At 47.1% G+C, this 72,089-nt stretch overlaps 1 protein-coding gene across 1 annotated transcript; it reads left to right on the forward strand.

The window, feature by feature from the left end:
• Window positions 1–25,426: 25,426 nt before the first annotated feature.
• Window positions 25,427–48,795, forward strand: Gpr26 (G protein-coupled receptor 26). Its single transcript, XM_075972537.1, has 3 exons — window positions 25,427–26,583; window positions 34,998–35,111; window positions 45,138–48,795. Exons 1-3 carry the CDS (start codon window positions 25,916–25,918, stop codon window positions 45,373–45,375), a joined length of 1,020 nt encoding a protein of 339 aa, XP_075828652.1. The 5' UTR covers window positions 25,427–25,915; the 3' UTR covers window positions 45,376–48,795.
• The last annotated feature ends 23,294 nt before the right edge of the window (window positions 48,796–72,089 follow it).

Here is a 72,089-nt window from a genome sequence, read left to right on the forward strand (position 1 = left end):
GTGGGGATCCCCACGAGCAGGAAGATGAGGGTCTCTAGAGATAAAACAGAAGAGCAGCATCACTGTAACATCTGTCCTCTTGGGTCAGTGACCAGAGTGGCAGCAGTCCAAGGCTGCCCAGGCAGCCGGCGGGCAGGCATCCTGGAAAAAGTTCTTTTGCGTTTGATGTCAGTTTGTGGTGGCCTTGGGACATAGCCATGGTTCTCACAGTCTCCTGTGGTGGCTCTCGTCAGATCCACAGGTATGAGATGCTCTCTCCATACTCTCCTAGCTTTGATGATTTTGTGCTGTTGTTTCTTGATGTTTAGAGAGAGACATGGTATCATGTATCCAAGATAGGCTTATAACTTAATATGTAGCCAAGGGTGACCTTAAACTTCTGATATTTCTACATCCATCTCCTAATTGCTAGAGATATACAAACCACCACATTAGATTTATATAGGATGGGGGAACTGAACCATTAGTTGTTAGTGACTTCATCTTAAATTTGATCACTTTCACGTTTATAATAAGGAAGTCAGATAATATCAAGTGTTTAGAAGAATATGGAGAAGGGTGGGAGGAGGGGGGGAAACGGGAGGCTGGGAGGAGGTGGAAACTTGTTTTCTTTTTCTTCCTTTTCTCAATAAAAAAATAAATAAATAAAAAGAAAAAAAAGAAGAATATGGAGAAGTTATGACCCTGACACCTGGCTGGTAGGAATGCAAAATGGTATAGTCGTCCTGGAATAGTTTGGGATTTCCCAGAACAAGAGATGTCATATGTATCTTAATGGACACAGAATTCCACCCTTAAATACAGAATCAAGAGAACTAAAAACATGTCCATAGCCATGGGTGTTCACAGCTGTCCTATTCATGACAGCCCAAACAGAAAAGTTTATGATAGCCCAAAGAGAAAAGTCTGTGATAGCCCAAACAGAAAAGTCTGTGATAGCCCAAACAGAAAAGTCCGTGATAGCCCAAACAGAAAAGTCTGTGATAGCCCAAACAGAAAAGTCCGCAATAGCCCAAACAGAAAAGTCCGTGATAGCCCAAAGAGAAAAGTCCGTGGTAGCCCAAACAGAAAGGTCCATCAGCTGCTCAGTGTGGGGACAACACACTTCTTATTCTGATAGTGGAATTGTAGTTGATAATCAAAAGGAAAGAATCCTTTTGAATCTGTTGATATCTACTACATAGCAGATGGGCACTGAAGGCATTATGTTGAAAGAAAAAAACAACTCACAAAGACAATACTGTCTGATTCCATATCTACAAAATGACCAGAACAGGCAAGTCATAAAACTCAGAAATCAGAGACAGCCTGGGTTCAGGGGAACTTGAGGGGGCAGTGATGCATGGTTATGGCCATAGGACTTCAAATGTACTATGGGATATTGAAGTACGTTCTTCAAATGTGCAAACCATGATGTTAATTTTGTCTCAAGAAATCAGTTTTTTTAAAAAAAAAAAAAAGAAAAAAGAAAATCGATGCCCAGAAAGCTTGAAAAAGCCCAGTCATGTATCCTGAAATATCAGATGTGCCAAAGCAACTGTTTGCCAGTCCTGGGCACTCAGAGCAGGCATCACCAATGCTTCTCAGAAAGACTCTGCAAGTGCCATGTTAGCGAGGTGTCCTGTTCCTCGACAGGTGTAAAAGACACCTTATGGCATTGCCAGTGTTGGACAATCACTTACACATCAATCAAACAAGGGCCTGTTCAGACTGTGGCTGGAACCGGGTATGGGACATTTGCATGGTTTGTTTATTATTGTAGTTACCAGCCATTGTGCATGGAGCTATGATCACAGAAAGTGTGTGGTTCACTGTCAAGTCTTCTCACTCCAGAGCTGAAATGAGCACAGACCTAGACCCTTCTCAGAACACCTGGGATGCCCCGCTTTGTTCCTATGCACAAAACTTTCTACATAGTATGCATTGACATTGTTAGCATTCTAGGGAAGAAACGAACTGTTCAAGAGTCACCCTAAAAGTGTGTTTGTCTGTGTTTATCTTGCACATAAACATGTATAATTATCGTAGAACAGTATCAGGCTTGAACTGGGAAATATGAATCAAGAGCCACAAAGCCAGAACATTGGCAAGCTAAATGCAGAAAGTGAATATCTGTTAGGTGGGTCTGGGAGTTGGCCCAACGCAATGAAGTAAGCGTTTGGACCTCAGTGGATGAGGAGGAGGCACCACAGGCGGGATGGGACCAGGCAGAAGGATTCGTAGAAGAATAAATGTTTAAATGTTAAAGTGTCTCAGACCCGTCATCTTCCAGGGACTCTCCCTTGACAGGCCCTGGAGGCAGCTCTGGGTCCTTTTGCTTTTCTGCACAAGGAATTTCAGACATCTTCAAGTAGAGAGAACCAGGGTCCAAAAGAGCCTTTAAACAAGCAGTTCTCTGTCAAGCCTCCATCGCCCCAAATATTTGCATTACAGCTCATAACCATATCAAAATTGCAATTATGAAGTAGCAATGAGAATAATTGTATGGCTGGGGTCACCACAATGTGAGGAACTGTATAAAAGGGTCATAGCATTAGGAAGGTTGAGAGCCACTGCTTTAAATCATGCTGCCCAGAGCTCCGACTGAACTCTTCTGTTGTAGCCTGTGGGTTACTGTTTTTCTCATCTTCTTCTGTTCCTTGGGGTGGACAGAAAAGAAATCAACACAATTAGCTGAACTCTGGGCCCGTGACAATTTCTCATTACAATTACAAATGGTGGTTTCTCATTACCGGATAGTAATGAGAAATCATACCCTCACATAGTCTCCAACATTTCTTAAGCTGGGGGTTGAGGAGGATACAGACACCTGCATCCCAGTAGGATCATCTGCCAGTACACAGGTCCCTCTTGGCGCAGCATGGACTGCGCTTCTTGACACAGAGTGGAGATGTCCCCTGAAGTAGACCTGAGCAAACCCTCCATGGTATTCTGCATATCTTAGGGAATGCACGCTGCTTTCAAAGGTGGCATTGACTGTGAACACCAAGGCACGGGAAGCTGGTTAGGGTGAGTTTTAACTAAGGTAAGGGGGCTGAAGCCTGAGAGTCTCCCATGCTGGCAAGTGGCATTCAGTGCTCCAGTCCCTGGCTCAGAGTTCAGCTCATTGTAGGTTCAGCACAGTGTGCTGGTGAGTCTGAGCCCTGGGGAGACCCTGGTGTTGAATGAATACCCATTTCAGAAGTCTCCAGCAGTGACAAGTTCCCAGGATTCTGGTGGTGGGAGGCTGTACTCACCAACCTACAAACACGTGATGGGTGCTGACTGGATGCTCAGGAAGGAGCAGCCCTGCACACGACTCTTGGCCACACCTGTCACTCAGTAGTCATATGACCTCAGATGATTCACTCAGCCTGGTTTTTCTTCCATAACACAGAGATAACAGTGCCAGCTTATAGCATGGTGGCAGTAATAAGATCTTGAGTGTCAGCAAATGGCCACTCCCTCTCCTCTCTTCCCCCCACAGGTGCACCCTCCTCATCTTACGATGATCAGGTGCAAGTTATCGTTGGGATATGGCATGGCATTTTGTTCATATCACCTCACCCAGTCCTTGCCTATGTTGGAGGCAAGTCCTTTGTCCCATCCATCCCACTCATAAGGAAGTTGACCTGGGGAGGCCAGGCATCTTGACACAAGCAACAGACACTACTGGGTCTCACAGCATAGCCCACTGACCCTTTCACTGCCCCGCCCTCTTCTGCCCGGCACCATGCCCCTCACCACCCATTAGTCCTGCGGCTCTAATACTGAAAGCCTCCCAGAATTAGGTGCACCTCATATATTATGTGCCGCACAGAGATGACAACTGTGTGCTTGTTAGAAAAGAAGCAAAGGGCAGGTGAGTCACAGCGTGGAATAGGAAAAGCAGCTGTCTTCCATGCTCACGTGTCCTCTCACGCCATCTGACTCAGAAGGTTCTGGGGCAGCCTTCTAGCGCTTTTGCTAAACATCTGCATTACATACACATACACATGTGTGTTTTAATATGGACACTGTCTTGTACACATGCATAGCATTCTGGAAACTGGTCTCAATGGTGTATCTTAAGGGACTCCTTTTTTAAATCCTGAGTAAAGATTAAGTTCTAATTTTGCCAGTTTCCCAGCAATGGAGGTGGAGGCTGTTTCCATTCTGTGCATCTGGAACAGTGTCACAAGACTGTTTTCTAGACATGCGACATGCATTTTTTTTTTGTCATCCTGTGTGAGGGTTTCTGCGCAACACTCCATTTATAGCTGAAGAAAATGAGACAAGGTAAGGTGTATAGACAATTGTTTTCAAAAGTCTCTTAATGACTTAGTTTGGACCAGAATGAGTATCTGGAATCTTCCACTAAGGCTCAGTTCTTTGGAGCACAAAGGAGAGAATTCTAGGATTTTTGCAGAGGGGCAGTTCTCATGCTTACATGGAACTGTGAACTCATACCCTTCCTCCTGAGGTAGGCTATATTCCATGTGTGATTAGGGTGAGCTCCTGGGACCTGCCTCTGCCTCCGCCTCACAGCCTGCTTATAGTCCCACTCTCTTCTGTGTAAAGCCTCTTAGCTCTGCCTGGGAGCCTTTTCGGCCTGCCCTCGCTCTGCCATGGTGCTCTCTGAGAATCCTCAGATGCTTGGAGGTAGCCAAAGTACACTCTCCAGGTTCCCATCCCCACCTCCACTTTCCCCCACTTTCTCCACCCCACTCCACCCCAACCCCCACCCTGACTCCTGCACAGCCATTGTGCTGAACGAGGAAATAGACATTGTGATGGTCAGAGGAAGAGTAGCCTCTGTAACTTTGTCCTGAGAGGATCAACTCCTTGCCCCCACATCACCGGTTGCTTCATCCTGCCTGCTGCTGCTGGACGGGTCTGCCAACATCAGCCCAGATGGAGCCATCAGAGGACCTGCTGCCTGAGCGCTCGGTGGCTCAGCAACCTCCGCATAGGGGGTTAGATAGGATTCCTCTGTAATTTATTCCTGCCCCTGGGTTATTATTATCCCCATTGTACAACGGAACAATAGAAATTGGAGTTGGAGGGATGAGCAACGCGCCCACAGACCCAGAGCTTCAGCCTGCCTGCTCCGCTTCTGGGCTTGGGTCCTCCCTGCCTTCTGGGTACTGCTGCTGTGTCTTTCTGGGAACATACATGATACGGCTGAAGCCACCAGCAGAATGTAGGTTCCTCTTTGTGGCTTTTCCTTGTCCTCTGCAGTGTTCTCGGGGAGCTTCTCCCTTACAGCTGAGCCCATGAGAACCTGCTCACACAGTCCCCAGGAAGAGACCCATTGACCTCATAGAATGGTCTGTGCAAATAAAGCAGATTGAACACTCTGGGACTGGGATATTTTTGCTTTGGAGGCAGGTGGCTGAGGCAGAGTCACCCCTAAAATAGAGGGATGTGTAAAACGCCTGCTTCTCTTTGCAGGAAACGGGAGAGCGGCTCACCTCTCAGGCCCCAGCCTCCAGACATAACTAGGTCTTTTCTGGGAACTCAGTGTGAGAGATTCATCCCCGTGAGGGTCTTAAATGTCAAGTCAGGAGAGGGGCTATACTTCAGCATCCCACCAATGTAGGAAGGAACCACGAGCCCAGAGTCAGGGCAGCACAGCCATGGAGTGGGGGGACTCCCAGACCCCAAACCGAAGAACAAAATCCTAGAGGAGTTTAGAGAAGATATGCTAATCACAGCTCAGAATTGTCATTACTGAAAACCTGGCGGGCAGGGGATATTAGTCACAGAAGATAGATAATTCCAGCTGGTGAGTTTGTCTATCGAGGGACTGTCTTGGCTTCCTCAACAAATCTGTGACACTTGACTGAGACTCTGCTGTGCTCAAAGGGGCCTGGAAATGACATGCTCCAGGGGTTATTGCAGAGTGCACTGCTTTGGACAAAGTAGCTACAAAGAACATTATGTGGCCAATTGGGGCAACCGGAGAACAGCCTGGGAGTTCGGTGCCTAGAATGTTCCAACATGACGGGAAAGTGGAGACTGTTGGCTGAAGAAAAGTACCAGATTATAAAACATTATGTACAGAGTGATCTCATTTGGGTGAAGTGAAAATGGAATGAGACATACTAAGGTGTTAAAAGTGGAAATCTCTGGAAGGCAGGGATGGCAGAATCTTCCTTTTTACCATTGCCTGCCCGTGTCTTCCATTTTCTCCCAATTTATATGCAGAACTCCAGGAACAACGCGAGACTGTTTAAAAATTAAAAACCCCATCCGTTTGGGCCATGTCAGTAAGTGAGCGTGGCAGAACAAGGTTACCAACCGAAGGCAAGCATTCCCAGGAGCTGAGGAAAAAGCACTCAGGCCGGAAAGGAGGCTGGGGAAGGCAACCCACAAACAAGAGTAGGGAAATGATCTGGTATGTTTGCAAATGCTCAGCCTCATTGGTAAACAAGGAAAGGCAAAGTAGAACAAAGAGCCAAATTCCCACCCCTCTGATTAATACGCATTGAAAAGATGAGAACCTGGGTCTGAACTGAGGTGTGAAGAGGTATCAGTGGGCGTGGCCACTCCCTCCATTGCGGAGATTATCAAACCTTACAAGACTTCCACACACATCAATTCTACTTCTGGTCTTCCTTCCTTCCTTTTTCCTTTCTTCCTCCTTCCTTCCCTTCCCTCCCTCCCTTCCCTCCCTTCCCTTCCCTCCCTCCCTTCCCTCCCTTCCCTCCCTCCCTCCCTCCCTCCCTTCCTTCCTTCCTTTTTTCTTTCTTTCAGCTCAGGGGGCTTCTTCAAGACAGGGTTTCTTTGTGTAGCCCAGGCTGGCCTTGAACTCACAGAGGTCTGCCTGCTTCTGCCTCTTGAGTGCTAGCATTAAAGGCATGCACCACCACTGCTTGGCTCTGGGCTTCTTTCTCAAAGAAAAGGACAACTCAGAATGAAGCAAAAAGCAGCGAGGGCTGAGTCCATGGCTCAGCACGGGACCCTTGCCTGGCGTTTACAGACAAGACCCTGGTTTGATCACCAGCATTGAGAAGAGAATTTCCCTAGCAGGTGGAAAATGTGAGGTGCATTACATTTTTTACAATTCTGAAAAGCTGTAAGTCTTTAGATCCAGCCCCTGGAGGATTAACAGTCCTTAGACTGATTATCCCAAAGAGGTTAAAAGACTATAGGCTGGTCTTGTTCGAACAGTGAGAAGTATGCTCAACAGTGTGAGCCCAACTGGGGAGAACACATGGGCAGAAAGAAGTATGAAGAAAAGAGAAAAAAGAACCCCAGGGCTGTCTACAGCATCCTGCTGGGGTGCAGGATGACAAGTAGATCTGACCTTCTCTGCTTCCATGTATCCAGATGTTGATGGGAATCTACCCAGGGTTTTGGAAAGTGGTCCAGCTTGCAGGAGTGCAGGAAGATGAGTGAAACCAGGGGCAAATGGCAGTCACTGTGTGCTGGTCAATTCTCACACACACCTGGGAGCTGGTCAGGAGGCCTCATCCCCAGAAAAAGAAAGCCCAGAAGCAAAGGGAAGTGAGGCCAGTTCAGGAGCAAGACCCAGGCTAGAAGGTGTGACCATAGCAGAGGCCTGATGCCACAGTCAGTCTTCATTGCCGACTTGTCAGGAGTTGGAATAACCTAGGGTGTCTGTGAGAGCATTTCCAGAGAGATTTAACTGAGAAGAGAGATACTGTCATGATTATGGGCAGCATGCTTTCAGGGGGCTGGATCTCAGAAGAAATAAAAGGGAAAAGGAGAACTTAATGGACTTAGCACCAGCACCCCACACTTGGCTACCTGGCTGTGGTTATCATGTGACCAGCTGTCACATGCTTCTGCTGCCTCAGAGCTACCCCTGCCAACATGCTTTTCCCGCCAACAGACTGAGCACTCGCACTGTGAGCCCAGACAAGCCTTTCCACGCTTGAGTCACTTTGGTCAGACATTTGTCACAGCATCACTTGGGAAGCAGCCTCGGGGAGGCGGACATAACGCCCAGTTGTCTGACTGTGGCCAGACCCTGACAAAAGCAGGGTCTAGAGAAATGGGTGCTAAGGGGACTCCCCCATCTCAGAAACCTGGGTTTCCATGGAAGCAACCAAGACAGCCCAGAATGCATGATGAGGCTGTGTCACACTGGGGTAGTGCCATCCCCGAGTCTCTTCCTAGTCCTGTCTCCCCAATACTCTCCACCTGTCACCTTTTCCTTGTGTGGCTCTGGGTGAGGGGTTTCAACCCTTGCTGTTTTTACCACTATTAGACACCATGCTTATTCCCCAGGGGTTTCTATGACAAATTCCAGCTGTGGACTTTGAATAATACCAGCGCTTCTGTGTCTTTTAGCTCTGGAAGCTTCCTGTTAAAATTCAAAGCATTGGCAGGGCCGCGCCTCCTCCAAAGGCTCAGAGGCAGATCTTTTCCTTGCTTCTTCCCGGTTTAATGTGGTTGCGGGCAACCCTTGCTGCTCCTTGGCATGTGACAGCATCATTTCTTGTAGCTTCTGTCTTGACACAGCCCGCTGCTTTCTGTGAGTCTCTCTGTCAAAAGGTCCCTCTCCCCATAGAGGTACCAGGCACCGGATTAGTCTCCTCACCCAAGAAAACCCCGTCCTAAGTAATTAATTACATCTGCACAGGCCATTTTCTCAAATACGGCCACATTCTGAGGTTCCAGGGAGACTTGAATTGGAGGAATGGAGGCTTATCAACCCAGCGCAGACGGGACAATAAGCACACTTACATCACATGGTTGCTCTTAGAAAATGTGCTGTTCTATATAACCCACTTAGGACAGATCTCCACATATAGAAAGTGCCATCTAAGTGGTGCCAATGACTTCTCTCCAGCGGAAGCCTGGGCTACCATATGGAATTTTCTCCTCTTTAAAGATGCAGACCAAATAGTCTAGCCGTAGACAGCATTGGCCCAGTTTTACTGTCAGTCACCCAGGCTGCCCAGCTCGTTTTCCTTTTACTGTGGGATGAGAGTGGACAAGGGAAAGCAGACCCCGCCCCCCCGGAAGCATTGCGGTCCTTAAGCCTGCATCTGAATACCCTCCTCTCTATGAGGGATGTATCACAGCATTTGAGGCCACTCTGTCTGCTTCTTAAAAAAAAAAAAGTCTTTATGCATGTGAATATCTGGTGTATGTGTGATCCTCCTGCATGTATGACGTATATATGTGTGATGTGGGCATATGTGTGCCACAGTGTGCACTTGGTGGTTAGGGGCAACCTTGGGCCACAATCCCAGCCTCCACTAGGGTGAAAGTAAAGCTTCTTTGGTATTTGCCATTGCATACACTAGGTTAGCTGGCTGAAGAACTTCTGGGGATTTCTTGCCTCTGCTTCCCATCTCAGCACAGACGCCCTGGGGCTACAGACACACACTCTTGCACTTAGTTTCCCATGGGTTCTGGGGGCTCAGGCTCAGGTCCTCTCACTTTCACAGCAAATGCTTTACCCACTGAGCCCTGGCTTTCCAGAGCCTTCGGAACTGTGAACATTCAAAGACTCACCCTTGGTCTGTTTCCAACTTAATTCTAGACAAAACTAACCTATGATGTGGTTTTCCCTTGAAGAGCTCAGATCCTCTGCGTTTGTCCACCACACACGCATGAAGCATAAAGTTGACCATCGGGAAGATGGGAGCTGCACCTCATCTGTTTTTCCTCTAACAGCTGTTAGAGTATAAAGTGCTGCTGCCCCGTGGCTCAGGCATGGACACCTGACCCCAGCTTGGCAGTCAGGGCCTCCCTGGGATTTGTCCATGTCTAACTAATGGATGAGGGTAAGTCCCTTTTACCAGTGGGTCACAGCCTTGGTCACCCTGTTGTCTACTGGACTAATGAAGCTGGCAAAGAGAAAAACAAGTGGAACACAGCAAGAAGTTGGAATGGTTGCATAAGGAGAGGGCTCTATTCTATCCTGCTCCCAGATATCCTTAGGGATGGAAACTGCTTGTGGGCACAGGTGTTCCTTGACTCAAGGTGATCTATATCTCCCAATCTCCTTCTAAGCAATCTCTTCTTTTGTCTGACCTAGTTAAAAATTGGGTTATAAACACAATACTCTTGCTAAGATAACTGGATCTGTGCCCATGTAGTCTCTGTGTAACCTCTGACCTCCTGGAATAGATCTAGTGGGAAGAAAGGAAGAAATTGAGCAACTAATTCTAACTGTGGTCAATGAGAGAGAGAGAGAGAGAGAGAGAGAGAGAGAGAGAGAAGACTAATATGTTAATATGTACTCTGGTTCCTAGTTGGAAGAAAACAAAGGCACATGTGTATTATTAAACTCAGAAGACAGAGCCCCACACACCCCAGATGAATACTCAGGAATAACCTAACAATTCTCAGAGACAACAGTGGGCAACAGCAGGCTTGTTTCTTAGATATTGGTAGGCAGGTGTTCTCTGTATCTAGATTTCCAGTTGTGAAGATTTTTCTAACCATATTTGATAAGGAAAAGGATTGGATTGGAGAGAAACGTGGGTGGTACCTTAAGATTGGAGAGGGGTCCATGCCTGTGGGGGCACTGCCATGTCGTAATGTGTTGCCCACATAGCTGCCCATTGACCTGACACAGGGTATCCACTCCCACGGGACAGACAGCTTCGGCTGGTGACATTTGTTTGTAGACAGAAGCATCTACGGCCTTACTGGGGGCCTTTTAAAACCTTCCTATGGCTGTTGCTTGCTCATACCCCAACCGGAAGCAAGGTGAGGGGTTGGGGAGATGGCTCATTCAGTGAGGTGCTCACCATAGAAGGATATGAGTCGGATATCCGGAAACCACGTAAGAGGCTTCACATGGAAGTGCATGCTGTGAGAGTGGAGACAGGTAGACTCCAGCCAGCTTAGCCTTAGCCAGGCTGAGGTCTCAGTCAGAGACCCTGCTCACTGCAGGGTGCTGCCCACATTTAAGTCTTTCCCTTTTATCACCATCCCACGTGATAGTTCCCTCTGGACACGCCCTCATGGACACACAAGTGGACTTGACCAGCCCTAACATCTCTTAATCCACTCACGTTGACAGCCAGGACCAACCACCACAATAGTGAACCTACATTTTCCTGGATCAAGTGACTGTTCATGGTGCTATGGAGCAAACTATCAGGAGGTGAAAATGGGCTGAATAGACGGGACCTTAGAACCCAGCGCTCCCATGTGCACCTGAAGCACAAAGCCTGTCTGGCAGTTTGCTTGCCCAGAGCATCACAGCAGAGAACTGTGTTCTTTTCTTGCACAGCCACGGTGAAAATAATGCTTATTGTGGTCTTGAGTATATCTTAAAAGTTCTAGACAGAGAAACCCTGTCTCAAAAATCCAAAAAAGAAAAAAAGTTCTAGACATAGTTCTTCGTGTCCAAGGACTTGTTACTTTATAACATGTTTATAACTTGTTACTTTATAAATGCGATACAACAGTTCCTGCCTGTGACACCCTCGTGCAGAAAGCAGCTGTAGTCCTGGGTCATTCCCCTGGGATCCTGGTGCCACTTGCACTGCCCAAGTTACCCCAGCTGGGCTGCAGGGTTGGGCACTAAAATGCTGCTTCTAGAACACTAGCATGTTCCTCTCTGGACAAACCAGCTTCTCAGTGAGGCTCAGTGTGGCTCAGTGTGGCCCCAGCAGAGGGTCAGACACTGTTCTCCTTTGCTCTCATGGATAGCCTAGCCAATCAGAGCAGGTTTTACACTGTGCTGCACAAATATGTCCCTTCCATGTCTTATGAGACTCCGTCTTTGCTTCTTTCCCCTTTCTGCTCCCATTCAAGTCTCCTGACTCTCGGCCTCTCTGTAATGGCTAATTTCAGCTTTCAGTTCAGCAGGATCTGGAATACCTGGGAAGAGAGTCTCAAGGAAGGATTGTCTAAATTAACGTAGACGGACATTACTGTTAGTTTCCTGGATGCCCAAATGTGGATAATCACACAGAAACTATATTAATTTACAGCACTGTTTGGCCAATAGCTTATGCATATTTCTAGCTAACTCTTACATCTGAATTTAACCCATTTCTATTAATCTGTGAATCACCATGAGATTGTGGCCTACTGGTAAGGTTCTAGCAAGTGGCTGGCATCTTTTCCCTGCGGCAGCTACATGGCATCTCCCTGACTCTGCCTACTTTCTCTCTATATCTCTGCTCGGATTTCTTGCCTGGCTTTACTAAGTCATTGGCCAAAACAGCTTCTTTAATAACCAATGGTAATAAAACCTATTCATAGCATATAGAGAGGAATCCCACAGCAAATGAGGTTGGCCTGTGAGCTTGTCTACAAGGGACTTTCCTAATGGATTAATTATGGGAATCTGCACCACCTAAACGTGTACAGCGCTGTTTTAGATGTGGGTCCTGAAGTGCATATCAAGGAAATAAGCCAAGCACAAACTCTCAAAATTTACACGAAGAGGGAAGATTACCTTCTAACTACTTTCCCCAGGCTAGCACACTCCTGCTATGAAAACTAGGCAAATATTATAAAAGGATAAATATAAACAGGTACACTTTGTGAACACAGATGCAAACGTTTAGGATGTAGCCCAGGCCAAGAGAATCTAACAATACAACAAAGGGCTGGTAAATGAAGACAAGCTGTGGTTTCTTTCTAGGAGGGCACGGCTGGCTCAACTCTCAGTGTAATTCACTGAATTAAGATTGAAAGAAAAACCTCACAATTGTTCCCATGGGCATAGGATTACGACGATGACATCAGCTCTCCTTGGTTGTGCACCCCACCTCTGAAAATAGAAATAAAAGGGAACCTTCTTAGCTTGGTGCATGTTAGGACATCTACAGATTACATCCAGCTAAGACTGTCATCAATGCTGAGAGACTGAATGCTTTCACCTATGATTGGTAATAAATCAGGGCTGCCAAGCATCAATGCTACAAGTCAAAATAAATGGTATAAATAGTGATGTTTCCATGTTCCCCCCCCTCTCTTTCTTTCTTTCTCTCTCTCTCTCTTTGTGTGTGTGTGTGTGTGTGTGTGTGTGTGTGTGTGTGTATCTTGCCTCTCCCTTCCTCTGTCTCTCTCCATGTAGCTCAGTCTAGTCTCAAGCTTGCTATATATCCAAGCAAGACCTGGGTCTCCAGGTCCACCAGCTCCACTTCCCAAGTGCTGGGGTCACAAGCACACATCACCATCCCCAGTAAATTACCCTTTCTTAATGTGATTAAAAAAAATAGACATCTATGCAAAGCTAACAATGGGCATTGTAATGAATAAGGGACGAGACACAACTGTTTCTCTGAAAATGCGAGCCAAGTGAAAGTCATCTGATACGGCACAGGAAGCCCTGGCCAGTGGAACAGACAAGGAAAACAAAACCATTGTTTTGTTTTATAGACAACACGATTATAGATTCACAAAAACCAAGAAAATTCATGAAGCCATCCTAAACTCACTCATATGCTAATTCACCGCGGGCCCAGAACCAGCCCTCCTCCCCCAGCACAAATCAGCTGTATTTGTGTATGCTGGCTGTGAACAAATCAAGAACAAATTTACAAGACAATGGCACAAATGGTAACATTAAAGCATAATATGTGTGGAGACGAAAAAAGAAACACAAGACGGAAAATGACAGAGTGCTGAGGAGAACTCTAGGAAAGCTCCCAGACAGAATTCCCTGTTCAGAGACGGGAGGATTTGAGGTCTTTAAAATGACAAATTTCCTCAAACCAACCTATCGGTACAATGTTACTCAGTATAAACCCCAGCATGTTCCTGGCCCTGCAGCAGCCAGGCTCCAAGTTCATGTCTATGGTTCCTGTTACCACCTAGGCCTATTCAGATGCCCAGGTTCTGGTCAGCCACCTGGGGCCATGTTGGTGACTGAGGGCCATGCTGCTACCATGTCCATGCTGATCCGGGTGATCTGCACTGCTATAGCAGTCATGGTGAGGTCCAGACCTGGGATGCTGCTGAGGACCATGTCTGGGTCCATGGTCCTACCATAGCTGGGGTCTGTGTTAATGTTCAAGGCCCATGATGCCACCAAAGGCCACATGGATGCCATGTATGGGTCTGTGGTCCTATAGCAGCCAGAATTTGATTTGATGTCTGTGGCTTCTGTTACCACTGAGGGCACTGTGTCTCATTGGGATGCCTGGTGTCTGGTCAGCTACCTGAGACCATGTTGGTATCCGTGGGACATGCTACCACCAGGGCCATACTGATCTGGATGACCTGAACTGTCACAGAAGCCATGGTGATGTCCAGGCCCAAGCTGCAGCTAAGGGCTGTGTCTGGGTCCATGATCCTGCTGTAGCTGGGGTCTGTGTTGATGTCCGTGGTCTGTGTTATCACTGGGGGGCCATAGGAACCATGTTATTTGAAACTCAAGATACATGCTGAGCTGCCCCTGCCCTTTGAGGGCCCTAGGATAGCTGGACCTGCTCCTTACTGGACACTTTAGCAAGAGAGCTGGTCCCCACACTCAGGAGAGATGGCCACACCCCTCACCATGGGCATGGGAAAGATGGCCCAAAAGGTATGGGCCTAGGAAAACTGACTCCACCCCTGGCCAGAGGGAAGTGGTCTCACAGGCCTGGAGTGACCAGCTCAACTACCTCCCAGACCTACATCCTGGACCTTAGTTGGCCCACCCTAACATATGTCCCACACATGACTTGCTAGAGTGCATGAAAGGACTGGTCCTGCTGGGCCAGAGTCACAGGATCCCACACTTGGGGCAACAGCAGGCTATCTGAGAGGAGTTTCGCTGAGGTTCCAGTGATGATGGTGGGCCAGAGGCCAGAGGCCTTGAACCAGACCAATGGCTCATTTCAGTGAACATTGAAGGTGGGACCGATGGGACAAAAGGCTATACTGCCTGACACGCTGCAGCTCCCAATGCCACAGGACAAATGAAGAGGTGTTGGAGAGGCGGGAAAGAAGGAGGAGTAAGGTGGTTTTTTGTTTTTTGTTTTTAATTTGTTTTAATTAATTTGGGGACACTGCAGGAGTGAGAGGTGGATATGGAGGGACTGGGAGGTGAGCAGGATTAGGGCACATGATGTGAAATTCCCCAAAAAGCAATAAGGAATTATGATATATAATATACATATATATATTCCAGAATGCTTTTAAATATACATATATATTTTAAAACTTGGTAAGGCTTATAGGAAAAATTGAAAGAAAAAGAATGAAAAAAGAAGAATAAAATAGGAGAAATTTTATAACATTATGTTGTATTTGGAAGTATTAAAAAAGGGGGTATAAAATAGGCTTTTATGACTTACTATGAAGGAAAAATAATCAAAAGAGTGTAGACTGGTGTCAAGACACACCAAGAAACAGAATAAAATAAAGAACAGCAAATGTTAAGTGCTCAGTGGTTTTGACAAAGCCCCCAAAGTAATTTAATGTAGGAAGCAAAATAGGTTCAATCTAAGCTGCTTGATAACGATATCAAATGTAAAAAATACCATGCACAAGGATTAATTTGCTTGAGCCCTTTGCCTTGGTATAAAAGTTAAAGATAGAAACAAGGCTTCTAGAAAGAAAGAAGAAAAAAACATTGCCAGCTTGGATTGATTTTGGGAAATGTTTACAGGAAGCAGAGAACAGTAATCATAAAAACAAGATAGGCTCAGCTTCACGAATATTAACAAGTTTGGTTTCATGAATATTAAAAACTTTGACTTCATAAATAATGCATTTCTCCTCATCATTAATAAAAGGTATGAGGAGATGGCTGAAGAGTGTTTAAGAACACTGCCTGCTCTTACAGAGGACCCAGGTTCAGTTCCCAGCACCCACATGCTAGCTCATAACCATACATAACTCCAGTTCTAGGGGATGTGAAACCCTCTCCTGACCTCTGTGGGCAATAAGCATAGACATGCATACATACACATACATACATACTTACATGCATACATACATACAGGCAAAACACTCATACATGAGAAATAAAATAAGTAAATCTAAAATATTAAAAAAAAAAGAAGTAGAGAGCTGGCAAGATGCCCAGGGGATAAAGGCACTTGCTGCACATGACTGGTAGTCTGAGTTTAATCCCTGGAGTCTATGTAAAGGTAGAAAGAGAGAATTGAGTCTGAAAAAGTGTCCTCTGACCTCTATATGTATGTCTTGGCATGTATACCCTCGCCAATCATGTGCAGGTACACACATGCACACATATGCACAGACACAATAATACTTATTTTAAAATAACTTAAAAAGTAGATGATTGGCAGCTTAGAAGAGTATTTAAGATTTATATATCTAATAAATGATTTGAATGCAAACATATCTTAAAACTTTATAATTCAGTAGAAAAAAGACAATCTGATTTACTATAGGTTACATGGTAAAACTGCATTGACACTTTTGAAACTGGCATTTTTTTTTTAGAAAATAGATTTTTTAAAAACTGTATATCCTAATATAGATTCCCCTCCCCAAACTTCTTCCAGATCCTCCCCACTTCCCCAACTACCCTTTCTTTCTTTTATTAGGATAAAAACAGGCATCTAAAATGATGATGATGATGATGATGATGATATTAAATTATACACAACAAAAACAAACCAGCTAGAATAGGACAAAACAAACAAACAGAAGAAAAAGAGCCAAAGGAGTTCAAGAAACACATGCAGCTACAGAGACACACATATCCATGCACACAGAAATCCCATAAAAACACAAAACCGGAAACCGTAAGATATACACAAGGGATCTGTGAGGTTGGCAGAGAGAACGCCCTGACAAAGCATTATAAGACAAATAACCTCCAAAAATGCCACGGAACTCATTTTGTGCTGGCCGTCTACTGCTGGTCGTGACCTTAAGAGTGGTTTGTGTACCCAGTGGGATTCCACTGAAGAAAGCTAATTTTTTTTCATTTGTGAGCAATTATCGATTGGAGATCGCTTCTGGGTTAGGAACGGGGGTCTGGGTCCATTTCTCTTCTCAGTGCTGGAACCCTATGAGGCCCAGCCCGGTGCAGCCCTGTGCAGCCCTGTGCAGCCCTGTGCAGCCCTGTGCAGCCCTGTGCAGCCCTGTGCATGCTGCCACAGTCTTTGTGAGTTCATATGTGCTGGATCTGCTGTGTTTGGAAGGCCTTGTTTGCCTGATGTCCTCCATCCCCCCGGCTCTTGGTCTCTTTCTTTTTCCTCTTCTGAGGGGAAGGGACGGATGGAGGCAGTGATGGTCCTTTTAGGGCTTAGTGTTCCAAGGTCTCTTACTCTCCACACATCTAGCTGTAAATCTCTGTACGAGTGCCCATCTTACTGCAGAAGGCAGATTCTCTGTTGATGGCTGAGTGAGACTCTTATATGTGAATATAGCAGAAGATTAAGAGTCATCTTATTGCTAATGTTCCTTTAGTAGAATAGTAGAATTTGGTTTTCCCCTAGGTCCACAGCCTGCCTAGTTTTGGGTTCTTGGCCCTCTGAGCAGTATGGACTAGGCCTCAAATCCTTCCAGATATTGGTTGGTGAGTTCTACAAGCTATATGCCACTATTTCACCAGTCCTTCTTGCAGGCAGGTCACCGCTGCAGATATAAGAGTTTGTTGGAATTTACCTTTCTCCTTTGGTAGCATGCAGAGTACCTTCCAGTACCAGGAACGCTAGTCAGTCAGTAGGGGTGAATGCTAGTCAGTAGGTAGGAACCAGATCAACTGTTTAAAATCTACCACAGGAATGTCCAAAAGTGCTTCGACTCAGAATATTTATGAATTAGATCTGTGTTGACTAGTATGTCAGCTTGACACAAGCTACAGTTATCTGAGGGAACCTCACCCGAGAAAAGGCCTCCATTAAGATCCAGCTGCATGGCACTTACTTAATTAGTGATTGATGGGGGATGCACTAGACTGGTGGTCCTGAGTTCTATAAGAAAGCAAGATGAGCAAGTCATGGGGAACAAGCCAGTAGTAGCACCTTACTGTGGCTTCTGCATCAGCTCCTGGCTCTAGGCTCCTTTCCTGTTAGAGTTTCTGTCTTGACTTCTTCCAGTGATGGATTATGATCTGGAAGTGTAAGCCAAATTAAACCTTTCTTCCCCAACTTGCTTTTGGCCATGATACTCCATCACAGCAATAGTAACCCTAAGACAGGATCTAGCACAAATGTCTATCAAAACGATAATGGCTAAAACTCATAGGTATGTTCATACACTAGGTTTATATTAAGCAACAGAAAGAAATGAATTTGCAAAGGATGCAACAGTGTGGATAAACCTAAAATACATTGTGCTATGTAAAAGAAGCTTGATTAGCAGAACTCATGGTGTCTAGTTCTGTTCAAGCAGAAAATTAATTAAAAATGGTTAAAGAAGAGAACAATAAGCATCTGGAGCGGATGGTTGCGGGTTGAGTGTAAAGGGACATAAGGGACCTTTCTGGGGAGATGGAAACACTGTCTCAGCAAATGCATAGATGACATCGATGCCGAGCTTATCAAACTCATCAGATGCTATGCCCAGGACTTCCCATTTCATTATGTAAATGTAAACTTGATGAAGAGAACCTCTTATCATAGTCTGCATACGGGAGATGCTTCTGTTCTAAGAGCCACAGCATATAGTGTAGAGTGACGTGGTGATGTGATGTCTACTGCACCAATAGGCAAAGGGCAGGGAAGAGGACTACGGATAGAGAGAGGAGGCACGTCAGAGGCGTGGGACACTGAACCAATTCTTCCATTCTCATCTGTCTGAACCAGCCCATGAAGACACATTTTGATGGATCCTTCAAGTACCAAAGCATTCATCCGGCTGGGTGAGTAGACCTCAGATGCTAACAGATGGTGCCTGAACTAGTCCATCTGGGGTCAGGGAAGTTCCAATAAGCACAGTGCACTGGGCTTGTTTCTGATTTTCTTTGGTCTTTTTTTCTTCAGATAGGGTTTACCAGGCCTCAAAGATCCTTTCCCAGCTTCTGGAACAGCTGAGACCACAGTCACACACCCCTGCACCAAGCAACACCCCTCTCACTCAGCATGGGCAAATAATTTGTTTTTCCCTTTAAAGTCGCTCTTAGTATTCATGCAAATTAAGAACTATTTTTCCTACTTTCTAAATCTTGCTAAGCCTCCCAGAGAATTGAGTCATTTATAAAAAGACTCATGTCTGCCTTGGTTTCCCTGATTCCAAACCAACTCCACAAGAAGCCAGCACTTTGATGTCATTGGCTGGTTTGACCTCTCCAGCACACACCTCCTTGACCACACAAGCACACACCTTGGCTCTGCCTCCAGCAGTTGCTGGCAGGCTCAGCCCTTGGATGCTTACATTGAGCAGGGCCTAAAATGCATAGACCCTTTGGGTGTGCTGAGGGCCAAGAGCTGAGCTCAGAGATTGTTCCCACTAGCTCACACTTACAGGAAAATGAATTCTCCCCCACATGTCCACCCACACAGCCCTCAAAAGCTAAAGTGGTACATGGGTTTCAGTTGCCACTGCAGCAGAAGGGACTTAATTTCTACCATCTGGGGAAGGAAGGCCTTTGGGTGCCTGTTTCTGGCCCTTTTTCTTCCTCCTTTCTTATCCACGTTCCTTGTGTGGCATTTCCAAGCAACCTAAATTCCCAGGTGAAGTCGCCTTATCCACCCACCTCATTCCTGAGATGGTGGGAAGGTAAAGACTTGCCCAAAGGCATATGATTGATTAGGTTCGGAGACTAGACTAGATTCCTGAGCTCCTTGGCTTCTAGCACAAAGTTTTGTCAACAACACAGTGCTTCCAGGCCAAGATCTCTCTCCATTGACAAGTGTTAGACAGTGGCACCCAGGTTAGGGGCTCCTCCAGTGACTTTCTAAGGATGTGATGTGACTGTTTCCCTTGACTTAGGGTGGGGGAACATCATGGAAAATTTTGGAGTCACCACCAACAAAGGGGATGAGGGCCTTTCGTTCATCTAGTCATTGGAAACATAAACAGCAGGATGCGGGAGCTGTCCGTCTTCCTGGTGCTGATCTCGCAGGCCACCATGCAGATTTCCAAACTTTCAGGCTGCCTAACAATCCCAGTGGCTGTAGGTAACTGGAAACCATGACAGACACAAGGACCTGAAGCCCTCATTCCTGGAAACATAACTCAAGCTCCACTCACTGCCCTTCTCCAGTTCAGAGACAGGACTCAGACATTTTTAGGGGTCTGCACAAACTCGGAGAAGACATTGTCTGTGATGGGTTAGGGGCTTCATAGTCTAAAACCCAGAAAGGCCAATCACACATGCCAGTTCAAGTTCAAGTTACAAATAAAGAGGCTTCCTTTCTACAGGCAGGTGATATGGATTTCCAAATCAGGGTACAATGCACCCCACCGCTTGCTGGCTGTGTGAGCATGTGGGTCCAGCAGAGAAAGCAGCATCTCATCTTGGCCAGACAGACTCTAGTTAGATGGAAATTTCTCCCCTCTCACCATCCGGGGGACAGTTGTGGTCTAGGAACCGGATCCCTGGCCTGGGAAAGACCTTTTCTCTGATCTACCCAGGTTATTTGAGAATCCTTGGGCAGAATGATTCATGTCAAGCCTCACTCCAACACCCAGTCTACATGCAGAGGAGTAAGCCCTGTTCCATGAACCATAAGTGGGGAAGCAAAAGCAGTGTCCTAGGCAGAAGCCCTCTCCCAGACACTAAGTTATCACACTGTTTAGCTGATGCCCAGGCTAAGAACATAGGTGGGAAGAGAGTAGACAAGAGCAGAGTGGAAATGGATGTTAGTGGGAATGACTGGGAGAGACCGGGGGATCAAGTATGGCATCAGAACAGAGCCAGAGCCATCATGTGTTTGGGCCTACGTCTCCCTCACTTTCCCCACTAGCTCTGGTCCTTGGGTATCGTGCCTAGCCTCTCTCAACCTCTGTTACCTTATCTACTTTCAGCAGAAGCATCTCAAAAATACTGCAAAGATTACATGAGATAAGGCAGGCAGAGTGTCTGGATCCTGGCAAGGCTCAGAAAAATGTTGCCTTGCCTTCTGACAAAGCTTTGGATTCTTTTGGGAGATTACCAGGAAAGGCTATCAGACCATGAGATTTCTCTTCCCTCTTTCTGAGCTTATCACTGTCCATAACTGGTTCGTCTGGTCTGGATTCATTGTGAAGACTCGGGAATGGTAAAGGTCCAAGGCCAGAGAATCAATTCTCATCTTTGGCAATGAGCAGGTGAACCTGGTATAGAGATGCATGCTTGCAATTCCAACATTATGGAGGTGGAAGCAGGAGGATCAAGTTGAAGTTCATCCGTAGCTGTATAGCAAGTCTGGGCTAATTGAAATCCTGTCTCAAAAAGTCCTATGTTTATGGTCAATTGAGCCAGAGATTCTGTGACCTGCTGGAATGTCAGAATGTACAATTGGTTCTGTTTACTTAGCATGAGGGCATGCAGTTAGAGAGAGACCACTAGTTTGGCATGTTAGCTGTAATAGAGAGAGTACTAGACAGTCAGCTAGGTCCTGGGCAGCATTCCAGGATCTAGCCCACCACTCTGAGTCATACATTCTGCAAAGAAGGAATGCCTTCTCTAGGGTCTCAGTGTCCTAATCCGGATGATCAAACCATCTGTGGTTGGCCTCTGGTTACAGTGCTACTGTGAGGACTTTCAGCATCAGTTGAGTACAGGTTTTGAAAATGGAATCCTGCTGTTAGGCTCAGTTGGGAGTCTGGCAGGCTGACTGGATACTCCAGGCTACGGAGGTCATCACTCAACAGGCCTTACATTTGGTGCCCGTCATGGGGCTGGTCCATCCATCTGTGTCTCCCATCTTCCTGAAGGTCCACTTTCTGCTGCAGAGGCACAATTCTGAAGGGTTTCTAGCCTCAGGTCCATAGGCATTCCCCCAGATACTTCTTTCTCTATGGAATTTCCAGCATCTTGACCTTCTCTCTTTAACTTGTACAAATCCAGAATCCCCTGGTTCTCCCCCAAATGACCACCAATATTCTTGTATCCATAGCACTTCTACTGCCCCAATTTTCTTGGGGCACTGGTGTCAGTCTGGTTCTTGTTATAGCATTTCATTCCTCTCTACATGCAACTGTGGAAGAGATCACCTCTGTCAGCAGCCTATCAGTGTGTGTGTGTGTGTGTGTGTGTGTGTGTGTGTGTGCGCGCGCGCGCGCGCGCGCGTGCGCGCTCATGCATGCGCGTGCATGTGTGTGATAGAGAGCAGCGCTGTAGAGAAAAGATGTGGATCTCTAACTAATTCACTTGATTCTGTCAACTGATGTGACTGAAAGTGACCTTGAGCAAATTGCCTGTTCTGGGAGTGTTCTTTCACTTCAGGGTAGGCACACTGGAGCATTCTTGCAAGGGTTGACAAAAACGTGTGCATTCCTCTGCCTCTTCGGAGTCCTGTTGCTGAGCATCCCTAGGGGGCACAGTTACAGCATTTTATGAGTCATGTTAATGCTGTCATCAACATTCCACCAGTGCCGACTTCCCTCTGGCTTGAAAGTGCATGCTCTAAAGAACCAGTGTGGTTCCCTGGCAGGCATACTCCAGGCTTTGCAGCCCCTGCGTGAGTGGGCTGGATTCTTAGATTCTCCTGTGGACGGTCAGCAGAGGCTAGTATCAAGTTCCACAAAGAGCTGTGTTCTATGACTATAACCTCATTATCGGTGTGTAAAGCTATGCTAGACCTGAGCTTAGTGAAGACTGCCCCGAATAAAAACCAACAAGGCTGGGACCTGGTCGCTATGGAGATCAGCCCTCCAACAATTCCAGGATATTTTGTTTAAAGAAGCAGATAAAAATGAGCTTTAGTTCCTCAGCAAACTGAGTTAGAATATTCTGAATTTCTATTCTGGCATTTTAACCTTTCAGGGTTGCCTTTAGGAATTCAGAGAGCAAATGATCTTCAGTATGCTGTGTGTGAAAGAGAGGGGGGTGGGTGGGCAGGAGGGAGGGGCAAGGTTGGGAGAAAGGGAGGGAGGGAAAGAGAGAAGGAAAGAGAGAGGAAGAGAGAGAGTTTTTTACTATTGGCCCCAGTGATCTTGTTATCAGCATCATCTTGATGCTGAGAAGTTGAGGTTCTTTTAAGTTATAGACCAAAGGTATCTCATTGAGGTGACTGAGGAGCTCTGGAGCACACAGTTTAAAGACAGCCCATGTAGCCAATTCTGTCACTTAACTCCTCTGTATGTTGTTGCCCTCATCTCTGAGTTAGCAGCAGTAGCTAACTTTCCATTCCATCGTTCTTGCAAGGATCAGATCAAGTGTGGTATTTGGACAGGCTTTGGCAACTCATGTGCTATAAATACATTAGGTAATGTTTAATGTGTTAATGTCTGTGCTCCAACGATCACTGGCAGTCCTGTGAGGCCACAGCATCAGGCCACTGATGGAGGATGTGTCCAGGGCATGGTTAGGCATCAGCTATCTAGCCTGATCATGTCTGATCGTCATTTGTAGAAGTAGTAAACAAGGCAGGATCTCAGGCTCTATGACCTTGAAACCCTGGAAGGAGGTGACCCAGGAACCTGAATCTTTAACCAGCACATAAGGTAATCCTATAGAACACTGTAATGTAAGAGCTAAGGGCCCATTGGTGTGCCTCAGAATATATTGATTTATTCCAGAAGTAATCCTGAACACCTGTCTCCTCCCAGAGGTGGTTTGCCAAGGAAATCTGTGAAGCAGGAAGATACGCAGGTGGACAGCCCACTGTGTTGTCATCAACCAAGCAAGAGGTGAAGACACACAGCCAACCTGAATTCCCTAGGCCACATGAGGAGACCAAGGGCTGAGAAGATTGCCAGTATTCTGCTTGCTCTTCTCTTTCCTGAGAAACGAATCCACCTCCACACAGCATCAACACAGTTCTGAAAACACAGATAAAGAAGCCGAGACTCAGGGAAGCTGGGTGCCTTGCCTTGGGTCCTGTGATGTTAATGAGCGGTGTGCGGGTAAATGCTTAACCACAGGCTTAGATGATGATGATGATGGGGAGGGGGCTGAGTTGTGGCATTTGCTTGATTCTATGGTGTAAATGCCCTTAGCATGTTAGATTTCAACTATCAGCATTCTGCCTCTGAATGGAGCTGTAGAGGAGCCCCCAGGGCACCCTAGGAAGCTGGTAAGAAGTGGCCCCAGCACTCTACTGTGTACAGCTATCATTAACTACAATGGTTGTCAATGAGCATCTTTCAGGGTGCAGAGGAGAGATAACATTGTTTCCCTTGCCTTCCCAGTGCTTTATATGAGCTCCCTCCCCCATACTTAAAGCTATGTGAGGGGAAATAATTAGTGTGATGGGGGAGACAAAATAGCTCCCTTGGGGAAGCTGTCTGTGCTTGGCTTCTGTTAGACTGAGGTCTGGTCATGTGCACTCATTAGTGTCCATATCATCAAGCTCTGAGATACAGAGGAGGTGGTCACTTCAGGAGGTAGCATCTTACAGAAAGGGACGGGACTGAGGAAGCTCCAAAAGTTCTCACCTGGCTGTCCACCAAGCCCTTTTGAAACTGCAGAGTCTGAACTGGTTTATCTAAGGATCGGGGGAGGGTGGGGGAGACTGAGACCCTTTATATCCCGAGTTCCCATGATCTGGATCAAATAATGCCATGCCCTGTCCTCCCATTCTCTGGACAGTTCTCCCACATGCCTAATAAGCATCACTGATTTCTCATCAGCAATAACTTGCTTCTCACCAGACCCAGAATGGAAATCCAACAGCAAGCACTGGACACCACATGTACCCAATACCAGCCACACCAGAGCTGCTTCTGGTAACTATGGACAGATAAAGTGTTCTTTTGACTGAAGGTTTGCCTAAGGGATGTCCCAGTGAGCCTTGAGTGTCCTTCCACCAAGTCTGAGAATGCAACTGAATTACTACAGAGTGATGGGATGAAGCCCTGGGGACTCAATGCCCAGTAGGGCAGCAGCTGCCTGTGGACAGATGCAGGGGAGATCTCAGGAGATATTTGGTCCTAATGCAAGAGAGAGCTGTGAATTACACTCCATTCTAGCAGAAGCCTAACCAAGCTCCCCATTTCCTATTAGATAGCAGCAGCGAGCCCCGAGGCTGGGCAGCTATGGGACAGGTGAGCTGGGTCAAGGTCTGGTCATCTAAGAGGGACCAAGTGGCACTGAGGCATGAGGGTGCCCAGGCATCCTTCTTGTTTCTTAGATTCTTTTGATTCAGCCTGTCTCCTGCACATAGAGGGGAGGATGGAAGGGAAGAGGAGGAGGGGAGCCACAGGGAGCCAGTCACTCTGCAAGGGAGCCTGCAGGGCTCCTTCCTTCCAAGTGTATGTGTGTATGTGGTGAGTGTGTGTGTGTGTGTGTGTGTGTGTGTGTGAGAGAGAGAGAGAGAGAGAGAGAGAGAGAGAGAGAGAGAGAGAGAGAGAGAATCAGTGGGATTTCCTTCGCAGAAGCAGCCAGTTTCCTGAGAGAAAGAAGAGAGAAAGGAGAAAGGGAGGGAGGAGAAACAAGAGGGGAGAAAAAAATTGGAGGTGGGAGAGACAGATGGGGGAGGGGGAGCAGAAAGTGAGAGCACACGAGATTGAGCACAGAGGCAGAGAGAGGGAGACAGAGAGAAAGCCACAAAGCAGGAGGGTGTGCGGAGCAGAGCCAGAGCTTAGAAGGACCCGGTGAGGGCGGGTGCGGGCAGAGGCAAAGCCTGTGACCACAGGCGCCTGCAACCCAGGATTCCAGGGTACCACAGGAGTTCAGCGTCGCACCGGGCGACTGGCCAAGAGGTGGTGCGGGGCTGGGGGTGACGGCTCTCCTAGGTGCTCGCCGGTGGTGAGGTGACCCAGAGTCCGAGTGATTCCGCACCCAGGTGCTCGCCTGGGAGGTGGTGCGGGGCTCCGGGTGACTGCATCCTTAGGTGCTTGTCCAGGGGGTGGAGCGGGGTTCTGGGTTGCTGGACGCCCTTTGGGTAGCCATGGCGACGGGGACCAGGGGTCTCTGGGCCGCCGCGACGCCAAGGGGCTGAGCCGGCAGCGGACTGCGCCATGGCGGCGCAGGGTTGCGGGCCCTGAGCGCCAGCTGCGGGCGCGCACCATGAACTCGTGGGACGCGGGCCTGGCGGGGCTGTTGGTGGGCACTATCGGCGTGTCGCTGCTGTCCAACGGGCTGGTGCTGCTCTGCCTCCTGCACAGCGCTGACATCCGCCGCCAGGCGCCCGCTCTCTTCACCCTCAACCTCACTTGTGGCAACCTGCTGTGCACCGTGGTCAACATGCCACTCACGCTGGCCGGCGTCGTGGCACAGCGGCAACCGGCCGGGGATCGCCTGTGCCGCCTGGCTGCCTTCCTCGACACCTTCCTGGCCGCCAATTCAATGCTCAGCATGGCTGCACTCAGCATCGACCGCTGGGTGGCTGTGGTCTTCCCGCTAAGCTACCGTGCCAAGATGCGCCTCCGCGATGCCGCGTTCATGGTGGCCTACACGTGGCTGCACGCGCTCACCTTCCCGGCCACTGCGCTCGCCCTGTCCTGGCTGGGCTTCCACCAGCTGTATGCCTCGTGTACGTTGTGCAGCCGGCGGCCCGAGGAGCGCCTGCGCTTTGCTATCTTCACCAGCGCCTTCCATGCGCTCAGCTTTCTGCTCTCCTTCATCGTACTCTGCTTCACGTACCTCAAGGTGCTCAAGGTGGCCCGCTTCCACTGCAAGCGCATCGACGTGATCACCATGCAGACACTCGTGCTTTTGGTGGACATCCACCCCAGGTGAGAGGCCTGATTCAGGGACACTGTAGTGAGTTGGGTAGGTCCCAGTACCCAAGGTAGGGCCCTGGGAGAGTCCCCTGTCCACCGCACTGCATTAAGCAAGGCTGGAATGCCAGGTGCTATTTAAAGGGTACCCAGAGCTTCACTTTCTGAAGCACCGGACTGAACTCTCAGCCAGAAATTCCTCCTTATCCTTAGATGTATCCTGAGCAGTGGGCTTTGTTCACTGTGCTAAGCTAGGAAAGGGTTTGGATATGGCCCTGAGAGGGCATATGGTAGGCTTAGACAATGCTTAAGAACTCTTCAGACTGCGGGTGTTACTCCTCTGGATCCTTGTCAGTCTGGGTGCGGTGCTAACTTGATCTCCTCCTCCTGTGTATGTGTCTGAGTTCCCACCAAACAGAATCCATTGCACTTTCTCCCTGTGGTGGGTCCTGAGGGCCTGGGTTGTCTTGCCTCCCTAGGGGGCTCTGTCCTGTGTGTTCTGGACTTGGCGCCTCAAGGTCCCTTCAAGAATTTCTACCTCAGACTCCTGAAACTAAGCCTGTCCACCCACCCCCTTCCTCTTGACCCACTACCTCTCGGGAGAAGATAGAAGGAAGCAAATGAAAGGACTGGCTGGGGACCTCTGTGGTTCTTAATGTCCCTTCAGGAGAAAAGGAGAGAACTGTCAATCAGGCTGTCCTGAGCTCACCTCATCTTTTCCTTTTGAGACTAGGGCATTGAGGGAGGGTGTTTCTGTAGTCTTTGCCGATTTATTTACATTAAAAGCTGCCTTCCTCTCTGATGCCTGGGACTCCGGATAAGAGCTTAGGCATCCACTTGGCACATAAGATATAGCATACAGAGAGCACTGGTAGTGAGATGTTATGGTTCTATGTGTGAGCCCAAGTCCAGGATTCAGGAAACCTTGGGGTAGGTAGGGAAGAGTGCAGACCCTAATGTGTATTTGCCCTAGAGGGCACAGCAAACAAACAGAACGTGTTAGTCTGAGCAAAGGCCCCTTGTGGGACTTCCCTGCCTTGAGCAATAAGAAGCTGCTGAATTTCAGCATGCCTGCACATTGGCAGGGCATGGCTGAGTGTGTCTACTGACGGTCCCCCTCTGAGAGTCATTCTAGAGGACAGGCTCCTTTAGTCTTCCCTACATAGAATCTTCCCCACAGAAACTCAGACAGAATGTGTTTGCATCAGCCCTCCCTGCCCATGTCTGTGCAGCTTAGGAGTCATTCCAGGGGGAGGTCTGCAGCCACACTTGCAGAAACGTTCCTGTTCATCAGCATTCACTTTAGAAAGGGCCATCCCCAGGGCTGGGGCTGGGGCAGCTCCATCCCGAGGATGCATGGAAATGTTAACTCTTGCAGACTTGAGCCAGTCCTAGAAAGCCGGTTCACCGAGCCTCCCAGTGGAGGAAAAGAGAAATGGAAACCCAGCAGGAAAGGAGCCAGTCCTCTTAGAGTGAGGGAAAGCCCAATTTCTGCTCTTAATCCCCCAGAGAGGAGGGTAGAGGCCACTTTGCACTCTAGTGAGGGACAGGGGCTTCCTCTTCTCTTACCTGTCTCCCTGACTTTAGGTCAAAACAACAGACAGTATGTAGGGGGTCTCATAAGCAAAGACAGACACTGGGCTGGAATCCAGGCTTTTGTCAGTTTTGCAGAGAACCTTGACCTCCTCTGAGCTTCGAGCCATTTGGAGGAGGCCCTGCTTCTAGACCCTCCAGGGAGCTTCATCAGGTCACAGAGCTGCTGGCTCCTTTGTGAACACAAACTGCCCATTCCAGGGGTCTCAAGCAGGAGTGTGGGAGGTGAATTCCTCAGAACACGACAGACAGTTTACTTCCCTGACAGCTGATCGGGTGACCGTTACTTTGGTGGCACCGTGGAGAAGTTTTGGTCTTAGCTCTGAAGGCTGTGGTAGAATCCTGCCCCACTTCAGGCTCTGACATCCTTTGGTGCCAAGAACCTATGTGGTTTTAGGGTGTCAGTTCCAGGACAGTCTCCTGGACAGCTAGAGGAGCAAGTGAAGTCTCAGCTCACTGGAAGTCATCCCACCTGTCATCCACCACTTACCCCAGAATTTAGCTAAAGGAGACCTGCTTTGGGCTGCCTGGAGCCCAGGTACCATTTGTTAGGAAGCGACAAGGGGCAGTTTATTCTTCTGCATGCTGAGTAGCAAGCTTCATTCCTTTGCCACAATCACTACCTAAGCAGCAGGAAGTCTCTCTTTTCTAAATCTGAGGCCCAGAATGGCATCTCCTATTTCTGTTGTTTTGTGGTCAATTTACTACATTTAGGAAGCGGGTTTCACCTTGCAGTGTTTGGTCCACACTCAGATCTTCACCTGCCCAGTGTCTGCTATTCAGCTCTCCCAGCCAAAGCTCTCCGCAGGCTCTGGTTAGATCTCTTCTGCTGCTGCCGGGTACAGCCAAGCAGATCAGGCTCCGTGGCCCAGCATCACTGCCCTCTTTCTAGCCCAGATCAAGCTCACCCATGCCAGGGAGATGACCTCCTGGAGCTAAGCTGCTGGTGACAGAGTCTCTCCTAAAAGCTGAGTGAGGACTTCCTCACAGTGTTACCAGGGTCTCTCTCTAAGCCCTTAACATGCTGTGATCCATGACCACAGAGGCTGCCTGAATGTTAGCTCTGCAGGATGTCAGAGGTTGACCAAGGAGGTAGAGCTGCACTGGGCCCTTGACTTTACAGAGACAGAAGTAGATCCCAAAAGGAAGGCATTTGATGAACTCTAGAAAGTAGAATACACCCGGGGCCACGCCCAAGTCTGTCCTTGAGATTTGTAGACGGAGCAACCAGGTAGATGGAGGCTCACAAGCTCTCTGTGTAGATGTTTAGAAGTTCTACTTTAGCTTATAGGTGGGGCCATGGAATACATTCTAATTCCCCTATCTTGGCAGATATACTTCCTAAAACTGGGGCTCAAATTTAGAATCTATAGACTCCGTTGAGGCTAGCCTCATCTGGGCTAGAGAACACTCTAAGTGGTCCACTTGCATTACTTCTCCATCCCTGACTCTACCCAGCAGCACAGGTGCCTCTCTTGGGTCATGCGCACACCTCAAGTCATACAGTCACGTTCCATATGCATGTGATGTTCCTCGGGCCTTAAATTGAGTACATCTACAGTGTAGTCCACCACTGGGTGGGGACCAGGGGTCTGTGTCTAACACTAGCCCTAAACCTAAATCTAGCCATAGCCCTCGCCCTATTCTAACCCTGACCAGAACCCTAGCCCTAACCCTAAACCTAAAATTAGCCTTAATCCTAACCCTAAACCTAGCCCTAACCTTAACCCTAACACTAGCACTAGGTCTAACCCTAACCCTAGCCCAAACTCTCGATCTAGATCTAAACATAATCCAGGCCCTAGCCCTAACACTAACCCTAACCCTAGACCTAACCCTGAATCAAGGCATTTGCACAAGGATTATGTGCCATAGAAAATTAGGTTTTTTTTTTTCCCCTAGAGCAGATTGTGTGAGCTTCAGTTTTAATGTCCAGGACCTAGAGCAGGGATCATGCTTCCTAGATCTGCAAGGGGGACATCAGCATCCTAACTGCAAATTCAGGGCTCTTTCTTACCATCAGCCGTCTTGTCTCATGGCTTAAAAGCCAGAAAACCAATAGGGGCCAGGCTGTGAGGGCTCCAGGTGTGGGCTCTGGAAGGACAATGAACATCTCAGATCATCGAGGACCTAGAGAGCCATCTCAGAGACTTCCGAGGCCATCTCCCCGCTTTCTGTTTAGATCCGTCCAGAGTTGCTGTTACTGGAACCTGCGGAATGCATCTCTTTGACCTCACATGTCAAAAAGCCAGAGAGCCTGTCCACTTTGGTCTCAAACCTTGTGATACCCTCCTCCTCCAACTCCAGGCTAGCACACATGTTCAGACCACAATCGGGGCTCCCCTTGTACCTCATATTCTCTGCACCACAGACTCTGCCCAGGAGTCCAAGGACTCTGGGTGCCTCCACCAGACTAGGGGTGGCAGTGAGAGTAAGGGGAACACTCTAGAGTCAGGTCAGGAGATCTGAGATGAGCCTTGGTTCTGTCCCAAACTGCCAGGATGTTTCTTGGGCATGTCCTAAACCACTCGGGTCCTCATCTGAGAATAGCACAATGACAGCCCATAGGCATACAAGATTTTCAGGATCTCAGGGTTGCAAAGCCATGGGGAGGAAAATGACAACAGGAGGTTTTGTGATCCTATCATTCGGAGAGCCTAGTGAGCTGCCCCGTGAGCCATCTCCCACCTAAGTGATGGGGGTGCTCCTACCACCACTGTACTGTTACCCAGGAAACAGCAGAGCCCACGGAGGAAGGGCAGAGCTGGCTTTAGCCCTTTCCTTTACAATAGCTCAGGGAAGGAGTGGCACACCCCTAGCTGAAAGCGCTGGGCTGGTAGCCAATTCCCATGTGTCTGAAGTCCCACTTGTACCTGACTCCCAGGACAGGCAGGTCCTTCACTCCTGTAAGCCTCAGTTTCCCCATCTGTAAGCTTGGGTAGGCATATGTTGGAGAGTCTACTGTTCCGTCCTAACAGCGTGATAATATTCTATTATCATGATAACCTAATAACATGATTCTGGGGCAGAGTACCCTCTGCAGACACTCTCTGCATTCTACTGGTAAGTCACATTAAAATCTGTGATGTCCCTGTAAGCCCCAAATGGGTTACAGAGTCAAATCAGGACTCAATGTTCAGTTGCATGATGCTAATTCACAGCACCCCTGGCACAGTCCCTAGCCACGGCTGCCTCTTCTGTGGACATAGCATAGCGTAAGAAGGACTTTTGCAGAAAGGAAATTCTGTGGCTTGGAGGTTCAAGGCAGAGGTGGAACACAGTACAGAATTCCCCAGTGAGTGTATATTGAGTTGAGAATAGTTTGGTTAGCGCGCACTAAGTGTTCACAGGGTCAGCCACAGTTCTTGGTATTTTTCATATTTTAACTCAGGCACTCTCGGTGTGACCGTAAAAGGCAGGTCCTCTCATCACCCTTCTTTCTAGAGATGAGGCATCTGATGTACAAAAGCCACCTCAAATTAAGTGTCTGGATTTGAATCTAAAGTTCTAACCTTGGCTCTTCAAACCTAACCACTAGCCAAGAAGCGAAGGCCAAAGAAGACACACAGCTGCAAAGTGTCTTCTGCTTAACCTGTCCTTAAAGGGGCAATGCAGCAGGTCTCTGGGGATCTGTGCAGCCTGGGGGTGTGACAGAGACAGTCCCGTGACAGTCCTAGCCCTTCCTTCCTTCAGTCATGCAAGGGTCTCTCTGCAGACCCCCAATGCCTTTATAGACATTAGGTTCCCCATGCTTTGAAGGAGAGAGAGTCTGCTATGGATAGGGGAGGGGCTGTGGCCCCTCATCAGAACCTTGACTCCTGGGGAGCATAAGGAAGCTCCCCATCTCTCTGCCCTATTGCTCAGTGAGCCACGCCTATCCTCATAATGAACCGTAGGTCTGCTTTTAGGTGTGGTGAAAAGCCTCCTCTAAAAAGTGGGGACTCACACACAGAGGCTTGGTGATTTGCCTGAGGCCACAGTTAGGAGAGCAGGGCCCTTCTAAGGGAATGCACCTAAGAGGGCTTTTACTCTCCAGCACCCGAGGGCTGTAACACTGTCACACACTGAGGAGGACGGGAACGTAGGTGGTCTTATCCCCCTCGCAGAGTTCTTTGTGTGAATTTGGCATGCTTATTTACTGAGTGGCAGAATGGTCCTTTGTTGTCATGGAAGAAAGTTGTGTGATGGTTCAGGGTACTCGGCTAACACCCCAAATCTGCACCCCACCATTCATCCGTGGCAATCCGTGAACACTGGAGCAGACAGAGCTCAGCTGTGAAGAGTAACCCTGAGCCTCCTGCATTTGTGGTCACCGCTGGTCTTCTTTGCCCTGGGTTGAGACTCCCAGATGGAGGGACTTTGAGTTTTAAACCAAGACAGCTAAACTGGCCATGTCCCTGTACCCAGACCTCCAACCACAGGCTGTGCAAGTCACAAGAACCCGTGAACCTTAGCAGAAAATGATACAGAAACACGCATGTGGTCAGAAGGCCTGGGATTTGAGTTGAGCAGGATTCGGTGACCTCGCGCCCCACCCCCACGCCAATCCATGGGACTTTCCCCTGTGACGACACAGGTAGACTGTTTGTGTAGGGGGAGGGGTGAGCTTGGTTCCAGACTCTGGTCTAGATTCAGTTCCTGCCATCATCTGCCAGCCTGACTTGCCAGGGATGGAGAAGGGAACTCAGACATAGGATCCACTTTGGAAACCACCCCACGGAAACCATTGAGGATGGAATACTTTCAATACTAAACAGAGGCAGAGGCATTGCCTGACCAAACGCTGACCACTTCATAGTTACCGCTTAGGAGCCTTGTGAACGCTGTGTGATCCTGAGAAAATATCTTACCTCTCTAGCGTCTCAATTGCTTCTCAAATATGCAGACTGTAACGACATAGTCCTTGGCTCCTAGACACACTGTACCAACTAAACAAAGGCATGTGAAACCTCATCATAGAACCTAGCATGACACGTGGCAGAGACTCAGACCATTATTATTGTTATTTTTTTGTTTGTTTGTTTGTTTTAGTTTTGGTTTTTTGAGACAGGGTTTCTCTGTAGCTTTGGAGCCTGTCCTGGAACTAGCTTTTGTAGACCAGGCTGGCCTTAAATTCACAGAGATCCACCCACCTCTGTCTCCCGAGTCAAGTGCTGGGATTAAAGGCATGCGCCACCACTGCCCGGCAATAGTGTTAATTATTACAAAGTAATTAGTACCGTTCGTTGTGAAGAACACATTTTCAGACAGTGGGGAACTTTGATTCCAAGCCCCAATCTGGTTCCTAATTCTATAAATTTATATAAAGGCAGAAGGTCAAAAGGGGACCTGCAAGGAAGGATTCCAGATTCGTCCGTCCAAAGTGTTCATATGAGAAGAAATCTATTGAGGAGAGACTTAAAGGATTAAAACGGTCACTCTCCTAGATGCAGTGGGTAGCACTTGCTTTTACATCATTCTTGAATCTAGCTTATGAACTTCCTCTCTACCGCTTGCTTTCATGGAGCAGGCCAGCCTGTCTTCAGGAGCAAGTCACTGCAGCCCAAGCCAGGCTCTGCCAAGTTGGCTTGCGGGGCAGCACAGCCTCCAGTCACCCTCTCTGCTCACCTGTGTCCATACTGGATGCTACAAGACAGAGTCAGGAGCCTGGAGCTGGCTGTGTGCACAGCTGCTTTCCTGTGTCCCATGCCTGTGATACTCTGATTTCTCTTGGAGGAAAGGAATCAGTTCCTGCAGGGCTTAGAGCAGAGTGGAGCAGGAGCAGGGTGTGATTAGCGGCATCGGTGGCTCTTGACCCCATCGTCTAAGCTACATCCTCAATGTCAAGAGGACTTGGCTGTGACTTAGCTTCTCCCATCTTAGTCCCAGGAGGAATCATGCCAGGAACCGCACATGACCACAACTAAGCTGGGTCTTCCTATGGCAATGGATGCAATCAAGATAATTTCCCCCAGGTAAACACAGAGGTCCATCTCTCAGGTGGTTCCAGCTTCTGTCAGCTTGACAGCTAGCACTAACCACATAGTAGATGAGCCCCGGAGGCAGGGGGTGTAGCCCTCCAGGACTGTGCAGGGAAGTCAGTGCGTGACATAAGCAGTAACCCCGTGAGTTCTTCTCTGTTTGTATTCATTGTGTTATTCGTTTGCACACTGGATACATTTTTCTGTATCTTTATGTGTGAGCGCTGGTTTTAAATGTCAACTCGCCACCATCTAGAATTACCTGGGAAGAGCATTTTAGTTGAGGAATTATGGGCCTATCTGTGGGGGGATCGTCTTGATGAGTCTTTAACATAAGAGTAGCACCGTTCCCCCTGCGGAGGGTTCTGAACTTGGGGCAGGAGGGAGCTGGCGGTTGCATAAGCGAGCAGGCAGCATGGTTTCATTTGCTTCTCTCTTCTCTGGATTGTAGGTGTGATGTGACTAGTTGCTTGAGTTATTGCCTTCCACCAAATAATAGGCTGTATCATGGGAGTGTGAGCCAGATAAACCCTGTGTCTTCCCTGAGTTGCTTTTGGTCAGGGTGTTTTATTGAAGAAACAAAGGAAAACAGAGCTCTGTTGTGCATTGTGAATTAAACCCTTCAAACAATCCAGCTAACATTATGTTGCGTTGTCTATAAGAAAGCACATCAGTAAAACGTGGTATGTGATATCACACTGCAAATAATGACCTTGTCATTGTCACACACCTTACCCAAGGGCTTAAGACAAGGCCCCAGGTCTCTGGCTTCATAACCACGCACCTAGAATGCATTGTTTGTGTTCTTGAGTAGCACCTCCCAGTGTCCTGGCCAGGCCACCCCACGAATTATCTTCTCCTCTCTGTCCCATACAGTGTGAGGGAACGATGTCTGGAGGAGCAGAAGCGAAGGCGACAGCGTGCCACCAAAAAGATCAGCACCTTCATAGGGACCTTCCTCGTGTGCTTTGCTCCCTACGTGATTACCAGGTGAGCTGACTTGTGGATGGGGACCAGGGCTTGGAGAGCCAGAGTGGGGCCCTCCTGGCCACGTGTATCTCCTGAGAGCATGGCAGAGTGAGAACGAACACTTAGCTGCTTCTCTTCAGCCTCTGACTCTCCCTTATCAATAACTAACATTTTAAAGATTGATTTTTATTTTTAATCATGTGTCTGATGTGTCTATGTGAGTGCAGGTGAGTGCAGGTGAGTGCAGACATCTGTAGAGGTCAAATGAGAGTTTTTGATTCCCTGGAGCTGGAGTTGTTATAGGCAGTTGTGAGCTGCTGAGAACTGAACTCAGGTCTTAAGTAGTTGGAGCTTGTAGCCACTGAGTTATCTCTCTAGCCCTTAATTAACATTTTTTTTGCACTGGCTACCGATACCTTGTGATGATCCAATACATGTGTCCATGGGTACCAATGAAGTTAGGGCAGTTGGCATGTCCTGTTCCTTTAACAGCTTTAACAGTTTTGATTATCCCATAATCACTGCACAAACCTATAAGGCACAACGCAAGATTAAACTGCTCATATACAATATGTGCTCATCAAATTGGGCGAGTTTATTTTCCACCTCCCTGCCGTTTGCATGTGTTTGGAGCCTCCAAGCCCCTCTCTGCTTATTATTTATAACACATGTTACAGGTTGGTGTGACGTGCAGTCCCCCACTAGGGTGGGGAATGGGAGAACATGTGTCTGTTTTAATGCCCATTATCCACTCTCCCTCCATCATCCCCTTCATCCCAGCTCCTGGTCATCAGTGCTGCATATTCTGACGGGCTTGTTAAGGTATGTTTTTTATGAGAGAATAGGTGGCACCCTGTCTGAGTTATTCCACCGTGTCCTCTGGGTTCACCCATTTGTCCAAATGATATCCTTTTGTGTATCTATTCCGCATTTTCTTTATGTGACCATTACAGCCCCTAGGTTGGCTTCTGCCTTAGCTGCTAGTAACAGTGTGTCAATAAACATAGCACACAGTAAATGCATTTCATTTCTTTTGGTCATATACCCAGAAGTGGGCCAGCTGTTCCATAAGGTGGAACTATTGGGTTTGGGGGAAACCTTGGCATTGAGCTCCATAATCAGCCTTGGATTCTTATGTGATAAACTCAGTACCTCTTCATTTGATCTCCAGAAAACCTCATGCTAACTCTTCACCCACACCCACACTCCATGTGCTGAACAGAAGAAACAGGGTCAGAGGGAAATACTGCACAGTGCAGGGTCCCACTGCCACTGGGCTGGGTAGCCAGCCCCTGAGCGGTCTACTTCAGAGATACCAGCCACTTGCATAAAAGTAGATAGTGCTTTTCCAGGCAGGCCACCTCTCCTGCTGCTGTACTGTTAGGCCAGTGACTGTCAGTTATTTCCCTTCCCAAAGCGCCAAGAGCCAGGCGGGGCTGCAGTTCACTGGCACCGGGGACCTGCATTCCTCAGACTAGCCTGCTCCAGCTGTGACAGTTCCTCCTGCCAGTTTCAGTCAGAAAAATAAAAAAGGAGAAATAGATAGATAGATAGATAGATAGATAGATAGATAGATAGATAGATAGATAGATAGATAGATAGAAAGAAAGAAAGAAAGAAAAGATTGTCTCCTCTCTCTCCCAAGCTCCTTTGTGGACTGGTGGGGATGGGAGTGGAATCCTGCAGCTTTGTATGCTAAGTAGTTCTATGATCTGTGCAGTTGGGAGATCACAAAGGACAGTGGTTCTGTTGAGACATGGAGGTGGGAGCTTTGATTGAGTCTGGGAAATCGTTTCCTCTGTGTATGAGTGTGCGTGTGTGTGTGTGTGTGTGTGTGTGTGTGTGTGTGTGTGTGTGCAAGAGAGAGAGAGAAAGAGAGAGAGAGAGAGGAGAGAGAGAGAGAGAGAGAGAGAGAGAGAGAGAGAGAGAGAGAGAGAGAGAGAGAGAGAGCAGCTAGTGCCACTGCAGGAGTGCAGATGGGCATCCCCTTTGCTGTAACCCAGCCTCCTGTTCCCTGTGAGGACAAGCCAACGGCGACAGCCCTCTCTGCTCTCCCCACTTGTCCTCACACAGACCACAGCATGGTTGCTTGCTTTTTCAACCATGACCTCCAGTTATTTCTTCAATCCAGGAGACGGTCCTTTGCTCACAGGGCCCACAAGAACAAAAGACAGACAGCTAGGGAGCCTTGATCGCCTCTCTAGCTCTCTCTTCTCTTCCGCAGACAGCCCAGGCCTAAGTACAGTGCCACCCACTGCCTTCCATAGTATGTGTTTCCTCGTAAGGAGCCCAACTCAGCCCATCTCTCACTTTGAACACGAGACTTGTATGTGGGTTTCTGGATGGTCTGACCACGGACCAGGGCAGAGTCATCAGTTTTTCCTTCTCGAACTGCGCACTAGGCCTCAGTACTATTGCTGCGTTGCACATAGATGACTCTTGGCAAAGAGGGGCTGCCCGGGGAGTATAAGATGTATCAGGGGCTCCTTGGTTCCACCAGCTGGATACCAGGAACATCTCTAGCCTCCCACCAATGTCCCCAGCTTGATAACCAAGTTTCTAGATATTGCCAAGTGTTCCCTATGACCAGAGTTACCCTGGCTGAAAAAAAAAACACAAAACAAACCAACCAACCAAACAAACAAACAAAAGCTGTGGTCTAGACCTATACCCCAGCCAGGAAGCCAGAGCTGGCTTAGCTCAGGACTCTGCATAGACCTAACATAGAGAGACAGAGAGGCCTCCTCAGCTCTACCCTCCTATTATACAAGTTTGGGCCAGTGTCCTCACCTCTCTGGCCCTCCAGAAAACACTGTGGAATCCTGAGGTTAAAGGATGGGGGCACTGGAGTGTGTGAGACAGACATGCCTGTATGGATTTTTGGGACATTATCTTTCCTTCCCATGACACCCTGAGACTGAAGGAGATCTAGCTAGCCAGAGAATGCAGGTGAGCAAGAAAGTATACAGAGACCCTTCCTCTTAGACCTCAGAGAAAAGGGACTGAGGAGGTGAACGTGAATCCTCAGAGAAGAAGTGATATGACTCCCACTGCTGGCAGCTAGGCTTTTCTCAGGCTTGAGCTCATTTCCTAGTTCTATCTATCTATCTATCTATCTATCTATCTATCTATCTATCTATCTATCCATCTATCTATCTATCTTCTATATGTCTGTCTGTCTCTCTGTCTATCTATCTATCTATCTATCTATCTTCTATATGTCTGTCTGTCTCTCTCTCTATCTTCTATATGTCTGTCTGTCTCTCTCTCTCTCTATCTTCTATATGTCTGTCTGTCTCTCTGTCTATCTATCTATCTATCTATCTATCTATCTATCTATCTATCTATCTATCTATCTGTCTATCTATCTATCTCTATCTTCTATATGTCTGTCTGTCTCTTTGTCTATCTATCTATCTATCTATCTATCTATCTATCTATCTATCTATCTATCTTTTATATGTCTGTCTGTCTGTCTGTCTCTCTATCTATCTATCTATCTATCTATCTATCTATCTATCTATCTATCATCTATATGTCTGTCTACCTATCTTCTATATGTCTACCATCTATCTACTGATCGATTTATCTCTATCTCGTCCTTCCTCCCTTCTTCCTTCCCTCCCTCTTCCTCTTCTCTCTCTCTCTTTCTCTCTATATACCTCTTTTTTTTTATTATAGCCCATTTCCTTCTAATAGTGCCCAGACAATGTTTCAGTCAGATTGCTAGCAGATTCAAATGGAGTTAAGGAGTTAATGTAATTGAGGTTAAAAAAAATTAACAAAACTGTGCATCTTGCATGAGGATAAGCAACATTTCCATGGGAATAAAGGCCTCACCTTCTCCAGTATAGAGCCTGTGTCAGGGGACTCTACCCCACCCCACCCCATCACCTCCTCTAGTGTAGAATCTGTGTCAGGGGATGTCACCCCACCCCATCACTTCCTCTAGTGTAGAACCTGTGTCAGGGGATGTCACCCCATCCCATCACCTCCAGCATAGAACCTGGATCAGGGGATGTCACCCCACCCCATCACCTCCTCCAGTATAGAACCTGGGTCAGGGGACTCCACACCACCCCATCACGTCTTCCCAGTGTCTTCTCCATGTGTATGCAGAACCACCCCAAGCAAATCTTTGATGACAGCACTCATGTTCACCCCCCATCACTTTGTCGCACATGTCTCCAGCACCTTCTCTTGACGACTATAAAAGTTCCCCTGAAGAATAAGGATGAATTGCAGAGACCCCCAAGAGTCCCCTGGTAGGAACCTTGGCCTGAAAATAGAGCCTGGAGTTAGGCAGATCCCTTCCATCAGGCAGGCCCAGAATCCAGAGCTAAGAGAAAGAATGGAGCCTCCTGGCTAAGCTAATGGGCAAAGCTTGTGAAGTGTGGGTGTGAGGGGTAAGAAGAGAAGCAGAAGAAACAGCATGGATGGTACCTAGAGTGGCGTTTTCCAGTATGACAGCCACCAGACATGGGCTGCTGTGAAGCCCTTGAAATATGACTTGTCCAAATTAAGGTGCACCTACTTCAGGTTTATAACGTCCAAGATTTAATATGATTAAAAAATACAATCAATTCTTCTCAAAGCAAGTCCCTAGTAGGATAGTAAGTACAATAAAATTTAGATTTGTCTAATTTAAATTGTGTGTGTGTGTGTGTGTATGTGTGTGTAAACCAGGCTGTAGGTGTTGCTCAGGCATTGTCTGCATTTTCTGTTTTGTGAGAGTTCTTATGGAAGCCTGACCTATCTCTTTCACAGTCAGGCTACTCCCCTGAGCTCTGGGTCACTTAGACTCTTCCTGGAGTGAGCAGGCAGGGCCCAGGGCCACTGCACATTCCTACCCACAGGCTCTTGCGAAATGTTTTCTGAATTAACATTCGCATGTCTTCAAGTGATTGTAAGCCTATTGTTTGTGTCACCATCTATACTTACAAATAATTACCGTTGTCATAAATCATCAGGATCAGGTTTGGAGGCATTTGTGGATCTGATGGCCCCATTATTACAGCTTTTCAGAGTAATGGGATGATGGAGGGAGGGGGGGGTTAATGTGCAGGTGGCTCCCAACTGTTAGCGGTCTATTAATAAATGACTCCTCCACTCTAATGTCTCATGAAAGCTTAAAGCATCCCCTTAGAGCTTGCAGGTCTTTGCGTATGCAAACGTATGCAGATTGAGTCTCCAGAAGCCTCAAGGACTTTTGGGCTGTTTTCCTAAGCAGTGTTCTGTTACTTGAATTGTACTTTAATACAATACACTGTGTGTATGTGTGTATATGTGTGTTTGTGTGTGTGTGTTTGTGTGTCTCTATCTGCGTGTCTCTCTGTGTGTGTCTGTATCTCTATGTTTCTGTGTCTCTCTGTCTGTGTCTGCCTGTCTCTGTGTCTGTGTGTCTATGTCTCTGTGTCTGTGTCTCTGTGTCTGTTCTCTGTGTCTATATTTCTGTGTGTGTGTGCAGAATGTTACAAAGAGAGACCTACAAGGACAGAAACAGAAAGAACAAACATGAGAGGAGCGGTGATGGTCCGAGGACATACGCAGAAGGGGCTTTGCTTTCAGTATTTGAAAGCAACAGTGTCAGGTGCACAGTTGAACTGGAAACAGTGCAGCAGCCCGTGAGGCAGTCTGGAACCGGAAAGCATGAGGTCTCTGTGTGTTAGAGAAGATGATTCAAGGGTGGGATCTGGAGGTGCTGAGTCCCAGGGTACTGAGAGCTGGTGTCCAGCAGCACTGTGCCTCTCACCCTGAGCCTCTCTCCACAGAGACGCCCACTGGGAACAGGTCTGGATATTACTTCCTCCAGGATCCAAAGAATGCCTCAGAATTCAGACAAGTATACCCTCTCCTCCAGGGACCATGGTGGCTCAGACTGTGGGTAGTGTGAGGATCCCCTATGGGTAAGGGCAAGGGCGGGCAGCTTCCTATCACCTTAGCCCTTTTCTGTGGCAGTCACTTCGGTGTGCTGCCAACAAGCGTCAGAAGGGGCCCACACCAAAGAGAGTCACAGTTCAGAGAAGTCCAACATACACAGAGGCATGGACAGGCATGCAGGATTCAGGGGTATAATCTGTGGATATCACCTATGTCAGACGATTCTCTGTGTCCATCTTCTCTATCAGCAAGCTCTGAATCTTGAAGCACTTTTACTCCTCAATGAACATACATGAGATATATACATATATATGTAGACAACACACATGGTACATTTAATGTAGATACACCTGACCCACACATGGTGCACATGGGCATACATGTACAGAACTCATGCACCCATGTGGCAAACATGCATACACATGTGCAAATATATGCACAATGCACATATATGCACAACACAAGGCACACATGCACATGACCCTCACACGCACACACATAAGATGCACCTGCATACATTTACACAGCACAAATGTACACATGTGTAACATACATACACATACCTCATGAGCACATGCACCTACATTCAGGTGTCACAATGTACTTACATACATTTGGCACATGTCCTCACGTGCACATAACACCATATGCACATACGAGCAAACATGCTCACAGTGCATACAACACATGGCACACATGCATGCACAACAAGAAGCACATACAGTCATATGATGCACAAGTACTACAACACACACATGTGATAAGACAAGTATACACAGTCATTCCCAGGGTACATACACAGACACAGGTCACTTCGCTGCTCAGACTTCTCTAAAGGGCTCAAATGCCTTCTCAAAATGACCTCAAGTGTTCGGAGAGGCAGACCCTGCCCTTCATGCATCCTGCTATACCCCAGGCTGCTGACTGGTGTGGACTCTCCCGAGGGGATATCATTGGGGAACAGGGGGTGTGCAGGACTTCTCTACGTGCATTTTGAGCACACAAACCTAAGTGTCACTATGGCTGGAGCCTTAGGGCAAGCAGAGGTTTTTCCACCTCACACCCCAGGAAGCATACAGAAAACCCCTTGTGCTTAGTGAAAGGTGAGGGCAGGTGGCAGGAATGGTACTTAAGGGACAAGGCTGTCAGCTGGGGAGTGGCAGGGGCCATGCTGCTCCAGAGGTGCCAAACCGTGGAAGTCCCAGTGTCTCCTTGGCTTCTATGGGAATAGGGTGGGGATCTGGTTCCATTTCAGTGTTGTTACAGCCAGGGACCTCAAAACAACCAAGCAACCTAACAGCACATCCACGTTCCGGTGGGGTTCTTTCGGGGTGTTTTGGAGTATCGGCACTGCCCGAACTGAGTACCACACTGAGAGGCTTAAACAGCAGGAAGACATCCTCATATCTCTTTGGCCAAAATTACATGGAACCAAATCTGGTTTGTGTTCATTTGAAGCCCTTCTTTGTCTGGGGTCTGTCAAAGGCTAGAACTTGCCACAGGTTTTATGGGGAGGGACAAGAGACAATGGTTTAGCACAGTGAATCATGACTTCATGGAAAGAGCCTCTTGGGGATTAAAGAGTCCCCAAAACTCATCTTGTCTCTCTACAATGTTGACTTCCAGGGTCCAGCGTGGCCTCTAGCCAGGCTTTGAGGATGGACTTTCACTTTGTGGCAGGAGACCCTGACTTGCTGCTCAATCTCTTTGGACCTCAATGACCTCATCTGTAAGATGGGAATGAGCCCTTCTCTGCAGGGTCATTGTGAGACAAGAGAGTGTACACAGCGAGGACTTGGCACAAGCTGGAAATTATCTGAGGGAGTTCAGACCTCAGATAAAAGTTTGGGAAAGTAAACACTATAACTTTACCCTACACAGCCTCCAAACACTACTTTTGATCTTGTTGGGTGGTTTGATAATCAAGTATTTAAAAGAATTCTTTTGGGGAGTCTGGAGGGATAGCTCAAACAGCAATGTGTTTGTCATGCAAGCATAAGTCCAGAGTTCAGATCCCCAGAACCCATGTCAAAGACTAGGTGGAGCAGCAGATGCCTGTAACCTCAGCCAGGACAAAATGTGTGATGGAGTCAGGCAGATCCTTGCAAAGCTGTTGGCCAGATAACCTATCCAACCTGGTGAAGTTCCAGCCCAAGGATGTACCCTGCTATCCGAGATAAAATGTGGAAGGTGTCTGAGGAAGGAACACACCCAGGTTGTTCTTTGATTTCCATGAATGCATTCACGCATTCATGTGTGTATCTACATATACACATGAACACACACACCTATCCTTTGGGGCGATCCACGATGATAGGATCAACCTTAACAATATACAGAATACAGGTCATTTGGGAAACATGATTGGGCATCACATGGTGTGATGGATAGTTTTATGTCAACTAGACACAAGCTAAAGTCATGTGAGAGGAGGGAGACTCAATTAAGACAATATCTCCATAAGATCAGGATGTAGGCAAGCCTGTAGGGTGTTCTGTTAATTCGTGATTGATGGGAGAGGGCCCAGCCCATTGTGGGTGATGCTATCTCTGGGCTGATGGTCTTGGGTTCTATAAGACATGAGGAGCAAGCCAGTAAGCAGCACTCCTCCATGGCCTCTTCATCGGCTCCTGCCTCCAGGTTTCTGCCTTGTTTGAGTTTCTATCCTGACTTCCTTTGATGATGAACAGCCCTATGGAAGTGTGAGCCAAATACACCCTTTCCTCCTCAAGTTACTTTTCAGTCATGGCATTTTATTTGCAGCAATAGACACACAGCAACAGTGAGCCAGCATTTGGCTATTTCATTAAGTGTGACATTGTCAATTTAGGGCTTTTGTCTCTTTTGATTCATCACTTCTAAAGCATAGATTTTTTTTTTAAAAAAAGCGAATATTTCCCTTCTGCTCACATCTTCAGTTCCTCAGCTCCTTATGCAATCTGTCAGTGAAATGGGGAGAAAGGTATCCCTGGTTCTCCCCAGGACTAAAGGGTGATGAAGGAACGATGGGGCAGAGACAGTGGTCTCATGACGAACTCACTGGAGATCCATTCGAAACAAAGCGTTCCAGTGGGGAGTGGCATAAAGCACCTGTCCGTTCTTCCCACTGACTCTAAGACCCATCACACAATGTCAACCCAAAGACCAAGCCAGGAAAACTAAATTGGCAGCAGAGTTACGCTCTATCCTTCTTGTCTCTGAGCCCTCTCCCAGGCGACCCACCAAGCTGAGAACCATCACTGCCTGCTCTCCAGAAGATGTCCCAGGTGGTGGCCAGCTGCCAGAGCCTAGCTGGTTACAGGCACTAGGCTTGCTACGACCCTTCTCCTTTCTGAATCTCAACCTTCTCATTTGACAGTGGGTGGAGGAGAAGTGATGTAGGGTCTCCAAACTCTCCAAGCGTTGTGGGTCTTTTTGATCTTATGCTAATGCTACATGCTTTCTCAAGTCTGACCAGTGGGGCTGCAAACCCTTGGGAGAGAGCAATCATAATTAGGGATAGGAGTGGAGACCGAGGAATTCTTACCGCCCTTGAAGGCTGGAGTTCGCACCACTCAGTGAGTTCCATGGCTATCAGAAGAACGCGAAAAACTGAACTCTTGAACACTTAGGATGTATCTCCCTTGCGCTCCTCAGGAGACAAAGGTCACTTTCTGGTCTCTTGACTACTGCTATTGTCAGAGACCACCAGGACCCCAGTCCTAGGAATAGCTCTTCCTCACTGGCAGACGTTCTGCTGGAGCTCTGCAGAATGTTTGCCAAGGTTTTTTTTTTTTTTTTCTCAGCCCTCCCTCCCACATAGACTCCTTAGGAAGGCGGAACTGAATTTGAGGCAGAGCCAAACCAGACTCTCATGGATTAAAAGATCATAGAAACAAGCCCATCTGACTTCCTTACTCTACAGATAAGACATGCCAGGCCTACAGAGCATAAAGACTTGTGGGGTCAGAAGCAGAGGCGACGGCTTTAAATCCCTCCTTTATTGTTGAATGCCCCTATGAGCTTGAGGATATGAGGTGGTCATGTCTCCCAGCTTCACTACAGTAACCTGTGTGCACAGTTGACAGAGCGCTTGGGAATCATTGCTTTCCTTGTTACCTGACACGGTTCCATGCCCCTAACACACGCCCACAGCACCCTCAGTGACACACTCCCATCTCTCCACAGGCTGGTGGAACTCTTCTCCACAGCACCCATCGGCTCCCACTGGGGCGTGCTGTCCAAGTGCTTGGCCTACAGCAAGGCCGCATCTGACCCCTTCGTGTACTCCTTACTGCGACACCAATACCGTCGGAGCTGCAAGGAGCTTCTGAACAGGATCTTCAACAGACACTCCATCCGCTCCCGCTCCGTTGGTCTCACAGGTGACTCTCACAGCCAGAACATTCTGCCGGTGTCGGAATGAAGGACGGCTCTCCTGCCGGGGCGTTCAGAACGAGAGGACAGAGCAAAGGGAGGTGGGCTGGTCTCCTGGGTGGACATTTACTGCCGCCATTGCTGGGTGATTGCAGTGATGTTGATGTCTGAACAAGTTCCGGGGCCCGCTTCTTGGCTTTTCCAGGGTAGATGTCAGACTGTTCCATCACCAAAGGATGGCCATGGGCCGAGGCCTGGTCTTTCTTTCTGGGAGTGTATTTTGAGCATTTAGACTCACCAAAGGCCTCCCAAAGAATGGTAGGCTAGTCACTGTCAAGGACACAGAGTGTTGATGGCGGGTGTAGGGTATGGTACACACCTGTTTGCTAGCTACTGGTCATGGGGTTCCATGCTCCAAGGGACATTTCAGTGATGCTGAAAGTGAGGTTGGTTGTGACCTTCTGATCCATAACTAATATGGCAACCCTTTTCCACTTGGTAGTGGTGGCTGCTGTAACCCAAATATTATCCAGCTGGTGCCAACTACAGTACGCTCGGCTAACACCCTTGGGCTCTGTGCTCAATGGAAAAGGGTTTAACAACCTGTTTGCTGCCCACCGGTTGTCGTAGGAATGGGAATTTGGATTCAACTTCTGCCCCTCTTCCATCAAACAAACTAATGTTTGCGTGTATTGACAATCTTAGCATGAAAGTGGTCTCAATAGACGGGTAATAGATAACGCTAGATTCTCTGAAATCTGAGAAGGAAGTCACCTTCTTCTGATTTGCATGCCATAGTTTTGAGAGCCCAGTAAAGCATGAAGAAGGTGTCTGGTCTGTCCTACTGCCCCACATGGGATCTAAGCTGGTAGGAAGGACTCCCTCTTGTCTTAGACATCTTGCCCATCATCTCCTGTGATGTGGATGCCCAGGAGCTGACCTGAACAGGGAGGCAGTCTTCGTTTTCAGATAGTGGGTTCCACTATCCTGGTGGTTCATTACCCTCATTCTGCAATTCTGTCCTGGGAAAGAAGGGACGGTCCAAGGTCACCACAAAAGTGCTTTGTGGCACTGATGAGAGAGTGCAATTAGTACAGGATGCTCTTCTAGTAATATACATGCAGATCTGTTGGGAACCGTTGTCTTGGTCTCATTAAAATCTAAGATAAGGACTGGAAAGATAGCTTAGCCAGTAAAGTGCTTACTATAAAGCCCCGAGTCTGACCCCAAGAATCCACACTGAAGGCAAACTGGCCATGGTGGCATGCGCTGGAGAAGCGAGAGAGGTCGCTCCCCAGGGCTCACTGGTCAGCCAAGATTTAGCTGAACTGGTGAGTTATAAGCCAGTGATGGACCTCAAAAAGAAAGAACAATGTAGATGGCAGCTGAGAAACAACACCTGAAGTTGACCTCTAACCCCACCATAGAGCAGCGTGCATGTACACACACACACACACACACACACACACACACACACACACACACACCATGTACGTGTCTTCCTGTCTCATCATTACAGACTGACTTGAGAATGCTCAGAACAGTTGTTGCTTTGCGCTGTAAGAGACTTCCCTGGGTGGGAAGGGTGGAGCACCATCAAGTCAGAAGCATCTTTCCTTCCTTGTAACTTTACACAACCTAGCCTCACAAGTACAAAGGGAACTCTCCACCAGGGACCAAGCCGAAGACCATTGGTTTTCCTTGCCAGGCAGCCCCGGTAGTTAAAGGCAGAGAGATGTCTACTTGTCTATTTGAAAAGAGAGCCTATCATTAACTCTTGGCAATTCATTTAGAAAACAACTCCACCAGGCCTGGTGTTGCCAGGCTTCAGAGTTTCCATGGAGACAGTTGTAACATCTAAGGAGGCTTTACTATCTTCCCATTGCTGGGAGAGATGCACTCGCTCCTACCTTGTTGGGGAAAAAGAACCTGGGCTCCAGTGGGGCCTCCTCAGGATACTTGTTTGGACTTTGTACCTATCTCTGTCCAGCCAACCTTATGGGGGAGTTGGTGAGGTCCACTCCTCCCTCCTGTGACAAGAGATGTCACCCAGGTAGCTTGAATTTAGCCACGGTGAAAGTTTTAATGCACCCAGAATAACTAAGTCTTGTAAATCAGGCCTTCCTTTCCCCCAGAGCTGGTTGTCACCCATCTACTAGAACAACACTGACACATATTTGTTTCTGGGACAAAACTGTCCTGGTTCACAGTCCATTTGGCCCCATCTAGCACAAACCACCGCAATCATGTCTATAGCTCGGCTAGAAAAGAGCAGCTGTATCTCCCCTCTGCTGTCCCAACACTCAAAGTGCTAGGGAAGCTCAAATCAAGCAGGGAGCCAAGACAGCATGCACCAAATAATCCCCCTCTTCACACAAATACTGCTAAAGTTGGGCAAAATAGGAATGGTGACCCAGAGGGAGAAGTCAGTAGATAGGCAGAGGTGAGTAGGGACACCCTCTTCTCCCATATTGGTTTGGAGGGAGAGTAACCCTATCAATCCTTTCTCTGCCTGCTTTGTGTTGGCAACATATTGCACCCTGAGTTGCACCAAGATCTCGCTGTCCCTTCCATAACTAAGAAGCAGGAACTGCCACCCACGACACCTCTTATCCGGAAGGATGTATGCTGTAATTTTCACTATGCCTCTAAAACTGCTTACCATCTAATAAAACCCACTACATTGGCATCATGCCACCGACAAGAACCCCAGATAAGCCCATTGATGGAGAGTTTTCATTATCACTTAGGCACAGGCTTGAAAACCCAAGGGAAGCGAGAAGGAAGCGGCTCCATTGGCAATGAGCACCAGCCAATGCCACGGCAATTGCCTCCCATAAAAGTTTATAGCAGTCTGCACATCTCTAAAACATGCCCCTTGAGGTCACTGCTTCCACCTGAGTGATCTACCTCATTCTGGCAATTTAATTAATCAAACAATGTGTGATTTTCTCAGGTGTGAGGTATATGAAAAAAGACTCCGTCCCCCCAAGGTGAAAGGTCTCAGTGACTTGCTTGACTCCTGCTGGTTCCCGGAGACACCTTCACGGCACTTGGACTCGAGGGCCACTGGGCAGGTGAAACCATTTTGTGAAGCTTGGGGAGTACTGCCGACAGAGGAGAGGCCTCTTCCACATCCCAAATCCACTCAGAGGGCTCAGTTCCGGCCTCACACACATGGCTTGCCTTTTATAATCTCTCTGCCCCATCTGCCTTTTTCTTGCATCCCCTTCTAGGAGGTCAGGATCTCAGAAACCTGGGGCCCTTGGGCATAGAGGATACTTGCTGAATGGCACACTACCGGTGTCTGGCTAGCTCACCGCCCATAGACAGGTGTCTGCCGTCAGCTGGGAGATGAACAGGGCTTGGTGACCTCCTTGGCTTCTTTCCTACTGTGTTTTCTTCCAGGGCTCAGCTCAGGCTCCTGTCACTCTGAGCAATAAAACTCTTGTCTTGCATTTGTGAGATACACTTTGTTTTGTTTTTCATGTGTCTCTCTCCTCGAGAGAAGGTAGGCAGAATAGGGCCAGGCCTGTGTGCTCATTGTCACTCTTGCCCAGGCTTAGAGGCAGGTAGTCATCAGCTCTTGGCTGTGATGTGGCTGTTGGATGAACCCAAAGATGGTGTATTGTCAGGATTTGGCCTTAACACAGGGTTAAGTCAGTTGCCTGATTTTACTGAGGATATGAGGATTTTTTTTTTTTGATTTTCAAGACAGGGTTTCTCTGCAGCTTTTGAGCCAATCCTGGAACTAGCTCTTATAGACCAGGCTGGTCTCATACTCACAGAGATCCCCCTGCCTCTGCCTCCCGAGTGCTGGGATTAAAGGAGTGCGCCACCACCACCTGGTGAGGAGATTCTTTAAGGTGCCAGAAACCTCTTGGATCAGCTCACATCCTCCAGCCCATGAACACTATGGGGGAAGAGCTGGAGACTGTGAGTCTCCCATTACCTTCCTAAGAATCTGAGGATCTGAATGGAGACAGTGGCTATTAAACTTCCCCATCCCCACTGTCTCCAAGGGACGTGCTTCAGTACGAACTCCTGAGTTCCCCCTTCAGAGGTGAATTCAGGCCAGATGGCAGGACTTGGGATTCTGTGATCTACATATTGGTGTCCAGGCAGCTGACTCAGGTGATAGCTCACCTTCAGAGACACTACAGGGTTAGTGTTTTAGGTGTTGAGAACTCCTTGTCAACTGGCATTTTCAAGAAACTCAGAAACTTTGGGTCATTAGCTCCATGAGCATCAGTAGTATGCAGCACTCCCCTCCCCCAGCCCCACGAGCCCAAGTGAAGCTTCTTAGTTCTTGGACCCTTAAAATTCGCATGGAGATGATGTGCAGAGCCTTTGGTGAGGAGAGGATTTGAAGCTCCGTTTTGTTCCTTCAGGCACAGCAGATGAATCTCTGTGTGAAGAGGGAGTCTGCCTTGTAAGCTCCCTGCCTTCCCTGGCAGCTCCTACGTCCACTCGATCTTTTCCTGCCTTTCTTCAGGCCCTACTGTGTTAAAAGGCCTTTTCATCTCCTTCCCCATACACAGAGTGAAGTGCAGGGGCTGGACACTTTGGGCAGTCAGCTTCCCAGGAGGGAGGAGCCATGGGTCCTAAGGAATGGGACTGTCCAACTTCAGTGATCTGGAATATAGAAAGGGCACAGCTGAAACTGAGGGTGGTTCCTGTCAGCCTGACTCAGACGTCAGAAATCAGGGCCTGCTCAGTAACGGAGGGCCAGGGAATGGGCTCCTGCCATGACGTGTTGAGCGGTTGGTGGCAAAACTGGAGCTGAGCAAGAGTGACAGGCAGTTATGAGTTACGTGGGAGTGCTCACCTATCACCCCATAGTTCTGCAAGCCAGAGCCTCCTGTGCCAGCCCCCCGGGGAATATGAGTTCTACGTGGGCCTAGGTGAAGGGTATTGCTCAGCGCTGTTAACCAGAGACCCTGGAAGATTTTGCAGAGGCAGTGAACCTTTGGGCCAGAACTGCCACGACAAAGGGGTGAGACATAGGAGATATGGACCAGCCCAGGAAAGGTCCAGGTAGGCAGGACTTAGTGTACATTCAGAAACACTGGAGGGGGGAGTGTTCAGAAATGGGCAGTAACTCCTGAGACACAGGGAACACCATCTGTGGCCAGCAGGATGCATATTCTTAAAGTCAGAACAACATAGAAAAAGATGATAGGGAGAAAAATGGACAGATATTTAGCTATCCAAAAAGAGAAGAATGAAAAAGCAGGAGGAAAAAAAGGAAGAAAGGGAAGGAAGGATAGAGTGGGAAAAGGCGAATGGAGCTGCATTCATTTTGAGGGGAGTGACACGTATCATTTTAATTAACTATTTTATATACTTATTTACTCACCACCTAGTCTGCCCCTCCACTCCTTTCCACCCCTCCCCCTCCCATCTTCATGCACTCTTTTTTTTTTATCTTTTAACCACCGAGTTCTAAAGGTGTCGCTGGTATGTGTGGGTGTGTAGGGCTGTCTATCAGAGCAGGGCAACCCACCCAGAGACAGACCTCAGAAGAAAACTGATACTCCCAAAGCAGCCATCACTGCCAATAGCGCCTCAGCCGGAGAATGGGGCTTTGTAATCTCCTTCCCGATCCACGTTAGGATTTTGACTGGCTTTAACTTATGCAGGAGAATGCAGCCACAGCCGCCGTGACTTCATGTGTACAATGGGTCACTGTCATGACCAGAAGACATCTTTCTGCTGCAGTCTTCCCAACCTCTGGCTCTGGCCATCTTCCTACTTGCTCATCAATGAGCCTTGGAGGAGGAGGCATCAGATAGATGTCTTACACATACAGAGAACTCAAAGATGAATACTCTCGGAGCCTCTTACATTCTCTAGTTTGACCCGCTATGGGTCTCTGTACTAAACTCCATTTACAGCAGAAAAAAACTTCACTGAGGGATGAAAACTGCCCAACCTGAAGGTGCAGGGAAGTGAGATCCTGGAGGTCAATGTTTAATCTATATATTTCTTTGAGAATTTTATATAATGTGTTTTGCTCCTAGTTGCTCACAAGTCCTCCCCTTAACATCTCCCAGTTCTGCCCCTACCTTCCTACCCTGCCCCACATTTTAAAGCTATCAACTCCAATTTGGGCTGTTCATATATTTCTAGGTGTGGAACATGGTCATCTTATCAGACAACATGTTTCAAAACTGACTCTCCTTCCTCCAGAAGGCAGAAACTGTTCATACCTTCTCAGTTAGGGCTGAGGGCTCATGAGCCACTTCCTATCCTGGGCTCGAAAGTTGCCTGGCTTGATAGCACACAGACAGCCCCAGCTGCTGTGAGAGCGAGCACTGTAGTTCTTTCACGACCATGTCAGTCTGCTCCTCCCCAACCGCTGATTCTCAAATCTTTCAGTTCCCATGATGGGCCATGAGCCTTGGCGCGCGCGCGCGCACGTGTGTGTGTGTGTGTGTGTGTGTGTGTGTGTGTGTGTGTGTGTGTAATTTAGATATCGTGTTTGTGACTAAACACTCCACACTTATTTATTCTCTGTACTTTTTCCACAAACCATCATTCACTGCATAAAGAAACTTCTCTGGTGAGGTCTACAAGCTGCATTCATCTATGAATAGCACAAATATATAAATTAAGAGGGCAGTTTAATGCTGTCTCCATTTATCAAAATAATAATATAAATATTTAAAATAACACACATACACACACACAATACACAGACACATATACACACGGAGCCTGTGAACTCCCTATCTGTGGATTCTTGGACAGATTTGCAATACCAGGCATGTGTTTCTTCCTGTGTAGTAGACCTTAAATCCAAGCAGAAAATGATTGGTTACCCCATAACATTTGTGACACTATTGTACATACCCATGGGCAAATCTTGCTATGTTTGTCTTTATCATAGTTATCAGGGCTCACAGATGGCTAAGACTGTTGATGACATTTTCTCCAGCAGCCTGCACAGCACCTTCTAGTACTATGAGAGCTAGCCAACAACAGATGAAGCTTCCTGGTCAGTATTGATTTTACCATGTCCTGTGATTAATGTGTGCAGTATTTTCAGCAATAGGGTTCTATTGTCAAGCTCTGGTATGCAACCAAGCCAACATTCATTGCTACTGAGGGTGTTCATCCCTCTTTTGTTTGTTTAGATGCTTACTTACTTATTTGCTTATTTTTAAGACAGGCTATCCCAGCTGGCCTTGAACTCACCATATAGCCCACACTGGTCTCAAACTTGCACCAGATCTTACAGTGATCAGCAATCCCCCTGCCTCAGCCCCCTGGGTACTGGCATTGCAGACATGAGCCACCACACAGCTACAATTAAGTCCCAAGAGACCAAATCCAGGCATCTTTTCCTAGGGCACCTCCTCTGATGATAGCCTGAGAGAAAGCAAAGGAGTGTCTTCATTTTCTCTAGGTGAGCGCTACAGAGTTAGCGTCCATGCTGGGACTGAGGTATACTGCTGCCAATACCCAGGAACAAATGAAGAACTGACACAGCATAGTGTACCATAACACAGTCGTGGTGCAAAGGCTGTCCTCACACTTATTAGACATCCCACACCCTCACCTTCCTTTGCAGGGAAGACGAATAGTTCATTCCTGCAATGTGTCATGTAAATGCATACTTCACATTTAAAAGTCAAATGTGACTCGAACCAATAGCAGCACGGCTGTTTTATCATGCACACCCACGTTTAAGGATTTTTTTTAATCAATTGATATTTTAGTGTCAAAAGCCTATGTGTACTCCTCGGATGTATATGGTCTTAGGAACACCCATGTCTCCTCACACATGCCCAGTAAGTCTGCATAGTCACCATCTTATGTATTCCCTAGTACGGAAGTAGAGATCTTGTCGTGATGGTTTCAAAGGGCTTAGAATTCCTTTTTGGAGACAGGCAGTCCCAGGCTTCAGCGACACTCCACAGCACCCAATGAGAACAGGTTTAGGGTAGAGAGCAACAGAGGCCATCACAATGACATTCCTGCAATGTGTCTGGGTGATTGGAATCAGGTCGTAGTAATTTCTCAGGCTGGTTAAAATCCCTAACACCCAATCCCCAAATCCCCAAACTCCCATTGCCTTCCTTCAGCTCCTTGTTTGCCAAACCTTTACTTGAATTATTAATAGTAACCAACTCGCCCTGCTTGTGAAAGCTTCGAATGCCAAGTTTCCTTGCAAACTGAAACGATTCCAAACCTCAACAATCCTGTTTTACAAGAAGTGTGTAAATACAATCTCTCCTGGAGCATAAGGGCATTCATGGGATCAGGTATCCCACCAATCCCATCCGGGTCCCCTGCAGGAAACCCAATTGCTCTGAGTTGCAAGTAGCAAATCAAAAGGGTACCTCGCCTTGGCCTCCCTGCCACATTCTTTGCTTAGGCACCTCTGGGAGGAGTTGAAACCTTGCATCTAAATGCCGACTTCTTATTTGGGGAGGATGCTCTTGGGTGGCCATAACTCTCCCTCTGGTGTTGTGTCCTGTATAGTAGATGAGAACAGACGCTATGAGCCATGTCCATCCTTCCTCCCCAAGCAAACACAGCAGAATGATCTTGCCCTGTATCCCGTAGAAGCAGCATCATTTCTTGTGGGTGAGAGGCGAGCTGGTGGAAAGCCCCTGCTAGCAGGCCATCATGGAGGCTCCTGGGCACCAGGGCACCGACAACCATGCTTTGCGCCCCTGTGTTTTCATGTATTTACTCTGTTTTTGATATCCACAAAGGAAGGTGAGGAGGCTCGTGTCATTTATAGCTTGAGGCATCCAGAAAACGGCCAGTAGATGACATAAGGGTCCTCACGGCTGGGAAACGTGTGTCCAGCAAGGCTGAGGCTAGACTCCTACAAGGGAATGCACTTTATATCTTAACATTTCAAGAAAACTAAGGAGAATAAAAGATATTTCTGGCGACATTTGATTGGGGTCCCCATGGTGTTGTGGTCCTCCCCAGGAGATTCTTAGGGAGAGGAATGGAAGCTCACGTGTCTGCCGAGTCAGTGCCCCTCCCACCAGTGTGCCTGCCCGTGTGTGCATACGACATACGGTGGAGGTTCCACACCAACAGCTGAACACCGAGCGCCAAATGGAGCAAAAGTTTAGTGTCTTACGTCATTGTAGTTTTCACGTGGCTTTCTAATTTAATGAATGAAACTGTGACTCCATTTATTCTTACGTGAGGAATCACTACTCTCTCTCCCAATGTGGCGACATTTACCTTCCCTGTGACGCACCTGCCAACAGCTGTATTCTACTGGAACGGGACTCGAGAGAGATTTGAATCCAAGGCCAACGCTGCCTGCTCTGTTTACAATGGCTTGTGTTTTGTGAATATATATCAAATGTTGTAATATATTTTTATGATAGAACTGATGGTTAATACAAGGGAAATATATAAATATATATTGTGATTCTGTCCAATAAAGGTAACTGTTATAAAATCTCACCTGTACTTGACTGACTTCGTGTGGGCACGCTGCTGTGTATAAGCTAAGTGTCAGAAATGGTGGCACCAACATTGGCCTTTCTTTTCTCCCTTGCCTTCTGAGACTACGTTCTCTTTTCTACACCCTGTCACTGCCTCTGGCCTCATGCAGCTCTGAGTTTGAGACAGTCATCTTAATTTGTGCAAACTCACACAATCTGTGCTACATGCCCCCCAAACAGACCTGCCATGGGAGAGGTTTGCCCTCTACTACTTCCAAATGCAATGTGTTTCAAATCGTTCATTGTTGCCATAGCAGAGTACTTGAGGCTGGGTAATGTGCCAAGAGCAGCACTGAACTCTGGAAAGCCCAAGATTGAGGGGCTGATGTCAGGCATGGTGGAAGGCATCATATGGTGAGAAAGAAAGAATATAAGAAACTAAACTTGAGGCTTCCAGATCCCCTTGTAGTTGGTGTTAATCCAAGCCTGAAGTTGGAGCCTCACTACTTAAGGGCCTCTCATTAGACTCTGCCTCCTGACACTCTTGCACTGGAGACTCAGTTTCCATCACTTGCTTGGGGGAGGGGAAGCATACTCAAGCCTCAGCACCATGCAACTTTTAACCTTTGGGCAGGCTCTCAGGGCTTTGCCAATGATCCATGAGCTGGGTTCCAGAGACAGAGTTCTGCAAGGGGAAGAAGTCACCCTCTTGCTGCCATATACATGGTACTGGGGTCTCAGCCAGGTCTCCTTCCTAAGAGCTCCAGCTATAAGGTTTTCTCTTTGTATGCCGCAGAAAAGTGCTGCAGAGACTCGGGACCTGAATCAGGAAAGAATCTGTGCCTGCAGATGGAATGCCCGGGTCCACAGAGGCTATCCTCACCACCAAGGGTCAGCCTTTGGGTCACTTCAGGGGCAAGGTGCTGAGTGAGGGTGTAGAGCATCACAGTCGCCTGAGCATCTGCTGTGGCCAAGATGCTGCATGCCACACATCAGCCGCATTGCCTCTTTGACCCTGCATTCATGGTTCACATGGAGATGGCATTCTCCCCACCCCCATCTTGCAGCAGAGGGTCTACAGGTGTGGAGCAATGTGTGCAAAGTGAAAGAGATGCTCCAGGAGGACTCTGGCTGGTCGGTCCCTTCTGTAGTTTTCCTCCAGGAAGGCTGGTGGGCTCCTGAGCATCCATAGCCCCACTATTCTTTATGTCTGTGGTCTCCCCTTAACCTTGGTTTTCTTTTCAAGGTTTTTGGTTACCTCTAGTGAGCCACAGTCCAAAAGTACCAAATGGAAAATTCCAGAGGTAAAGAATTTACATTTTTGCAATTGCATATGGTTCTAAGAAGAATGTTGAAATCTTATGTCACCCTGCTCTGTCCCACCAGGATGGGACTCGGACCTTTACATGAACAGTGTTCCTCGATACCCACACACTACCTGCTCACAGCTGCTTAGAAGCTTCAATGGCTGTCACAGTATCTATGAGTTTTATGTTCAGGTAAGTCCTGTTACTTAATGTCAACCCCAAAACACAAGAATAGTGATGCTGGCCATGTGGATAAGACTAAGAAAGACCACGGGAGTGTTTCATTTAAGAAAAAAAGAGGAAAGTCCTCAATGTAAGGACAGAAAAAAGTCATTTGCTGGTGCTAAGATCTAGTAGGAAGAAGGAAGCAATATCCTTGTGGGGAAATCACAAAGAAGGAAAGAGAAATGTCTGCTAATTTTGCCACTGCACAAAAACTACAGAAATGGTGAGCTTGGTGCCTATGAAGAAAACCTTAACTTCTCTGCACTTTCCATGGTTTTGGGCACCCATTGGTGGAAATCTTGGAACAGACTCCCCCAGGATAAGGATAGATCACTGTCTTCTTAATTTTTCTAACTTCTGGTAAGTCTTATATGCATTTTCAAATTCTTTGACACTTTCATACATGCATAGAATGTATTTAGATCGCATCCGCCCCCAACTCCCCTCCTCCGAGGTGCGTATTTAGAAGGGCCGTGTTCTAGCCTGGCTTCTGACTTATTTTATCTGCCTTTGTACAAGACTCTTCTGTCTGTCGGCTCCAGTTTTTCCATCTTTAAAAATTTAAGCTGTGATAAACTTTTAGACATGGGAATCAACTAAAAAAAGAACAGCGTTCAGAAATAGATAACACCTTGATGGTCAATCAACCCCCCCCCCCGCCCCGTGCAGGTGCTAAGCCAATCCTCTGATTGCTGGGAGAGTCTTGCATCAAATGGTGTGGAAACAGCTGCATGTCCAGGCCCCCAAATAAGTGAACCTGCCCCGTGCACTAGCTTCTCCTCTGCCTCATGCACTAGCTTCTCCTGAAACTCTCTCACACACAAATGGAAAGTCAAAAGTTGAAACTTCCTGGAAGAAAACACTGGAGGAAATCTCAACAACTTTGGGGGCATGCTGTGGGAGCTGCAGGCCTCTTCCCCAGCCTGGCTCCCGGCCGCCTGGCTAGCTTATGTCCCAAAATAACAACACACAAACTGTATTCATATAAACACTGCTTGGCCCATTATATCTAGCCTCTTCTCGGCTAACTCTCTCACCTGGACTAGCCCATTTCTAATAATGTGTGTAGCACCCCAAGGTGCGCTTACTGGGAATATTCTAGCCTGCGTCCATCCTGGGTCGGAGCTTCATCTTGTCTGCCCTAAAGAGCAGCGGCCTGGCATCTGAGCTCACTACCTCTTCCTCCCAGCATTCTGTTCTGTTTACTCCACCCACCTATTTTCCAACCTATGAGGGCCAAGCAGTTTCTTTATTACTTAACCAATGAAATCAACAGATTGATATATGACACTCCCACATCAGGGGCATGCAAAAATATGGCATTGGGGAACAAAAAATGATTGTAAGTAATAGACTGGGCTTCATCACAATCCTGAAACACCACTAAGAAAAATCAAAAAAAAGCAAGGGCAAAGTGGGACATTTGCAATTCACATGTCTGGCAAAAAATTGCATCCATAATACATAAGAGAGATAGCCTTATGGAATGGGTAGAAGAAACAAACATCACCAAGTGTAGTGGGAGCTGTGGGGCTGCATTCTGCCACCCAGCTCCTGCCACCAGCTAGCTTATGCCCGAAATAACAACACACAAACTGTATTCATTTAAACACTGCTTGGCCCATTTCTATCTAGCCTCTTCTTGGCTAACTCTTGCACCTGAACTAGCCCATTTCTAATCATCTGTGTTGCACCCCAAGGTGCGCTTACAGGGAAGATTCTAGCCTATGTCCATCCTGGGTCGGAGCTGAATCGCGTGTGTCTGTCCGGGCGAGGGGAGCATGGCGTCTCTGTCTGAGGCGTCTTACCTCACTTCCTCTTCCTCCCAGCATTCTGTTCTGTTTACTCCACCCACCTATGTTCTAAGCTATGAGCCCAAGCAGTTTGTTTATTACTTAACCAATGAAATCAACAGATTGATATATGACACTCCCACATCACTTCCCCTTTTTCTGTTTAAACAAAAAAAGGAAGGCTTTAACTTTAACATATAACAAAACAGTTATCAAGTAAAAATTACAATATTTACATCTATTTTATCTTTATCATAACTAAGGAAAACAATTATAACTATCTATCTATTCTTCAACACCATCAGAAACTCAAGAAGAATATATTACCTAAGTAAATAAGAAGTAAGCAACCTACAAACTCTAGAAATGACAGAGACATTTTGCTGCCTGGACAGTCACCCAAAGTTCCTCTGTACTGTTGGGGCATCCATCTTTGGCCTACAGGCCTATAGTTTTGAGCAGACATTTCCACAAAGCAGGAAATTTCAAAGGCAGTCACTATCTGTTTGGCCTGAAGAATGTCTTGCAGACTCTTTCATGAATCAGGAACCCCGAAAGATCATCTCACCTTTAGGCAAGTTCAGTAGTCCTCTCTCTGCGGGTTCTCTGTGTCCAGTTTATGCAATAGTCTAGGCAAGAGCAGTTTCTTGCCCAAATGGCTATCAAACTCCATAATGATCCTCTTCGATACCCATCTTCCTCTTGAAGTAGATTGGTGCCGCCAGGAGCAGACATGTCTCATTGTCATGAAAAGTCCTAAGTTATTAAAATATTTTAAATGCCATATTCTGCAGTCTTTGAAAGATATGAAGAATGCCTATCTGAAATATATCTCTATATATCTAGAAAATCTAAGTAACATGACTACAAACTTGACTATTATTTATGATTATCCATCAACAACCTATATTTCCTAATTATACATTACATTTTAAAAATGAACCACACAATCACAATACCTTAATCAAGATCAGAAATACATATACATATAACAAAATTGGCCGTAAATCTCTATCAATAAAGCAAAATCTATACTAATACAAATTATTCATACCTATATCATAGATGGACTGGGCTTCATCACAATGGGAAATGCCTGCTCCTGAAACACCACTAAGAAAAATCAAAAAAAAGCAAGGGCAAAGTGGGACATTTGCAATTCACATGTCTGGCAAAAAATTGCATCCATAATACATAAGAGAGATAGCCTTACGGAATGGGTAGAAGAAACAAGCATCACCAAAGAAAGGTTTGCAAATGACCAACGGCATACCAAAAAGTCTTGATATCAAGAATCATCAGGCAAATGGAAATTAAAACTGCAGTGAGTCACCACACCACCACACACCCCTGGGACAGGTCAGCCAAAGGATATGGAATGATTGAAAGTCACACTTTGGGCTTGGGGATGCAAAGTGATCTGGTGTTTGTGTGCCTGTGTATGCTTCTGTGGCTGTAAGAGCGTAGGTACAAGGGTTATGTGTGTTTCTTGGGATGCATATGTGACGATGGGTACACAGGTAGAGGGTGTGTGTGTGTTGCTGGAGTGCACATGTGTCTAGGGATGCACAAGTAGAGGGATTACATGTGTTGCTGGGGTGTACATATGACTACATGTGCACAGATAGGGGGTACATGTGTTGCTTGGGGTGCACATATGTCTAGCGGTGCATGTTTGGCTGGGAATGCATATGTGTGTGGAGGACACAAATTGATGTTGAGTGTCTCCTTGGTCATTCTCCACCTCATTTAAAAAGATTTTCCATTGCATTTAAATTTATTGTGTGTGGGGGCAAGCATAACTTGTAGGAGTTAATTCTCCCTCTCCACTATGTGGATCCCAGGGATCAAACTCAGGTTATCCCATCCATGCTGAGGGGCAAGCACATTTATCCACCCAACTATCTCACTGGCCCTCCAATCGGTTTTTGAGACAGGAAAACTTCCTGTCTCCATGACCCTCCTAGGTGCGGGGTTACATGCTCAGTTTCTATGTGGGTGCTTCGCATTGACTCTCAGGTCCTCACGCTTGCACAATGAGTGCTTTACCCACTAAAACATCCCCCTTCCTCTACCTCTGGAATGCTAGGATTACAGGTATGTACCACACACAGTTTATGCAGTACTAGGGGCCAAATCCAAGACTTAGTACTTGCTAGTCAAGTACTATACCAGGTGAGCCCTATCCCCAGACTCCGGCCTATTTCAATAGGCAGGAGAATGTTTCCCAGACAAAAAAATGGGCTCTGATCATTAACTTGAGTTGGTATATAGTGGGATTATATGCTAGCTCTGGGGACAGCAGCTTCCAGACTGACCCTACCTCAGAGTCACCTAGACAGTTCATTCAAACAGGGTCTCTTGACACTTCCCTTACACCTTTGAGACCAGGGTCTCTGCAGAGGAGCCTGGCATTTGCATGGCTGGTAACAACTCAAGAACAGTTCTCATATGCATCTCAAGAAAAGGTTGGATGGGGACCTCAGGGGCTACCCTGGACTCTGAGCTATGATCAGATGGGGATAGTGGGAATGAGGCAGAACGTCTGCTACAAAGGCCCCACAAGGAGGCTCTAAAGCTGTCTTCTGCTCTTTTTGTTGGCCCCATCTGGAAAAGAGGATGGGAAACGGGAGGTTGGGAGGGAAGATGGGTCTTAGCAGAGCTAGAACCAAGCAGAGGGTGTCAATGCTGGGCTTCCAGTTCGATGACCTCGGGACTTAGTCAACACATAAGTTGAGTGTAGTGATCTCCCTGTATCAGTCTTCTCACTGACTCAGTCATGCCAGGCCCTGCTTTCAGGGTGTCTGCAGAGATTTTTCTCTCTGTCCCATTTCACCCCATTATGCTCCCCATGTGCCCGCACCTTTTTGTTTTACCCTTCGGAAAAGAAGGGAGTACAGTTATTGGGGAATAGGCTTTGCACTCTTAGGGGTTGCTTCAGTCTAGAAAGGGTCAGCTGTAGTCATGGGGAGTGGGGGAATGGGACCAATGGCTGCCTGGCAGCTGAGAGTCAGCACTGGCTGATGCTCCTTGGAACACTGGCCACCGTCCTTATCTGTTTTCCCCACAACTGTATTCTGTTGTCTTCCTTGTAAACAGTCTTGCTTGGAAGCTCCTGTATTTACTTACAAGCTTATATGCTCCATCTTCTGTTTTTTTTTTCTCCCACCTCCATTCTCCTCCCCATGTCCTAAGTACCCAACATAGCACCAGGTACTCAGCAGGTACCTCTCTCAGCCAATTCCCGTTCCTAACAACACTGTGGGAACGGAACTTTGATAATAGATTTTTCTGTCACCTCTCAAGTTCCTGTAGACATTAGACATCACAGAAAACGCTGTTTTCTAAATCAAAATATTCATTATGATCCATGCTGTTTGCAATTTCCTCCGCCTGAGTCACTACCCTGGAGTATGTCTGGGGAGGAAATCAGTCCTCTCCTGGGAATGCCATGGTGTGACAGCTGAGATCAGAGCCCTGCTCTGCCCTCGGCGACCTTGGTGGTGTACTTGTCCGCTGATCCCAATCGAGAAGCTTTCTCGATATGCTAGAGCAGCTAGGGTCACCAGCCTGGATGACATCAAGATGGATGTAAGAAGCTCCAGGACTCCATCACAATTCCCCAGACACTTGTGGACTGCATCAAGCGACTCAGAAAGCTGGGTGCCCTTCAGGCACCAAACGCCAGGAGATAAAACGAAGATCCCCCTGTTTGACGTTTCCCCCCTTGTTTATCTCATTAAAACCAAATAGCTGTGCGGTGCTGAAGTTTGTTCCTGGACTCATTAGGTGCCTCCTTGTAATTGCGGGTTTGAAAGAAAGCTGAGGCACGGCCTCTCGGGGAAATTAAGCTCAAAGAGCACGGGAAGAAGAAAATGCGTAGGAGCTGGATAATTGCACGCCCGTGTCTCTGGCAGTGGGCTCAGACACACCGAGCAGCATATGGGATCTGGCGTGAAGGGAAGACTGAAATGAAGCTCAGTTCAAACAAATGATGAACAAAATAAGCCAGGGGGACATTTGTGGACGAGCCTCTAGCTATTCGTTTGGCGACTTTACCCAATAATTGGCTCCGCTTCTCTCTGGTCTCTGACAGCACTCACCGGCACCCACCTCCTCTGAGAGGGGAAGAACTGTTTGCAGCTGCTCTCTGTGATGTGGGTCAGTGGACCCCAGCCAGGGGACAGTTTCCCTCCGCTCCCACAAGAGGCATGCCCTTTGATAAAGTCACCTGCAAACCTGCCCTAGACACGTAGGGTTCCTAATGCCACACTATCCTTTAAAAGGTACTAGATTTTGCTTATTTGACTATAAATTCATTTCTATGAGTCACTCTGGAAGGAGAGAGAGGAAAAGCCACAAGCTTTAGAATCAGAAGGATGTTTGATGATTAATAGTGCCTTCCTAAAGATGTCTTGCAACACAGTCACATAACTTTGCCAGAATGGTTAAGTTAATCAACCGAAGATAGGACAGCATCCTGTATGGTGTAATTAGCACGTTGGTTGCCTTCTATAGGGTTCTTGAAAGATGAACAGGGTGGGTGGGTAAATATGGTTCAGCAGGTAGAGTTGCATGGCGGATATCAGGTAGTTGACCCTACATGATAGAAGAAGAGAATCGATTCTCACAAGACATCCTCTGACCTCCACACCCATGAAGTGTGCACCCAGTGTAGATGCAAACACACACACATACTGAGAGACAGGAGAGCAATAGCAATGCAATAAAAATTATTTTTTTAAAAGAAAGATGATTAAAGGAGCAGGCTAGTCAGAGAAAGAGATGTAACAACTGGAACCAATCAGAAGGAACCTAATGGTGCGGACTGCTGGCCGTGACAGAGAAGGGTCAGAAGCCAAGGACACAAGTGACCTACGGAAGCTCCTGGGGAAGTAACTGGATACCACCTCCAGAGCCCTCTAAGGAGCACAGCCCTCAGCAGACACCTAGTTTTAGCTCAGGGAAGCTCAGTTTGGACTTCTGAGCAACAGGACCAGAGGATGAAGTCTGCACTCACTTAAAGGGGTGTATTGCATCAGTACAAAAAATAAGTATACAGATAAATGCACTTTTCTGTATCCTGATATATAAATCCAATATCCTGGCCACAAAATGGAAGAAAACTGGCCTAGCTGTACATCACAAAGATCTTAGAGATTGTACGGCTGCAGAGTGGTTGAGGTCAAATGGAAGGTTCAGAGCTGAGGTTTTTTTTATGAGAGATAAAGCAACTAGGGTAAGAGTAAGAGTGGCCCTGGGGTCAGCAGGCCACACAGAAATTGCTAGTGTGCTTCAGTGCCAAAGGATCCCGGGAAAGCAGCATGAAATGGTCTGTGCCCTAGTCGGGAAAAGAGTAGAGAACACACGGCTCCCCTGAGGTGAACCCACACAGAAAGCTGGCGCTATTCTGTTGGATGTAAATTGACAATAAGTCTCAAAACTAGCAAGGAACCTAGATCCCTTTCTGGTCAGCCTGCACTGTCCCAAATCATAATGTGAACCCATGGAAAATGTTATGGGCAATGTAAGGAGCCCGTGTCTGTCTTGTTCATCATAGCAAATGTTCGGGAACTCTTGGGGACGGCTTAAGCACACCATGGCACAGCTGGGCACTGAAAGACCACACAGCTTTTTAAAGGATCTGGTAGGGTATGGTGGCCTGATAAGGATTGCTCTCTAGAGTTTATGGCCAGTTTAAAAAGAAAACCATGGGCATGGGGCTGGAGAGAGAGTTCTGTGAGTAAACTGTGTGCCACATACGCAAGAGGACCTGAGTTCTATTCTCATGTAAAAAACTGGGCATGGGGGCACATGCTTGTAATCTCAGTGCCAGGGAGGTGAAGGCCAGAAGATCCCTGGCACTAATTGGACAGCCAGTCTAGTCCAGTTGTTGAGTTTCTGGTCCCAGAGAGAGACTTTGTCTTACAAAACAAAAAGCAGGATGGGTGTCTCCTGAGAAATGATATCTGAAGTTCACCGCTGGTCTCCACATACGTCTGCATTTGCAGACATGTGTGCAAACACACACACACACACAAATAGAATGCATATACATTTGCACACATACATGCAGATGCTGTACAACCCAGATTCCTTTAAGAAAATGTGCATGCAAGTTGTCATATGGACGGTACTAGAAAGATGACTTGGGGACATCAGGGGTCATATGTTCTTCATTGTGCATTGACAACAATAGATGTATGGAGGAAGGGAGCCAAGATGTCAGACAGTTTACACTCGGGTTGTTGAGGGCATTGTGTTATTAATTTGCTCTACGCAGAGACCAAAACTGAGCACACAGGGGTATTTAGACTAGAAATGTGGAGATATTCCAACCCTACGTAAGATATCTGTGGCTGAGGCTAGACACATCTTTCTTGTGTGAGCACAGTGGGGGCTGCTCTTTTGGAAGATTTAGTAATAAAGTCTCATATTACAATTCTATATGAAAACTACAAATCTACAGATGCCACCACAGGCAGACAAATCAGAACAGAGAATCTGAGCTCTATTCTGGCCCCAACTGCGTGCATCTCAACGAGGTCTCCTAGAACATCTCACAGCCCCCTTAGAACCACAGGTTTCTCATTACAAACAACACAGTGTATTTTACCAATGCCCCAGGTCCCCTGAGAGCTGTTCTTTGTAGCATCTCCCACCCTCCCATTTCTCTGTAGACGCAAAGTCCATGCCCAGCCCATCCATCAAAGACTCCCTTCTCCTTTTCCTTTTCTTCTTCATCCTCCTTTTCCTCTTTCTTTAATAAATCACCTATTCTAATTAATTCGCAAACCAGCTTACTGCTAGTTTAATGAGGGCACTCACGCACTTGCCAGGCGTAAACTCAGCTCATCTTACTGAACTCCTATGCAGTTAGAATGGCCGTTCTGAAGCCATATAGCTTTGTTTATAGTTTTATACTTTCCCTACCGATTACATTTTTTGCACTTAGATAACACAAAAAGGAAATAAATACGGCCAAGTTGAAGTTAGAAAAAATGCTAGCTTTATAACCTTTTGCGTGACTCATGAGTCCTCTCACCTGTATTCACAGGATATTCCCTTGCCTTCTTAATCACCTGATATTACCATCTCTTGGTTTCCTCTGTAATATTCTACTATCCCGGATCTCACATCTTTTTACATATGTACCTGTATACATTAGAGGGTCTCTGAGTTTGGGTTGCCTTGTTTAACACTATACTTTCCAAGGCCATCCACTGCCATGCAAATTTCTGATTCCTTTTGCCATTACGACTGAATAATATTCCATTTTGTATATGTACCACATTTTCATTATCCAGTCTTCTATTGATGAACGTCTTGATGGATTCCATTTCCTTGCTGTCATAAACAGAGCAGCAATCACAGTAGATGTGCAATTATCTATGTGTTAGAATATGGAGTTATACGGGTATGAGCCCAGGAGCAGAATAGCTGGGGACCCTCCCTTAGAAAGTACTTGTCATTAGGAGACAATGACAATCACCTTTAGGGGTGATTAGGCCACAGGGATGGCTATCTTGTGGGTGGGATTGGCACCTTTGCAAAAGAGGCACAGGTGACAATCATTGATGAACCAGGAAACAGCCTTCAGCAGACACCATGTCTACCAGAGCCTTGGCTTTGGACTTCTCTGACCCCAGTTTCTGAGAGATACATTTCTTTGTCTTATAGGCAGTCCATTTTAGGGGAATTTCATTGCGAAACCCAAAAGGCCGTTCTACCTGCTCACTGGCGTGGATGTACTGGAAGCACACTGACACGTCACCATGCATCTCTATGGTCCCTGGCTATTATTTGTTTTCTTTGATTTACTACACAGGTGCACAGGTTACTTACTGCAGGTGTCTTCTAGGCTCCAGGCAGTCGGCTATCCCATCACAGAAGTCACATAGGGTACTCAGAATAGTGGTTATGCTTCTGAGAGAGGCCATTTCATTCACCTGTGCATTTATAAAAAGCATTTGCATTGCTATTAAGATGAGGTATGAGGGAGATGCCTCAGTGGTTAAAGACGTGCGTTTGGCTTTCAGAACTCACCTTGGATGGCTCACAACCACTTATAACTCTAGCTACACTTTTTCTGGCACCCCTGACACTCTTGCCCACATGCAGAACACATACATACCTTGAGGCACACACACAAAGTAAAAATAAATAAATATTTTTTAAAGATAAGACTTGGAAACGATAAAGCTTAAAGATAAGCTTGTCAGTAGGGGATATTCAAACTGGGGTGGATCACAAGTGGGAATCTCATTAACTGAGACTCAGAATGTGGCAGTGAGAAGTCTGGGTCCATGTGGGGATTCACGTGGTTGGAATAGCTGCAGGGCACTCAGGTTGGGAAGTCCGGTGGGCCGTTGGCTGGGTGATTTTGATAAAGGAAAGAGAATTTGAGGATGGAGACGAGGATCTAGGAATGATGAAGATTTAGAAGGGGAATGACCAAGACCATCCAGGTGGAGAATCTATTTGTCAATCAAGTGAGGGTGTCCTGGGAGCAGGTGGAAAGAGAAGGTTGGGCACAGAAGACGCAGGAGGAAAACCAGGGAGCACAGTAATTCCTTAGCCTCATGAAGAAGTCTCAAGAAGGAGAAAACATGTCAGAAAGGGTCAACTAAATGAGAGCACCAAGATGACCTTGTCTAGACCACTCTCAAGTCAAACATAAGGGTGACAATGAGAACCAGGAACTGTAGGGCCTCACCAGGCGGTGAAGACTCAGAGGCTCGTAGAAGACTAAGCAAAGCTAAAAAAAAAAAAAAGAAGAAGAAGAGGTTTAGGTCTCCCAGCACCTTCTTCCAGCTTCCAGCACCCCACCTTTCTCTATGTGTGTACGTGTGTGTGTGTGTGTCTGTATGTGTGTCTATGTGTCTCTTTTGTGAGTCCCTTTGCTTTGAAATTGTGCCTTGAATGATCCAAAAGAGAAAAGCATAAAGTACTCCACATTCATCAGGGCTCTTCAGAGAAATAGAATCTATGTATTAAGACATTTATTTTTAAAAGTCTGGTGCATGAACTTGTGGGAACCCGAGCTAGAAACTCAGGCAAGAATGAATACTGAACTCTTCTGTTCCAGAGGACCTCTGATTTCTTTTTAAGGCCCTTGACTGTTTAGATGCCCCCACCCCACCCCCATCCCATTCTTGTGGGTAGCAGCTCCTTGACTGAAAGTCATCTGATAGCAGACATTCACTACATATGTAAATACCATCCCAATAGCTCACTAAGACTGGGGTTAGATTGAACAGCAAAGTTAACACATAAATCATCGCGCACACTAAAGTGTTCTACTTAAGTGGGCAAGTGGACAGGCTGTCATGTCTTATGGAATATAACTGATAAAGCACTTGCCTTGAAAGCACAGACACATGAATCCTACCCCCTGAGCCCATATATAAGACACGCTGGGTGCGGTGGCATGCACTCTCCTGATCCCCAGTGCTCGGGAAGCAGACACAGACAGATCCTTGGGGCTCACTGGTAGGCTAACTTAATCTGATGGGTGAGTCTCAAGCCAGTGAGCGGCGGACAGTCCCTGAGGGACAACAGCGGACATTGTCCTTTGGCCCTCACATTCTCACATGTATGCATACACAGGTGTGTACAACCAACACACGCCTCCCACACACAGAGGAGGGGGAGGGACGTGGGAGTCCTCCTTGTCCCTATGAGAGAACAAGAGAGAAACAACAGCCTCACTTCTCGCATGGTTTCAACTCCTTAGAATTCACCCCACTTGGCCTATAAATGTCTTCCAAAGAAGAGTCGTGTTATTTATCTAACAGTTGTAATCTCAGAGTGACTTTCTCCATAACATGTTAGCAAGCAGGCGGCTTTTCAGTGAGCTGATAAAGTGCTCCCTCCCACTCTCCGTTCTCAGGGTGGATTTGACAAGACTAAATTTGTCCAGCCTGCGAGAGTATCCTCCACCTTAGCAGCTTAAACAGATGTTTCCAGGGCCACACATCAGTCAGCGCAGCCAATGTGAGAGGCTGCTGAGTGGCCCACCTGGGCAACCCTTCTTCCCAAATGACTGTATGGGGGCTGACTCCCTGCTGGGAGGTCTCCTGCTGCAGATCAAGACTGAGCAGCTGGAGGGGGAAGAGGTGTCTTGGTAGTGGGCTGACTACTTCAGCTCCCCATAGCAGTTATTCTTTACCCAGCTTATAAAATTGGTGGGTCCATGGTGACCAACACCCAAATAAAGTGGCTCTATACGGGATGTGGACCCATGCTTCTGAACCCAAACCGTGAGACTACAGGACATGGAAAATTGACTAGTATTGGTTAGCCAAGGGCTTCTTCTTATTCGGACAACCAATGGGTGGACCTAATTCACCTGCCTCTTCCTGTTCTGTTTGTGTGAGAAGTAGTCACTATGTCTGTAGCCCAGGCTGGCCTTGAACTTACAGCCCTCCTGCTTGTGCCTCCGGTGAGCGCTGGGATCCCTGAACTAACATGCCTGCCTTTGCCTACTTCTTCCTTTGTATACTCTCGTCCCACTGTCAAGATCAACCCTTTGATCCTGCTGCAGAGAAAGGGCTGTGCTTTTTGAAATAAAACAGCGTTCTGTTATGGGACTCCACAAAACTCCACTCTCAAGGAAGCTGGATGCTTCTTTATCTTCAACTTCTGAAAGTTATCATTTCTGCCATTGTTAGTGCAGATGATACTTCAAAGCAGTGTCAGCAGCACCGTGCCTGTTACCCATAAACATCACATAATCAAATCAGGTATTTGGAAATAGACTTATAGTTGCAGAATTTTAAGTATAGCATTTCTGCTCTCTGCTAACTTCAAAAGATGTTGCCGTTGAGTCGGGGACTGAGAGTTTGCATTGAATGGACCGATAATGAGGCTTATCCATGGCTGCATCATTTGTCTCTTAACACATTTTAATTGATATAAAGACATTTTGAATGAATAGTTTTCCTTCATAGTCTTATGTCCGTCATTTTGTATATGATGAAGCCGAGGAATCCACGACAGAGAGGAGAATCTGAGCCAATGCCCTGGATCAATGCCTTTCAAATTGCAGGAACGATCCAGGTAGCCATGGGTCAGGAAATCCATCGAATGGATTGTGAGTATTTGCTTTAAGGAACGATGAATAAAATAGAAACTAGAAGAGCATGTCTAATGCGCTAAGGGAACATTGAACTCATATAGCTGTGTGATCTGTGATTTCTCAGTGTGCTTTGGTTGAGATATTTAGTTAGAGCCACAGTCCTGGGCAGCCAGGTGTGTCAGGATGGAAACCCTGTCTATAGCTTGCTTTTGTCTCTAGTACTTAAGGCAATGTTTAAAGTTAATAGGTAACCATCAAATACCATATAATAGAGAAATGAAAAGGGAAGGGTAAGGACATTCACATGATACACAGTTCCACTGAAAATGATTATAATGGCACCAAGAAATGCAGCTGAGTACTCGATGAGGGCTGCAGTGTGGCTGAGGGAATTTCAGAAAGAACCAGCTAAACCTCCTGAAGTTCTGTCTAATTAATGATTGCTTGAATATTGGCAAGAACACGTGACTACGACGTTATGCACGTTTTCCGGGTGTGTGATGCTTCCACAGATCCTGAGGAGCATTGGAAGACAAACTCCATGTGGCCTTTGCCACTGAGAGCCCTCCAGACTCAGTGGGGGAAGAACCAAGCCAATACGGGGTAGAGTGCGCCACAAGTCACCAGGATGCAGACAATGATCACTGGTCACAAGGTCGCTTCCCTGACTGGGTGAGTCAGAGGGTGGGAAATCCTGCAAGAATCTCTGCTGTAATGGCATCCACCCTCCGAGCTCACCCGATCCTGGCAACTGGAAGCATAACTCATCTTTTCCTTTCAGTCTTATCCTATAAACCCGCCTTGAGTTTTCAGACATTCAAAATATCTAGACTCATCTTGCCATTTTCTATTTGCCTAATTCAATATATTTCTTATCTTCTTTCTTCCTAGAGTTGTTTTCTTCTTCTTAAGATATATCCACCAAGAATTCTCTATTGAGGATGCCCCCTGCTTGTGGTGCAAACAGAACAGAGACTAGAGTCAGGTATTTGGAGGTAGACAGAGGTGGCCTTCTTGGCAAGAGAGCTAAGTGGCCTTCCTAGCATAGACTTCTCTGAGTCTCAAAGTCATGTGTTCCAGTTCCTGAACTATGTCTGACTTCCCCATGGACTGTTAGCTAGTATCATAAGGCACAAGGTATCACATCATAAATAACAGAAATTGATTACAGAAATAGAGAATATATACTAGAGATACACAAACACCTCTTCACTTTCTCCTCCTCTTCCAACCACAAGAGAAACCCAGCACCAAGAGCATCTCCTTACCCCTAACAGAAATGCTCAGGCCCCACGAAGCCGCAGTCATGTCGCCTACCTTGACTTCTGTGGCACGACAAGTTCTTGCACCTGAGTCATTTGCAACCAGATGACTGAAAATGTGATGTGTGTGGCCTCTAAGACTGTCTGTCAGTCCCTGCCAGCTACCAAGTGGCCCAGTCAGCTTTGCAGCAAATCCCCTTTCATGGGAGGACCATGACAGGCAGGCTAGTGACACCTAGACTGTCTCCCCCGGGGGATTGCTCTTACACCATACTAGGTATGTGTGGTGGCTTTTCGTGGTTTCCAGGGTAAGTTGTCTCTCATCGGAGAAGATGAGCCTGCACATGTGTCTGTAAAATAATGTCAAGCTTTTAACACGTACAAACATCTGTGTACACACATGCACAAGGAGGGAGGGAGACAGGCAGGCGAGGAGGAAGGGGGTCTATCTCACAGAAGATCCCCTCGCTACCCAACTGCAAAGGGAAAGTGTGGAGGCTTTGAAAGCTGCATCTGTCTTCATCCAGGTCTCCATGGAAACCTTGAAACCAGACATGAAGCCCAGCTGAGTTATTTGTCTCCTCAATGAATAGTCATAAAAGAACCAAATCCCCAGGGCTCTGAGTTAATAAGACAAGGACTTCTCAAATAGACAAGTACAACACTCCTCTGCCCAACACCACACCCAGGTATACCAGGACACATGGCCAAATGTACTTATGTGCAAAGATAGCCACACTGGGACCAGCTAGGGGTTCATTTCTGCAAAGGGAGGATATCTGTGAAATCTGCATGCTACTCTCTGATAATGATAATTTAAAAAAAAAATAGCAATGACCACCACCAGTACCTGAATACTTATTTGAGAAGGGGGGTAAGAGGATTTTATTCAAATCATTCCTATAATGTGTGTAAACTCCTAATCTTTCTTGTAGGGATGTAAACATCCTGAGTTTCCTGAACCCACTCAGTTCTTGTTGACACAGAGTCCCTTTGCCCTTCTTCTGGTGAGTGAGATTTCACATTCCCTTCTACACACAGTGTGGGTAATAGTCAATAGGACCTGACTCCATCCTAGTTCCCGGGCTGGCGGTGGAGGTGCCCCAAATGCTCACTGGCACCCTCTTTGGCTGTAGTCATTCTATGAGTCCTATGCAGAAGCCCAGACGGTTGGCATAAACAGGCAGGCTTTTACACCAGAGTCACTGAGGAAGATGACAGTTTCTTTTGCTTGTTTGCTCTGAGAGTTGGGACTTCACTACTGGCATCTACCTCATGTACTTACTTCTCTTAAGTAAGTACATCCTGCCTCAGCCTCCTGAGTAGCTGGGACTACAGTCATATGTAGGCATATCTAATTTAGGCTGTAGTTTCCAGACTGTCAGTAACTCATTGGGGTTAGCATTGTTCTATGACCAGCCTCTCCAGGACCTGATGGCTTAAAGCAAGAACAATGTCATGATTCCTTATGACTTTTGTACTTTAACTGGGATCAACCAGGACACTCCCTGCTTCCTGCGATGATGGTGGGGCTTCAGCCCAGTAGAGCCAGCATCTGATGATGGATGTTGGCTGGTAGGGCAACTGACAAGGTCTTTGTCTTCTATAGGACTTCTCACATATGGCCAGTGAGGTCTAAAAATGAACCTTAGCAAGTCACTCAGAAATGTC

This window comes from Microtus pennsylvanicus, chromosome 5, assembly GCF_037038515.1.
Source record: "Microtus pennsylvanicus isolate mMicPen1 chromosome 5, mMicPen1.hap1, whole genome shotgun sequence".
NCBI classification, from domain to species: Eukaryota; Metazoa; Chordata; class Mammalia; order Rodentia; family Cricetidae; genus Microtus; species Microtus pennsylvanicus.

Excerpts from the sequence above, each read along its gene's own strand:
- Gpr26 (XM_075972537.1), top strand. The coding sequence starts at position 25,916 with ATGAACTCGTGGGACGCGGGCCTGGCGGGGCTGTTGGTGGGCACTATC. Across the intron at positions 26,584-34,997 it reads TTGGTGGACATCCACCCCAG|TGTGAGGGAACGATGTCTGG; the intron begins GTGAGAGGCCTG and ends TGTCCCATACAG. Across the intron at positions 35,112-45,137 it reads GCTCCCTACGTGATTACCAG|GCTGGTGGAACTCTTCTCCA; the intron begins GTGAGCTGACTT and ends ATCTCTCCACAG.